This window comes from Muntiacus reevesi, chromosome 9 (assembly GCF_963930625.1).
Source record: "Muntiacus reevesi chromosome 9, mMunRee1.1, whole genome shotgun sequence".
Classification (NCBI taxonomy): Eukaryota; Metazoa; Chordata; class Mammalia; order Artiodactyla; family Cervidae; genus Muntiacus; species Muntiacus reevesi.
In genome coordinates this window covers 41,296,000-41,354,038 of record NC_089257.1, presented here as the reverse complement: position 1 = coordinate 41,354,038, position 58,039 = coordinate 41,296,000, and the positions used below count along the sequence as shown (strand labels likewise).

The 58,039-nt window shown below is 37.9% G+C and overlaps 3 protein-coding genes across 3 annotated transcripts; all 3 read right to left on the bottom strand.

Annotated features, from left to right (window-relative positions):
* Positions 1-12,391: 12,391 nt before the first annotated feature.
* Positions 12,392-13,339, bottom strand: LOC136175791 (olfactory receptor 51L1-like). Its single transcript, XM_065946009.1, has one exon. It carries the CDS (start codon positions 13,337-13,339, stop codon positions 12,392-12,394), a length of 948 nt encoding a protein of 315 aa, XP_065802081.1.
* A 19,427-nt stretch (positions 13,340-32,766) lies between these two features.
* LOC136175273 (olfactory receptor 51G2-like) lies at positions 32,767-33,708 on the bottom strand. Its single transcript, XM_065945590.1, has one exon. It carries the CDS (start codon positions 33,706-33,708, stop codon positions 32,767-32,769), a length of 942 nt encoding a protein of 313 aa, XP_065801662.1.
* A 7,965-nt stretch (positions 33,709-41,673) lies between these two features.
* LOC136174702 (olfactory receptor 51L1) lies at positions 41,674-42,621 on the bottom strand. Its single transcript, XM_065944884.1, has one exon. The coding sequence runs from the start codon at positions 42,619-42,621 to the stop codon at positions 41,674-41,676; it is 948 nt and encodes a 315-aa protein (XP_065800956.1).
* Positions 42,622-58,039: the final 15,418 nt, after the last annotated feature.

The window sequence follows — 58,039 nt, the reverse complement described above, 5'->3', positions numbered from 1 at the left end:
TACATAGCAAACTGGGCAATTAAAATGCCACTGTCTAGTAGAAAAATGATGGCCATGGCCAAGGCTAAGGCTATAGAGTCCTTCTTGTTTATTTTGAAGCAGTTCTAGGATCCCACACTCAACAGTAGGTGCCATTGTCCAGTAGAAAAATGATGGCCATGGCCATGGCCAAGGCCAAGGCCAAGGCTATAGAGTGCCTGTTGCTTATTTTGTAGCAACTCTAGGAGTCCACCTTCAACAGTGGATGACCACTAGCTTCAATCCTTCCTACTGCCGGAGAAATATATCTTATGTAGTGTGATTGACAAGATGACATTTCATGCCTTGGGTTTTTCTGAGCATTTTAAAGAATAAGTTTATCACCATTTAAAAACATATTATTTTTTCCTACCTAGTGCAGTCTGGCAACATGATCCATTCTCAGCCTGTTCTGCCCGTGTGTCTCTCCATTTACTAGAGAGATCTATTCACCAGAAATCAGCAGCTGATTCACCTTTCTCATGTGTGCAAGGGTCTTATGCACAGCATCAAGCAGCACAATATTTACTCTCATTCTAAACAGGGCATGGAGGTCACATTTATATTAGAGGTTGAGTATTCAAGAGATATTTCTAAGAAAGAACTGCAACTTTGCACAGAGCTCTGGGACTGAGTCCACAGGGACTGCTCACAAACTTCAAGATTCTACTCTAGAGGCCGAAAACTCCAAAGCATATAGAAGCAAACTGAAGTGTATATAAATAAAAGTTAAAAAGTGGAGATAAAACATTTACTTCATCTATACTTGACATATGTGAAAAGATATATATTATTGTACCTTCATGTGAATGTGAATACATGGCCCAATTCTACATGCTACTGACATTCTACACAGAGAATAAACTAGCTAATTTAATTTAAAATGTTTTTAAAATATGAATTTTTTTTTTTTTGCTTTTGCTTTAGATTTTACTCTTTCTCTTCACTGATAGTTTGTTTTTTTCCAACCTCATAACTGAGAGAGTCAATTCCTAGGCAGGTTGATAAGTCTGGGATCCCCAAGGAGGAGATAGAGGTCTGGAGTTCTCAAGAAGGAGAAAAGATAAACTTCTCTTCTTTTCTCTCTCTCTAAGCCCAGAGCTAATGATTATACAACAAAACAACTCATCTTGCTCAAGGATATGTTTTTCGTTTAAACACTACCAATGATTATATACCAGCAATGTATCATGCTTGAGGACATGTTTCTCCTTCTTAAGAACCTTCTGAATAATCCTGTCATCTTAAAGTGTATGTTGTGTGAATGGGTCTGATAAGACCTTTACAATCTTGAGACCTTCTTTTGATTTACTGTAATAACCAACTGAAAAAGTATATAGCTCCCTTGCTAACACTAGCAAGGGAGGCACTCTCTTCTGATGTCTACGTCAGAAGTCTTCTCTGTCCTCTTTTACTTTAATAAAACTTTGCTATTCAAAAGCTCTTGAGTGATCAAGTCTGGTCCCTGGTTCCAAAGCTAAATCTTCTTCAGAGATCACGAATCTGACATCATATGCCATAAGCTATAGTAACTACCTTGAGTTTCCCTGATTAGTCTTAAGGACACAGATTCATCATTAGTTTTTCACACTGCTTTCTGTACACACTTTCCCTACCACTACCCTCACAATTTCGCATGTACAGAATTCTGAAATCCTACTAATTATAAATGCCTAAATTGTAATCCTGGATTTAGAGTGCTATTGTCTAAGTCATGGCCCTGTCACATACTAGCCATGTCACTTTGAGTGACTTACATATTTCTATGCCTCAGTTTCCCTAGTAATAAAAAGGAACTCAAAATACTGCCTTCCTTCTTAAGCAAATTTGGAAATAAATTAAAATTTTCTTGTGCATTCAGAACAGTATCCTGTACATTGTAACTGGTCAGTTAGAGTTCATCTTATTATTATTATCATCATCATCATTATTTTATTTTTAGCAAAAAGTTTGTTTAATTAAAATATAACTTATTTATAATATTAGTTTCTGGTATACAGCATAATGATTCCATATTGCAAAATGGTCACTATGATAAGTCTAATTATCATTTTTCTCCATACAAAGTTATTAAAATAATATTGATTATGTTACCTTTTCAAGTGGTGTAATGGTAAAGAATCTTCCTGCCAATGCAGGAGACACAGGTTTTATCTCTGGATCGGGAAGATACCCTGGAGAAGGAAATGGCAATCCACTCCATTATTCTTGCCTGGAGAATTCCATGGCCAGAGGAATCTGGTGGGCTTTGGTCCATGGGGTCGCAAAGAGTTGGACAAAACTGAGTGACTAACACTTTCACTTTCACCAATGTTGTAAATTATATTTTTGTGACTTATTTATTTTATAACTGGAAGTTTCTGCCTCACCATCTCCCTCATCTATTTTACTCATCCCTTTATGCCACTTCCCTATGGCAACCACTTGTTTTTTCTCTGTATCTATGAATCTGTTTCTGTTTTGTTATGTTTGTCCAATTATTTCATTTTTAAAAAATTCTACACATAAATGAAATCATCTGTTACTTGTCTTTCTGTGCTGACTTGTTCAACTTAGCATGGTACCCTCTAGGTCTATCCCTGTTGTCAAAAATGGCAAGAGTCCAGTCTTTTTTATGACTGAGTAATTTTCCATTATAGGAACCAACAACAAACCAACCTGAGGGAGTGGTGCCGCAGAAGAATAAGGAAAAATAAGGCTCAGAAATAAAGTGGGCATCAGGGGTATTCGCAGGCAAAAACCCAGATCCTAAACCTTGCATGCCTTTTATTGACATCTACTTCCTTGTACATGCTCTAGAAATATCTGTTCTTTACAATCTCAAATCAGGGGTAAAGATATACAATGCAGAGTCCTCAATGTCAAACCTGCAGGCCTTTCATGACTCTGTTTAGCCTTTCCTCAGCAACTCCCTAAAGGCTCTGGTTACAGTCACTAATGGTTTTCCATCAGTCACATCAGTACTTCAGCATCTTGTTTTCAGGATGTTTTTCCATAATGTACTTTTTACTGCTCCCAGCCCTTTGCCTGGGTGTTATGAGAAAATCATTCTTATTTTTCAAAGAAACCCTGTTAATTATAGCACAGGCCTGTGCATAGCTTATTCCCTACAGATCTTTGTCAGCAAACTGCTGTCTCTGCTTTTTAATATGCTGTCTAGGTCGATCATAGCTTTTCTTCCCAGAAACAAGTGTCTTTTAATTTTGTGGCTGCAGTCACAGATAGCTTATTGAGTGATGTCGGATTTGTGATCTCTGAGGATTTAGCTTTGGGACCAGGGACCAGGCTTGATCACTCAAGAGCTTTTGAGTAGCAGAGTCTTATTAGAGTAAAAGAAGAGAAAGAAACCTTCTGATATAGACATCAGAAGGGGGACAGAGAGTGCCCCCCTTGCTAGTCTTAGCAAGGGAGCTATATACTTTTTCAACTGGTTATTACATTAAAGGAAAAGAATATCTCAAGGTTGTAAAGGTCTTACCACACCCACTAACACAATATACATTTTAAGATAATGAGATTAGAATTAACAATAAAAAGATCTTACCAGACCTGCTCCCACAACTTACACTTTAAGATGACAGGATTATTCAGAAGGTTCTTAAAAAGGAGGAACATGTCCTCAAGCAGGATACATTGTTGTTATATAATCATTCAGTTCAGTTCAGGCTCTCAGTCTTGTCCAACTCTTGGCGACCCCATGAACCACAGCATGCCAGGCTTCCCTGTTCCATCACCAACTCTCAGAGCTTGCTCAAACTAATGTCCGTTGAATCTTTAATGCCATTCAACCATCTCATCTTCTGTTATTGCCTTCTCCTGCCTTCAATCTTTCCCAGCATCAGGGTCTTTTCCAGTGAGGCAGTTCTTTGCATCAGGTGGCCAAAGTACTGGAGTTTCAGCTTCAGCATCAGTCCTTCCAATGAACACCCAGGACTGATCTCCTTTAAGATGGACTGGTTGGATCTCCTTGCAGTCCAAGGGACTCTCAAGAGTTTTCTCCAACACCACAGTTCAAAAGCATCATGTAATCACTGGTACAGAGTTTAAGGGAAAAACATATCCTTGAGTAGGATGAGTTGTTTTGTTGTGTAATCATTAGTTCTGGGCTTAGACAAAAAAAAAAAAAAAAAGTTTGCTCTTTTCTCCTCCTTGAAAGCTCCAGACTCCTATCTTCTCCTCAGGGACCCTGGACTTCTTATCAACCTGCCTAGGAATTGACTCTCTCATCACCATCTGAAAATGATCTTGGAGCTCAAGAAAATAAAATCTATCACTATTTCCACCTTTTCCCCATCTATTTGCAATGAAGTGATATGACTAGATGCCATCATCTTAGTTTCTTAAATGTTGTTTTACTTTATATCTTTTCTGGGAGACTACTTTCCCAGTTGCCTTAATTCTGTTGCTACATTCTGAACTGGTTCCTTTTCTTGAGCCTAGCTGGGAATACCCTTTACAGTTCTCTTGTTTTGAATCTATTGTTCCTAATATCTCATATCTTCCCATTTCACAGATGTTGCCCTAGTTTTCCTGGAATACATCTTTAAGTAAATTCTAAAAGTAGGATGAATGAGAGATATAGTTTCAAAATGTTTGCATGACTGAAAATTACCTTCTCTTCAAGTATGATTGATGTTTTGGGCTTTGTATCCCTTCAGGTTACATAAGTTGAAGTCCTAGCCTCAAGCACCTCAGAATGTAAGCTTATTTGGAAATAGGGACATTGAAAATGCAAGTTAAAATTAGGTCATACTGAAGTACAATGGGTCCCTGATTCACCTGACTGGTGTCCTTATTTAAAAAAATGATGTGTGAAGAAATAGGAAGCAACATCACTGACATTTAGATCTCAGACTTTTAGCCTCCTACAACGAAGAGCTGACTCATTTGAAAAGACCCTGATGTTGGGAAAGATTGAAGGCAGGAGGAGAAGGGGACGGCAGAGGATGAGATGGTTAGATGGCATCACCAAGTCAATGGACATGATTTGGGTAAACTCCGGGAGTTGGTGATGGACAGGGAGGCCTGGAGTACTGCGGTTCATGGGGTTGTAAAGAGTCGGACACGACTGAGTGACTAAACTGAACGGAACTGAACTAAGAGACAATGCATTTTTGTTGTTTAAGCCACCCAGTTTATGAAGTTTCATTACACCATCACTAGAAAACTAATATAACTATATTAGTTGAAATGATTTTATAAGAATGACTACATTTATCTTGGTCTACATGGTAGTCAAGGATTCCACTGTGATTCCTATTTCTTATAGTTAAACTATAATGGTTTTCCTATCCTCTTTAAAATATATTAGTATCATCTCTTTATATTTAAATTTCTTAAAATTTATCCTCATCAGTTAAGTGAATAGGCCTTTATAACATTTGGATCTATGACATGACAATTTTGGAAATTATTTTTAGTTTAAAATCTCTCAGTTTTCCTCTTTCTCTGTCCATAACTCCTCCCTTACTTGACATATGGTTTTCTGGGTTGATCTTTTATGTATATTTTTCTTTATTTAATGTTTTTAATCATGGTTTCCTTTTTCCTGATATTCTGAAATATACATGTATATTTCATGAAATATATATGATATTCTGAAATATACATATTTTTTTAATTTATCTGCCTATACTTATATTGACTTATATTGACTTATTTCTTATTTTTTAAGAACTGTTTGGTCATCTGAGAAAGACTTCAGAATTTTGAAAACCTTTTATTTTTTCTCAGTTTGTGAATAGTGACACTTAAAAGATGTCAAACAAATGAAAACAAAAAACTTTAGTATTGATGAGCTGAGTATCTCTTATTATTGAGAATTTTGTTTAGATGTATTCTACAATGAAATTCCTAACACTGATTGACCAAATTTGATAGGCCTACTAACCACATCATAGACTGTGTCATGACAGGCATTGTAAAATGGAGCTCTATTCCTATAAAGCATGGAAAGAAGAATAGTTTATGTTCCTTCTAAGCAGTTGGTTTCTAAGAGGGAAGATACAAAAGAAACTGCATTCAGAAGAATAGACTATTTTATTAGTCTCAAAACCCAGATCAGTAAGTCAGTCTTCATGTGAAAAGAAAAGGGTTCAAGAGTGAAGAACCCAGAAGATTTAGGGGTAAATAAATATATAGCTAATGGGAAAATATATATAGCAATTGCTAAGAAAAGTTCTCTTAAAAATTAACATCATTTTATTTTTTTTTTCATTTATTTTTATTAGTTGGAGGCTAATTACTTTACAGTATTGTAGTGGTTTTTGCCATACATTGACATGAATCAGCCATGGATTTACATGTGTTCCCCATCCCGATCCACCCTCCCACCTCCCTCCCCATCCCATCCCTCTGGCTCCTCCCAGTGCACCAGCCCTGAGCACTTGTCATAAAAATTTTTTTCTACTAATTTATAATTTTCAAATATTTACTTTTCATGCTATCCTGTCCTTGTTTTTGAAAATGATTTCTTAAATCTTTAGCTTTTTTTAAAGTAATATTGAGGTAATTTTTTTTTTCCTAATTTCATTTACTTTGTACTGGGATATAGTTGGTTTATAATATATTATTTCAAGGGTACAACATAGTCAATATTTTTTATAGATTAGACTCCATTTGAAATTATTATTAATATAATATATTGGCTATATTCCCTGTACTATACAATATGGCCATGTAGTTTATCTATTTTATACATTGTAGTTTGTGCCCTTTAGTCTCCTAATAGAGAAATTAAACTGGAGGAGAAATTAAAATGGAGGAAGTCTTGTTCAGGCTTCAGAAGTAGGAGAGCAGGCCTCTGACCTTGCTTCTGACCTGCCTATACACTGCTCAGTTTGTTTGCTTGTAAGCACAGCAAGTCAGGCAAGGGATAATAAAGGGGGTGGGTCTTGGAATTCTTGAGCCCTTGGAGGTCTGGCTAACTGCGCACCCGGGGTTTATCTTATGTTATCTTTCAACATGAGATAAAACAAACACTGTCAAAAGGTTAAAATAAAACCAGGGCATTATTTTTGTGCACAAACTGATGATGATATTAGTTTGTGGCCTGCGATGATAAGTGGGAACCCCTGAAACCAATTTGAAGTCTCATCTGTAGAGTGGATGCCCTGCCTGGGACCTTTTCCCACTTTGGGACTTCAGATTGCTGTTAATGAGGGACTTCTCTGCACTGGTTAACATGGATGTTGGTTGGCTCAATTTGGTGTGTATGTGCTGTTAGTCTTTCCTGTTATTTCTATTTATCTTCTTTTAATGACTGTATATTGAAATTAAGTCAAAGAACCCTCCAAAAAATATTGAAATTGTTTATTGTGTGTAATAAGTGGTTTATTTTGTTAATGATTCCTTTGAACTTGAAACAAAAGGAAAACTTTCAGCAAAAAATTCCCTACTCCTCCTACTTGCCTCCCCCATCTCTCTGCTCTCCCCATTGGTAACCACTAACTTGATCTCTATATCTGTGAATCTGCTTTTGTCTTATTATATTCATGCATTTTTAAAGATAATTTTCTTTTGGCCCTGTATAATTTTCTTGGAGGATGTAACTCAGGGGTAGAGCAGTTTTCCTGACTGCAGTTTTCTTTGCTATCATATTTATGATGATTCTGAATTTACCTTTTATTTAAAGGTAAGCTGGTTGAAAATTTTGTATAGTGTGTGGATCTTTTCATAATTAAGCATGGATGATAATTGATTATGGCCTTTATTATGATTTTCCTTTCCTTTAGCTTACTGTGTGCAGGTCTGTAGTCTGAGTCCATTTTCTTTCTCCAGGTGTAAAAAACATGCCCATTAGATTATGCCAGAGGATAAATATCCAACTACCTTTTGTTTCTTTCTTTTACTTACCTATTTGGTCTCCTCCCCTTTGGAATAAGAGACAGATTAGGTTATGATTGTATGCAGACTTCCAGTGATGTTATTCCTCTGATTTTAGCACCATGTCTCACAATTCAGGTGTTGAGAAGATCCTGGTCTCTATTTGCTAATAGCCAGAGGCTGTTAACAGCCAGAGGCTGTTGTCAGAGGCTACTGATATGATGTATTTGAAAATGCATTCGAGTGTTTCATTTGTATGTGGGATTCATCTAAAAAGGAAAGAGGTGTATATAGTATACAGCTTCTAATATTTGAGCAATTCATGACATAGAGTTAATCACATTACTTTGGGATATGGCAGAAAAGGCCCTTCACATTTTCTAGAAATGCAGATTTGGGGGCTTTACCTAAGGAATTCTATTAGGTACTGAATGAATCTAAAATGTATATTATTTGAGTAAATTTTCCTAAGGATATTCTTTGAGTATGAACAGTCTGGTGATCCTGTATGGTATGTGAGAGCAATTCAAAAGTAAATTATAGTTTCATCAAACTCCTTAAAGAGGACCTGGAAAACAAAAGTGAGAAAAATCCTCTCTGCAGGATTCTGCAGTGTATTGGTCATCTACCTTGTGTGGAAAAAGAAGTGGCTTCACGTTAATTTATAAATAAACACATAAACACATTCAAGTGTATTTTCTGGTTGGTCAATAGCCTTAACAGGGAATGATTAGAAGATCAGTATCAAGAAACATAGGGGTAGAGGCATGAGAAGTAGCACAAAGAGTGAAGGTGTTTGAGTCACATTGTAACATACCAGATAACCCAGTCAAACAGATCTAAATTGACAACAACCAGTGTCTGTCATTACCCATAGAGAACAGTGGTCTTTAAATAGGGTAGCCATGGTAACAGTGATAGAGACCATGCATGGGCCCAGCTTTATGGACTATCATTCATCAAAGTTCATCCCTCTACTCCTGCCAGTGCTGAATACCCAAACCTTAGCAAGAGACCAGTAATAAACCCCAATATGGCACCATCTTCCAAGAAGACCAACCAATTGGTGGCAATTTGGTTACATTAGACATTTATACTCTAAAAAAGGCAGCATTTCATTGGAAATATTTTCTAAGCATGGGTTTGACTTTCCTACCCAGAGTCTCACTCATCATCCGAACGACTATGGAATGCTCAATACATTGATACCCTGGAGAAGCTAGTAGGGGCTTCTTTCATAGCTCACTCGGTAAAGAATCTGCCTGCAATGCAGGAGACCTGCGTTCTATTCCTGGGTGGGGAAAATCCTCTGAAGAGGGAAATGGCAGCCCACTCCAGTATTCTCCCCTGGAGAATCCCATAGAGAGAGAAGCCTGGCCAGCTACAGTCCATGGGATCACAAGAGTCAGACGTGACTTAGCCACTAAACCACCACCACTACCACCCTGGAGAAGGAAACAGCAACCCCCTCCAGTATTCTTGCCTGGAGAATCCCATGGACAGAGGAACCTGGTGGACTTCAATCCATGGGGTTGCACAGAGTCAGACACAACTGAAGCAACTGAGCAGCCGCAATACATTGATATAGAATTTGCATAATATCATATAGAAACAAGGGACCCATTTTACAACAAGAGGTGTTCAGTGAGTTACAGCAGTGGACACATGCCCATGAGATGCCTTGATTATTTCTTATACTATTAAGCTGGCAAACCAATGAAGTGGTAGGTTTACCTATTGTATGTATGTCTTAGTTGTCAGCTTATAAATTGCTATCTACAATGATGCATAAACCATCCAGGATATAGTACACACTCTAAGTTATCAATTATTCTAAAGAAAGAACATATGTGTCTGAAAAACAGAAGTGTAAATGTTTCCATTTACCACCATCTTATTATTTGTTTTATAGGTAATTTGTTCTTTCCCCCTTTTCCCACTTTTCCTATATTTCTAATGAATTGAATAGTATTATGATTTAATATAACCACTTATTTATTTATTACCTATACCTTTTTTAGATGTATATATTAGTAACACCTTCAGAATTTTTAGTATACATCTTTAGCTTATCATTATCTACTTTCCTGTAATGTAGCATTTTGCATATAGAATAAGAATCATACTAACAGTTAAAGAAAATAAGAATCTTATAAGAATATACTAATATTACCCACATCTTGGTCTTTTTGCTATTTTTGTCATGTATTTTATTTCTACCTATGTAACTAATACCACAATGCATTGTTATTATCTTTGCTGTCAGTTATCCTTTAATATTGTATTGCTGCTCTGTTTGAGTTAAATTGTTTCAGCTGCTAAATATATGATATTGTCTTTACTTGGCCCTCATTTCTGAAGAATGTTTTTGCTGAGTATAGCATTTTAGGGTGTTTGGTTGCTATTCCTGCCTTTTCTAGTACTATGAATATATAGCGCCACTGTCTTTTGGGTTGCACGATTTCTGGCAAGAAGGCTGTCTTCATTCTTATCTTTGTCTTTCTGTAAATTTGTTATCATTTTTCTGTAAGCTTTCAGACAGTTCCACTGTTTTTAAGCAAATTGATTAGGATGTGCTTCTCTATGGTTTTATTCATATTCTTTTCCAGATTGTGTTTATTGAACTTCTTGGATTGTGGACTTAGTTTTATTAAACTCAGGAAACAAACTGTTGTTTATACTTTTCTTTTTTGTTCTCTTCTGTTTTTAAATTTCCAGTTATGTGCATATATTAGCATAATCATCTGCAGTATTTCAAAGATGTTTAGTTCATTTTTTAGTCTATTCCCTCTCATTTAAATACATTCAGTATGCTTTTCATCTCTCCCATACTAATTTTCATTCTAGAACTTAAATTTCATCTTTAAAAAGATCATAGCTCTATTTAATATGTTAATGCCTTCCTTTACAGTCATGAATATAGTGATCATATTTATATATTTTTAATGTCCTCGTCTACTTATCCCATCATTAGTCTTATCTAGGCGTATGTTTCTATGGATTGATTCATCAATGTGGATTTTGCTATTACTCATCTTTCCATGTCTTACATTTTTTATTGAATTTTATACATTGTAAATTTTATACTGTTGAGCAAAAGATTTTTTTTATTTCTCTAAATATAAATTTTATCTTTATTTTGTGTGTAATAAAATTACATACAAATGGTTTAATTCTTTCAAGACTTTTCTTTATACAAGGTTAGCAATAACCAAGACAGTTTTTAGTTTAGGGATAATTTGCCTATTGCTAAGGCAATGGTCTTCTAAATATACAAACAGATGTTCTGCATATTACAAAGTTTTTCTACTCTGGCTATGAGAATATAAACTCTTCTCAGTCATATAGAAAGTTTAAAAAATCATTCCATCTATTCCTTCCTGATGGTTTTTTCCCAGTGTCAGTAGTTCCTTCACAAGCATACAATGATCAATACACAACTGAAGACCTCTGAAGAATGTCCTACGGATCACCTATCTGTCTATGTGAAACTTTCTGCTCTCTGTTACTCTGCCTGTTAATTCAGGGAGACCACCAGACTCTGTTAGGGTTCTGCTCACTTCAAGACTCAATAAATTTCCAATAAATAGGCTAGGGCAATCACCAGGCTCACCTCATTTATCCCCTTCTCTTAGAAATCACTCTTTGTTACCTTTTACCCAACTTCTTAGAACTATTCTTTCATACACTTTCCACATTATCTGTTGTTTAAACTGAGTGACTATATCTGATCTTTGTTGCTCCATCACAGCAATGAAGAGAAATTGGATCTTTATTTTGTATATAATTGTTTGCTTCATTGTTTTAATCCCAAATTATAATCTGAATGTGTGGGTGAACACACTCTAAAACCATCAGTGTTCCAGATTTAGTCTCATTCCCTTGATCTCAGAGGAATGAATGCCTGTTTTGATATTTCAACTTATTATATGTCAACCTTGAGTGAGTAATCATGGCCTATATGTTTATCTCAACACTAGAAAGTGAGCATGATTCTAATATCTATACAAGGGAATAGCTGAAGAGGAAACTAAGGTATAAGCAAAGGATAAAGGGAAAAAAGTCAGTTACAGTGATGATATTAGGCAGAGTAAAGATTGGGTTTGGTAAGGTCTTTAAAATTTCAGGCCCAATACATACCAAGCATAGATTATTAAAACAAACAAAAGTTTGCACAAAATTCTGGCACTTGACAAAGGAATAACTAATCACGGACTAACAATGAATGATAACCACATTTGAGTCTTTGGATTAAGAGATTTCAACTGATTTATTATTTTTAAAAACTGTAAAACATGCTTTATATCAGTTTGTTTTGTTATATTGAAATCTTCATAACATATTTGTGAAGTGATCTTCATGTAATGCTGGAATATAATCAGACCAAGGATAAAATCCCAAATTTACCAAGAAAAAAATAAAAACCTGGAAATAGAATAAAAATTAGGGAATTCTCCAAAATCACATATCTAATATGTTGCAGAGTTAAGATTCCAGTGGAGAAAATCTTCCTCCAAATCAGTGTTAACTGATGAAAATCAGATGTTTTCTAAAGCTTCTTTCTTTGCCTAAACATGTGAAAAATTCCTAGACGAATCTGCTTGGTCCTGACACTGTAGATAATGGGGTTAAGTACTGGTGGGAGAAGCAGGTAAATATCCGCCATGAGAATATGAACTGTGGGAGGCAAATGTTTCCCAAAGCGATGGACCATGCATACACCAATTAGAGGGACGAAGAAGATAAGTACCACACATACATGGGATAAACAAGTATTGAGTGCCTTTAGTCGTTCTTCATGAGATGCAATCCCAAGAATAGCATGGAGAATTAGGACATAGGAGAGGAGTATGAGAACTGAGTCTGCGCCCAATGTGATAATGACCACACACAACCCATAGATGTTGTTGACACTGGCATCAGAGCAGGATAATTTAAGAATATCCTGATGCAGGCAAAAAGGGTGGCTGAGGACATTAGCACGGCAGTAATGGTAGCGCCTTAGTAATAGGGGTGTAGGCATCACTACTCCTGCACTTCGTATCAAGCAGCCTAGGCCTATCTTTCCAATGACATCATTGGTGAGGATGCTCGAGTAGTGCAGGGGACGATAGATAGCCACGAAGCGATCAAAAGCTATGGCCAGCAGCACTGAAGACTCCAAGAATGTGAATGTGTGGATGAAGAAGAGCTGAGCAAAGCAAGCCCCTATTTGAATTTCCAGGGCTTCCCACCATAACACAGCTAATATTGTAGGGAGTGTAGACATGGACATGCCCAGGTCAGTTATTGCCAAGAAGGACAACAAATAATACATGGGGTGGTGGAGTGAAGACTCACTCCACACAACAGAGAGGATGGTGATGTTGCCTATAAATGCCACCAGGTATACAAGACAGAATGGAATTGAGAGCCAAGCATGAGCAGATTTTAGTTCATGGAAACCACGTAAGAGGAAGATGGGTTCCATAACATTACTGTTATTCCAGACCACCATGGTGGTCATTCAGAAGCCCTTTAGGTGTAAGAGATGAGAGAGTCAGAGTTGACAAAGTCACAGGCTAGTGCAATTCACATCAATGAGTAAATTCCACCACAGTCATGCAAAATCAATGTTCAGGATGTTCCAAATGGCTTACACAGATATCAATATGAAGAACAGCCTCTGAATCACCTGTGCAGGAAGAGTTTATAGAACATGAAATCTGTTCACAACTGCATACACAGACATGTGATCTCTGCTACTTGTCCTACTGCTTAGTCTATGCACCTCTGTTCATGTATCACAGAAAATCCAAGGTTACCTTGTGTCTACAAAGAAAGAAGAGTTATTTCTACTCAGTATTACAAGCCTCTTTGTGTCTCCAAAATTAATCTTTTATGCTACATTTTGAACTAATACTTCAGTCATTCCCAGAGGAAATGGAGAATAAAAGATGGATGTTAATTCCATTAGTGTCTTCTCATCTCCCATGCTGGATTCTAAGAATACCTATTAGTATCTAGTCTCTAAGGAGATTAGAGGCCAGTCTAGGAAGCATGTCATTTCTTTCTGCTTATTATTGAATGACCCCACCTCAAACGCCATCTTTTCTCACTACTCCCTGGGCATCTTCGATCAATTGCCAACACCTTCTAATTCTCTGCAATGTCTCTCTGACTCCGTTTTTGTGACTTTATTAAATGATTGCCTGAGTCTGTGTCTCTTGATGCCTCCTAGTCTCTGTAAGTAACTTTTAACTGTTTTCTGGTTCCATATCTTTTTGACACTCACTTTCTCAGTCTTAAAGATTCTGTTCAATTGTATATGATCCATGACATGAAACAGAACCTTATAGATGTTTTTTCTTTAGTAAGAACATTAAAGGAATCCCTATAAATACCTCCCTTTATCCTCGCTCTCTGCCTTGGAATTCTCAAAGTATTGGAGGAATATTCATCTTATTTAAGAAATGTTCAAAAAAATTTGCTAAAGGCAAAGGAGAAAAGGAAAGATATACTCATTTGAATGCAGAGTTCCAAAGAAAAGCAAGCAAAGATAAGAAAGCCTTCCTTGGTGATCAGTGGAAAGATACAGAGGAAAACAGTAGAATGGGAAAGACTAGAGATCTCTTCAAGAAAACTAGACATACCAAGGAAACATTTCATGCAAAGATGGGCTCAATAAAGGACAGAAATGGTAGGGACCTAACAGAAGCAAAAGATTTTAAGAGGAGGTGGCAAGGAGAAGGCAGAAGAGGTGGCAGAAGAACTGTATAAAAAAGATCTTTACAACCCAGATAATCACAATGGTGTGATCACTCACCCAGAGCCAGACATCCTGGAATGCGAAGCCAAGTGGGCCTTAGGAATCATCACTACGAGCAAAGCTAGTGGAGGTGACAGAATTCCAGTTGAGCTATTTCAAATCCTAAAAGATTATGCTGTGAAAATGTTGCACTCAATATGCCAGCAAATTTGGAAAACTCAGCAGTGGCCACAGAACTGGAAAAGGTCAGTTTTCATTCCAATCCCAAAGAAAGGCAATCCCAAAGAATGTTCGGACTTCCACAGAATTGCACTCATCTCACACGCTAGTAAAGTAATGCTCAAAATTCTCCAAGCCAGGCTTCAGCAGAATGTGAACCATGAACTTCCACATGGTCAAGCTGGATCTAGAAAAGGCAGAGGAACCAGAGATAAAATTGCCAACATCCGTTGGATCATTGAAAAAGCAATAAAAACACATTCCAGAAAAAAAATCTACTTCTGCTTTATTGACTACACCAAAGCCTTTACTGTGTGGATCACAAAAATCTGTGGAAAATTCTCCAAGAGATGGGAATACGAGACCACCTGACCTGCCTCCTGAGAAATCTGTATGCAGGTCAAGAAGCAACAGTTAGAACTGGACATGGAACAACAGATTGGTTCCAAATTGGGAAAGGAGTACATCAAGGCTGTATATTTTCACCCTGCTTATTTAGCTTATATGCAGAGTACATCCTGTGAAATTCTGGGCTGGATGAAACACATGCTGGAATCAAGGTTGCAGAGAGAAATATCAGTAACCTCAGACTTCCAGATGACAGCACCCTTTTGGCAGAAAGTGAAGAAGAACTGAAGAGGCTCTTGATGAAAATGAAAAAGGAGTGAAAAACTTGGCTTAAAACTCAGTATTGAATAAATTAAGATCATAGCATCTGGTCCCATCACTTCATGGCAAATAGATGGGGAAACAATGACAAAGTTTATTTTTTTGGGGTGGGGGCTCCAGAATCACTGCAGATGGAGACTGCAGCCTTGAAATTAAAAGACACTTGCTCCTTGGAAGAAAAGTTATGACCAACCTAGACAGCATATTAAAAAGCAGAGACATTACTTTGCCAACAATGGCCCATCTAGTCAAAGCTATGGTTTTTCCAGTAGTCATGTATGGATGTGAGAGTTGGACTATAAAGAAGGCTGAATGCTGAAGAATTGATGCTTTTGAGCTATTGTGTTGGAGAAGACTCTTGAGAGTCCCTTGAACTGCAAGGAGATCTAACCAGTCAATCCTATAGAAAATCAGTCCTGAATATTCATTGGAAGGGCTGATGTTGAAGCTGAAACCCCTATACTTTAGCCACCTAATGTGAAGAACTGCCCCCTGGAAAAGGCCTGGATGCTGGGAAAGATTGAAGGCAGGAGGAGAAGGGAACAACAGAGGATGAGATGTTTGGATGGCATCACCGACTTGATGGACATGAGTTTGAGCAAGCTCCTGGTGTTGTTGATATACAGGGAAGCCTGGGGTGCTACAGTCCATGGGGTCACAAAGAGTTAGACACGACTGAGTGACTGAACTAAACTGAAACATACACCCAATGGACTTTCATGCATAAGAGATAGGGAGATAGGAAACAAAAGTATATATATTTATATTTACAAAGAGAGAAAAATAGGAGACAGTGGCTTTTAAACCCTGGAAGAGCAAATGCTATTATAAAACCTGATACCTAGCACTAACACTGACCTTTATTCTTCCTTTACTCTTGACCGTTGAAAAGGTACATCTGATCATTCTTGTCTTTCTATTTTGGAGAGATAACATATCATAGTGGCTAAAAGCATAGAGATAGGAGTCCTATTATGAGGTCTTAAAATTCTTCTTCACCACATCCTACTTCAATAACTTTGGGCAAAATGCTTGATTGTTCTATGCCTCAGTTTTCTTATATGTTAATAAGGATAGTAATAGTACTCCCTTTAAGGACTGACAAATAAAGATTTTCAAAATGATGACATTTACTACTTTGATTCTGTGACTCGCATTTCACATTGCAACTGATACTGCCATTGTCCTTTTCTCTCCTGTTTGTCTTTTACTATGTTTTCACTTCCTTTTTCTTTATTGCTGTCTGCTTCTGTCTCTTAATAGTCCTTGCCCCTTTCCCCTCAGTCACACTGTCTTTCACAAGTCTACTGTTTTTTTCTATGAGTTTCTCTCTTTGCTTTGTCCAGTAAGAATATTATTTCTTTCTTTCTTCTGTATTTCTATCACTGTCTCTTGTTCTGCTTTTGTATATATCTCTACCTTCTTAGATGGAGAACTTAATATTCTACTCACAGTAAATCCTTCCACTGAGTATTCTTCTGGAATCCTGGCTTGTCAGAAACACTGGTTTGTCCAGAGTGTTTTGACTGTAGCTCACTTTCTATTTAAGCTTCCTGATTCACTGTTTCTCTATAAAACATCCAGTTACCCCATGAGGAAAGGCATGAGGTAAAGTTTTAGTGTCTCAAGAGGCCCCAAGATACAAGCAAGGTGGAAACAACTCCAAATTACCATTGTGCAGGGCTCCAACTTCACTTTTTGATGCTTTTCAGCTCTGAGTCTCCTGAAAAGAGACTGGAGTTCCCCAGATGACTCAGTGGTAAAGAATCCACCTGCCAAACAGGAGACACAGGATACACAGGTTTGATCCCTGCATCAGGAAGGTCCCCTGGAGAAGAAAATGGCAACCTACTCCAGTATTCTTGCCTGGGAGATCCCATGGATGGAGAAGCCTGGTGGGCTACAGTCCACGGGGTCACAAACAGTTGGACACAACTTAGCAACCAAACAAATAGCAGCTCGTGAAACAGGGTATTTGATTATAATCCAAGATACAATACATATTAGTTCCAATGTCATTTAAATCTTCCAGTTATTTTTTTTAATGTAAATTGCATGATGATCTTTTCCTGATTGGGACTATAAAGAATAATTATGACTATTCTATTACACAGAGAAATTAAGTTTCACCATTATCTTTAAAATTATGAAATGTTGTACCTGAGCTATAGTTTTAAAAAATTGTTTCTGTACTGCTAGAAACTGAATAAATGTATTCTATATTTAAGATATTTAAAGCTTTTTCAGCTTTCTCGGGTATGTATTTATTCATATATTTATGTACACTATAATATCTTATGGCATTATTCAGATAAGTCAGATATTGCCCTTGTCCACAGTCTGATTGAGAAATTTGCATGGTACCAAAATTTTGTATGATACAAGCTGCAAGATGAGGACTTTGTGAAAAAGTGAAGTGGCACAAATTATACTCAGGAGAAAGCAATATCAAGGAAAGCTTCACTGAGGATGGGCACAAGCAGAGAAGAGAAAGAAAATTTCAGAAAATGCAAATGCCTGATGCAAAGATACCAATAAATGAGAAACTGTGGTATCTTCTAGGAAATGCAAATAACATTAGTGATTGGACAATAGGACTATTGGTTCAATCAGAGTGCTCATCATGAATAGAAACAATTTCCAATTATAACATATGAACTTTATTGAGTAGAAAGCAAAAAAAAAAAAGCATACATGCATTTTAAGTAGAATAAAAAAATTTTAATTTTTGATGATCATGCTGACAGCCATGATAAAACCTTATTTAAATGTGGAAAACTTTAGGAAGGAAGATTGATCAGAAGGTCATTGCAAAGGGCCAAACAGAAGATAATGTGTACTTCATTCTCCCCATAAATCACACTCTTTGTCCTTCTTTGTTCTGCTACCACTGATTAAAAATGACTCATAGTATGTCATATCGGGACCAATAAGTATTGCATTTTTCCTTCTTATTCCCTTGTTTATTTTATTTTTTTTTACCTTTCATTTATTTTTATTAGTTGAAGGCTAATTACTCTACAATACTGTAGTGGGTTTTGGCATACATTGACATGAATCAGCCATGGATGTACATGTATTCCCCATCCCAATCCCCCCTCCCACCTCCCTCTCTACCCAATCCCTCTGGGTCTTCCCAGTGCACCAGGCCCGAGCACTTGTCTCATGCATCCAACCTGGGCTGGTGATCTGTTTCACTATAGATAATATACATGTTTTGATACTGTTCTTTCGAAACATCCCACCCTCGTCTTCTCCCACAGAGTCCAAAAGTCTGTTCTGTACATCTGTGTCTCTTTTTCTGTTTTACAAATAGGGTTATCATTACCATCTTTCTAAATTCCATATATATGTGTTAGTATGCTTTAATGGTCTTTATCTTTCTGGCTTACTTCACTCTGTATAATGGGCTCCAGTTTCATCCATCTTATTAGAACTGATTCAAATGAATTTTTTTTAATGGCTGAGTAATATTCCATGGTGTATATGTACCACAGCTTCCTTATCCATTCGTCTGCTGATGGGCATCTAGGTTGCTTCGATGTCCTGGCTATTATAAACAGTGCTGCGATGAACATTGGGGTGCACGTGTCTCTTTCAGTTCTGGTTTCCTTGGTGTGTATGCCCAGAAGTGGTATTGCTGGGTCATATGGAAGTTCTATTTCCAGTTTTTTAAGAAATCTCCACACTGTTCTCCATAGCGGCTGTACTAGTAGTAAGTGATTGTTGTATTTAAAACAATAAGTGTGTTGCTACAATAATATTACATTGTTGAGAGTCTGGATTTTGTTGTCTTCCTTTTGATGTTACACGTTTTTTTGGCATTTAGTTATTTATGAATCAACTCTATCCCTTCAAGGGCTTCCCTGCTAGCTCAGTTGGTAAAGCATCCTCCTGCAATGCAGAAGACCCTGATTGATTCCTGGGTTGGGAAGATGTGCTGGAGAAGGGATAGGCTATCTACTCCAGTATTCTTGGGCTTCCCTTGTGACTCAGCTGGTAAAGAATCTGCCAGCAATGCGGGGGACCTGGGTTTGATCCCTGGGTTGGGAAGATTCTCTGGAGAAGGGAAGGGCTACCCATTCAAGTATTCTGGCCTAGAGACGTCCTTCCACTGTATAGTTCATAGTGTTGCAAAGAGTTGGACACGACTGAGCGACTTTCACTTTCTATCCCTTCAAGTCTTGTTAATTAGAGTAGGCATAGCATTGACCAAACTCCAAGGGTAAAGAAGTTGGTTTTTCTGAGGTGTCAGATAAAATCTCTACATGCTCAACTCAACAGATTCTCTCTGCTCTGACTCCTCTGTATTGCAGTATCATGTAATCTCCAAAATCTGTTCACTTCAGAACTACTTGCATAGGTACTCTGCCAGCTTTTGCTAAGAATTTTCCCATACATGTATAATTTTTAATTTAGTGAAAATCTAAGAAGACTCCTTGCACAAATTTATGGATGTTTTTCTCTACAGAATTTCCTTCTCTCAAGTATGTCATATTTTAAATCCAGAGCCTAAACTTTAAGCTCTCTCCTTCCACTTCAGTTATTCTCTCTAATCTGCTAAAGAAAAAAAGGTACAGAAACTTAGGGAGATCATATGTCTCATATTGTGTATTTGTCTTAATCTTATAACTGTCTTAAGATTCTCTTAAGACAGTTGCCTCATATATGTTAATTCAGTTGCTTAGATATTTACTGCAAATGGCTTCTGTTTGTCACTCCGTTGTGTCCGACTCTTTTCCACCCCATGAACTGTAGCCCATGAGGCTCTTCTGTCCATGGAATTCTCCAGACAAGGATACAGGAGTGGATTACCATTCCCTACTCCAGGGTCAGTTACACGATAATTGCTAGAAAAAGACTGAAGCAGCTTTAATAAATGAAAGCTTACAAAATATATACTTGCTATGACCTGTCTTAGGAAGCCACTAGAGGCTATAATCCATTAAATGAGAAGATAAGACAAAATAGGGGAAATCAGAGAATCTTTGGATCAAGGGAAATGAGTAAGAGAGGCAATGTAAACTAACTCCTAAAAGAGATTTGATTAGTGAATCAGGTCTCTTTGGAAAGGATGATTGCTGTCACAGAGAAAAACATGAACTTTTAAAATTTATCTCAGTGAATAACAGTATTTGGAGATGATTTTATTTAGCAAAAATATGTGATGTTTATTAGGTTTCATTAGGTCCCATTTGTTTAGTTTTGCTTTTATTTCCAATATTCTGGGAGGTGGGTCATACCTAATGAAACTTAAAATCTTCTGCACTACAAAGGAAACTGTAAGTAAGGTGAAAAGACAGCCCTCAGATTGGGAGAAAATAATAGCAAATGAAGAAACAGACAAAGGATTAATCTCAAAAATATACAAGCAAGTCCTGAAGCTCAATTCCAGAAAAATAAATGACCCAATCAAAAAATGGGCCAAAGAACTAAACAGACATTTCTCCAAAGAAGACATACAGATGGCTAACAAACACATGAAAAGATGCTCAACATCACTCATTATTAGAGAAATGCAAATCAAAACCACAATGAGGTACCATTACATGCCAGTCAGGATGGCTGCTATCCAAAAGTCTACAAGCAATAAATGCTGGAGAGGGTGTGGAGAAAAGGGAACCCTCTTACACTGTTGGTGGGAATGCAAACTAGTACAGCCACTATGGAAAACAGTGTGGAGATTTCTTAAAAAACTGGAAATAGAACTGCCATATGACTCAGCAATCCCACTTCTGGGCATACACACCGAGGAAACCAGATCTGAAAGAGACACGTGAACCCCAATGTTCATCGCAGCACTGTTTATAATAGCCAGGACATGGAAGCAGCCTAGATGCCCATCAGCAGATGAATGGATAAAGAAGCTGTGGTACATATACACCATGGAATATTACTCAGCCGTTAAAAAGAATTCATTTGAATCAGTTCTAATGAGATGGACGAAACTGGAGCCCATTATACAGAGTGAAGTAAGTCAGAAAGATAAAGAATATTACAGCATACTAACACATATATATGGAATTTAGAAAGATGGTAATGATAACCCTATATGTGAAACAGAAAAAGAGACACAGAAGTAGAGAACAGACTTTTGAACTCTGTGGGAGAAGGTGAGGGTGGGATGTTTCAAAAGAACAGCATGTATATTATCTATGGTGAAACAAATCACTAGCCCAGGTGAGATGCATGAGACGAGTGCTCGGGCCTGGTGCACTGGGAGGACCCAGAGGAGTCGGTGGAGAGGGAAGTGGGAGGGGGGATCGGAATGGGGAATACGTGTAACTTTATGGCTGATTCGTGTCAATGTATGACAAAACCCACTGAAATGTTGTGAAGTAATTGGTCTCCAACTAATAAAATAAAATTAAAAAAAAAAATATGTGATGTTTAGTTATATATTTATTAAAACAAAGAATGTTGAAAATAATATGAGAATTTTTATTTTAAAGTAAAGTAATGCTTACGATTACATAAGTATTCTTAAGTATTACTTTATTTATGAATCTGCATAATACTATGACTATACAGTGGAATCATAATACTTATAATTATACAGTGGAAGTGAGAAATAGATTTAAAGGACTAGATCTGATAGACAGAGTGCCTGATGAGCTATGGAAGGAGGTTCATGACATTGTATAGGAGACAATGGTCAAGACCATCCCCAAGAAAAAGAAATGCAAAAAAGCAAAATGGCTGTCTGAGGAGGCCTTACAAATAGCTGTGAAAATAAGAGAAGTGAAAAGAAAAGGAGAAAAGGAAAGATATACCCATTTGAATGCAAAATTCCAAAGAATAACAAGGAGAGATAAGAAAGCTTTCCTCAGCGATCAGTGCAAAGAAATAGAGGAAAACAATAGAATGGGAAAGACTAGGGATCTCTTCAAAAAGATTAGAGATACCAAGGGAACATTTCATGCAAAGATGGGCTCAGTAAAATACAGAAATGGTATGGACCTAACAGAAAAAAATATATTAAGAAGAGGTGGCAAGAATACACAGAAGAACTGTACAAAAAAGATCTTCATGGCTCAGATAATCACGATGGTGTGATCACTCAGCTAGAGCCAGACATCCTGGAATGTGAGTCAAGTGGGCCTTAGGAAGCATCACTATGAACAAAGCTAGAGGAGGTGATGGAATTCCAGTTGAGCTATTTCAAATCCTGAAAGATGATGCTGTGAAAGTGCTGCACTCAATATGTCAGCAAATTTGGAAAACTCAGCAGTGGCCATGGGTCTGGGAAAGGTCAGTTTTCATTCCAATTCCAAAGAAATGAAATGCCATAGAATGTTCAAACTACCACAAATTGCACTCATCTCACACACCAGCAAAGTAATGCTCCTCCAAGCCAGGCTTCAGCAATACGTGAACCGTGAACTCCCAGATGTTCAAGCTGGTTTTCGAAAAGGCAGAGGAACCAGAGATCAAATTGCCAACATCCATTAGTTCAGTTTAGTTCAGTCACTCAGTTGTGTCCAACTCTTTGCGACCCCATGGAATGCAGCACACCAGTTGTCCCTATCCATCACCAACTCCCGGAGTTTACTCAGACTCATGCCCAATGAGTCAGTGACGTTATCGAACCATCTCATTCTCTGTCATCCCCTTCCCCTGTTGCCTTCCACTTTCCCAGCATCTGGGTCTTTTCAAATGACACGGCACTTCGCATCAGGTGACCAAAGTATTGGAGTTTCAGCTTCAACATCAGCTCTTCCAATGAACATTCAGGGCTGATTTCCTTTAGGATGGACAGGTTGGATCTCCTTGCAGTCCAAGGGACTCTCAAGAGTCTTCTCCAACACCACAGTTCAAAAGCATCAATTCTTCAGCGCTCAGTTCTCTTTATAGTCCGACTCTCACATCCATACATGACTACTGGAAAAACCATAGCCTTGACTAGACGGATACTTGTTGGCAAAGTAATGTCTCTGCTTTTTAATATGCTGTCTAGGTTGATCATAACTTTCCTTCCAAGGAGTAAGCGTCATTTAATTTCATGGCTGCAGTCACCACCTGCGGTGATTTTGGAGCGCCCCCCCCCCCCGAAATAAAGTCTGCCACTGTTTCCACTGTTTATCCATCTGCTTGCCATGAAGTGATGGGACCAGATGCCATGATCTTTATTTTTTGAATGTTGAGGTTTAAGCCAACTTTTTCACTCTCCTCTTTCACTTTCATCAAGAGGCTTTTTAGTTCTTCCTCACTTTCTGCCATAAGGGTGGTGTCAGCTGCATATCTGAGGTTAATAATATTTCTTCCCACAACCTTGATTCCAGCTTGTGCTTCACCCAACCCAGAGTTTCTCATGATGTACACTGCATATAAGTTAAATAAGCAGGGTGACACTATATAGCCTTGACATACTCCTTTTCCTATTTGGAACCAGTCTGTTGTTCCATGTCCAGTTCTAACTGTTGCTTCCTGACTTGCATACAGATTTCTCAGGAGGCATTTCAGGTGGTCTGGTATTCCCATCTCCTGGAGAATTTCCCACAGATTTTTGTGATCCACACAGTCAAAGGCTTTGGCATACTCAATAAAGCAGAAACAGATGTATTTCTGGAACTCTCTTGCTTTTTCAATGATCCAGCGGATGTTGGCAATTTGACCTCTGGTTTCTTTGCCTTTCCTAAAACCAGCTTGAACATCTGCAAGTTCATGTTTCACGTATTGTTGAAGCCTGGCTTGGAGAATTTTGAGAATTACTTTACTAGTGTCTGAGATGAGTGTCATAGTGTGGTAGATGAGCATTCGTTGGCATTGCCTTTCTTTGGGATTGGAATGAAAACTGACCTTTTCCAGTTCTGTGGCCACTGCTGAGTTTTCCAAATTTGCTGACATATTGAGTGCAGCACTTTCACAGCATCATATTTTAGGATTTGAAATAGCTCAACTGGAATTCCATCACCTCCACTAGCTTTCTTCGTAGTGATGCTTCCTAAGTTCCAATTGACTTCATGTTCCAGGATGTCTGGCTCTAGATGAGTGATCACACCATCATGATTATCTGGGTCATGAAGATCTTTTTGTACAGTTCTTCTGTGTATTCTTACCACTTCTTCTTCTTTTATTTTTTAATTTTTTTTTAAATTTTATTTTATTAGTTGGAGGCCAATTACTTCACAACATTTCAGTGGGTCTTGTCATACATTGACACCAATCAGCCATAGAGTTACACGTACTCCCCATCCCGATCCCCCCTCCCACCTCCCTCTCCACCAGACTCCTCTGGGTCCTCCCAGTGCACCAGGCCCGAGCACTCGTCTCATGCATCTCACCTGGGCTAGTGATCTGTTTCACCATAGATAATATACATGTTGTTCTTTTGAAACATCCCACCCTCACCTTCTCCCACAGAGTTCAAAAGTCTGTTCTGTACTTCTGTGTCTCTTTTTCTGTTTCGCATATAGGGTTATCATTACCATCTTTCTAAATTCCATATATATGTGTTAGTATGCTGTAATATTCTTTATCTTTCTGACTTACTTCACTCTGTATAATGGGCTCCAGTTTCGTCCATCTCATTAGAACTGATTCAAATGAATTCTTTTTAACGGCTGAGTAATATTCCATGGTGTATATGTACCACAGCTTCTTTATCCATTCATCTGCTGATGGGCATCTAGGCTGCTTCCATGTCCTGGCTATTATAAACAGTGCTGCGATGAACATTGGGGTCCACGTGTCTCTTTCAGATCTGGTTTCCTCGGTGTGTATGCCCAGAAGTGGGATTGCTGAGTCATATGGCAGTTCTATTTCCAGTTTTTTAAGAAATCTCCACACTGTTTTCCATAGTGGCTGTACTAGTTTGCATTCCCACCAACAGTGTAAGAGGGTTCCCTTTTCTCCACACCCTCTCCAGCATTTATTGCTTGTAGACTTTTGGATAGCAGCCATCCTGACTGGCGTGTAATGGTACCTCATTGTGGTTTTGATTTGCATTTCTCTAATAATGAGAGATGTTGAGCATCTTTTCATGTGTTTGTTAGCCATCTGTATGTCTTCTTTGGAGAAATGTCTGTTTAGTTCTTTGGCCCATTTTTTGATTGGGTCATTTATTTTTCTGGAATTGAGCTTCAGGACTTGCTTGTATATTTTTGAGATTAATCCTTTGTCTGTTTCTTCATTTGCTATTATTTTCTCCCAATCTGAGGGCTATCTTTTCACCTTACTTATAGTTTCCTTTGTAGTGCAGAAGCTTTTAAGTTTCATTAGGTCCCATTTGTTTAGTTTTGCTTTTATTTCCAATATTCTGGGAGGTGGGTCATAGAGGACCCTGCTGAGATTTATGTCGGAGAGTGTTTTGCCTATGTTCTCCTCTAGGAGTTTTATAGTTTCTGGTCTTACATTTAGATCTTTAATCCATTTTGAGTTTATTTTTGTGTATGGTGTTAGAAACTGTTCTAGTTTCATTCTTTTACAAGTGGTTGACCAGTTTTCCCAGCACCACTTGTTAAAGAGGTTGTCTTTTTTCCATTGTATATCCTTGCCTCCTTTGTCAAAGATGAGGTGTCCATAGGTTCTTGGATTTATCTCTGGGCTTTCTATTCTGTTCCATTGATCTATATTTCTGTCTTTGTGCCAGTACCATACTGTCTTGATGACTGTGGCTTTGTAGTAGAGTCTGAAGTCAGGCAGGTTGATTCCTCCAGTTCCATTCTTCTTTCTCAAGATTACTTTGCCTATTCGAGGTTTTTTGTGTTTCCATACAAATTGTGAAATTATTTGTTCTAGTTCTGTGAAAAATACCGTTGGTAGCTTGATAGGGATTGCATTGAATCTATAGATTGCTTTGGGTAGAATAGCCATTTTGACAATATTGATTCTTCCAATCCATGAACACGGTATGTTTCTCCATCTGTTTGTGTCCTCTTTGATTTCTTTCATCAGTGTTTTATAGTTTTCTATGTATAGGTCTTTTGTTTCTTTAGGTAGATATACTCCTAAGTATTTTATTCTTTTTGTTGCAATGGTGAATGGTATTGTTTCCTTAATTTCTCTTTATGTTTTTTCATTGTTAGTATATAGGAATGCAAGGGATTTCTGTGTGTTAATTTTATATCCTGCAACTTTACTATATTCATTGATTAGCTCTAGTAATTTTCTGGAAGAGTCTTTAGGGTTTTCTATGTAGAGGATCATGTCATCTGCAAACAGCGAGAGTTTCATTTCTTCTTTTCCTATCTGGATTCCTTTTGCTTTTTTTTCTGCTCTGATTGCTGTTGCCACTTCTTCTTAATGTCTTCTGCTTCTATTAGGTCCCTACAATTTCTGTCCTTTATTGAGCCCATCTTTGCATGAAATATTCCCTTGGTATCTCTAATTTTTTGAAGCGATCTCTGGTCTTTCCCATTCTATTGTTTTCCTCTATTTCTTTGCATTGATCACTGAAGAAGGTTTTCTTATCTCTCCTTGCTATTCTTTGGAACACTGCATTCAAATGGGTATATCTTTCCTTTTTTCCTTTGCTTTTTGCATCTCCTCTTTTCTCATGTATTTGTAAGGCCTCCTCACACAGCCATTTTGCTTTTTTGCATTTTTTTTTTCTTGGTGTTGATCTTGCTCCCTGTCTCCTGTACAATGTCATGAACCTCCTTCCATAGTTCATCAGGCACTCTGTATATCTGATCTAGTCTCTTAAATCTGTTTCTCACTTCCACTGTACAATCATAAGGGATTTGATCGAGGTCATACCTGAATGGTCTAGTGGTTTTCCCTACTTTCTTCAGTTTGAGTCTGAATTTGGCAATAAGGATTTCATGATCTGAGCCTTAGTCAGCTCCTGGTCTCCCATCATCAAGTCGGTGATGCCATCTAAGCATCTCATCCTCTGACCTTCCTTGCTCCTCTTGTCTTCAATCTTTCCCAGCATCAGGGTTATTTCCAATGAGTCAGTTCTTCGCATCGGGTGTCTAAAGTCTTGGAGCTTCAGCTTCAGCGTCAGTCCTTCCAATGAATATTCAGGACTGATTTACTTTAGGTTATATGAGCTTTAGAATATGCTTGTCATTTTGCACAAAGACGTCAACTACGATTTTGATACAGTTTTAATAAATCTGTAGATAAATTTAAGACATATTGCCACCTGAACATAGTCTTATTAAAAAAATAAAATAAAAATCTTAGTTCACAATACATAAAAATTAACTTATAAGTGAGTCAAATGTATTAATGAAAGAGATAAAGCTGTAAAATTCTTAGAGTAAAATGTATAGTAAAATTTTAATGATCTCAAATTTGTCAGAGGATTATTAGGACACCAGAAGCATGAGCTACAAAAGCAAAAAAAAAAAAAAAATAGACGTCATCAAAATTAACTAACTTTATGCTTCAAAGGATATCACCAAGAAAATGAAATCATTGCCCAAAATTGGGAGGAAATATCTATAATCGTGTATATGATAAGAGCCTTATGTCTAAAATATATAAAATAATAGAAAGGCAAAAAAAAAAAAAAAAAAAAAACCCAGTTAAAAATAACCAAGGGATATGAATAGACATTTCTTTAGGAGAATATACAAATAGCCAATATGAATATGAAAAAATGCTTGTCATTAGTGAAATGATAGTCAGAGCCACAATTAAATACCATTTCATACTCACTAAAACAGTTAGAATTTTAAAATGAAACAAGTGTTGTTGAGAAGGTGGAGAAACTAGAATCCTCATACACTACTGTGAGAATGGAAAATTTGAAGTTACTTTGGAAAAGTCTGGCAAAATTCTTTAAGCAGTTAAGCTTAGAGTTCCTGTATAATCCAAGAATTCCACTCTAACATAAATATCTAAAAGAAATGAAAATGTGTCCACACAAAAATATATACAAGAATAAACATATCAGCATTATAATCAGTTCAGTTCAGTCGCTCAGTCGTGTCTGACTCCCTGTGACCCAATGGACAGCAGCATGCCAGGCCTCCCTGTTTATCACCAATCCCCAGAGACAATTCATACTCTTGTCCATCGAGTCATTGATGCCATCCAACAAACCTACCCTCTGTCATCCCCTTCTCCTTCTGCCCTCAATCCTTCCCAGTATCAGGGTCCTTTCCAATGACCCTTTCAGTTCTTCGCATTATAATAAAATGTGGAATTAAATCAAATGGTTATCACCCATCTGAATGATAAACAAAATGTATGATATACATTGTACTGAGTTTGAAGATTTGGGGATCAGGAAAAGGCTTAACTGTAAAATGGCAGAAACACAACTTTAGATTTCTCAGGCAGCACTGGGACAGCTTGTACAGTAAGGGAAATCCCAAGCAGCGGGACGTCCCAGGGGCAGTGGTCAGTGCCACCACTCCAAGGGGAAAAGAACAAGGAAACTCCTGAGACAAAGGGGTAATTAGGCAGGGACGTATGTTTCTTAGGACTTACCTGGTGGGTCAGATGGTAAAGAATCTGCCTGCCAATACAGGAGACTTGGATTTGATCCCTGGATCAGGAAGATGCCCTGGAGAAGTGAATGGCAACCCACTCCAGTATTCCTGCCTGGAGAACTCCATCAACAGAGGAGCCTAGAGGGCTACAGTCCATGGGATCACAAAGAGTCAGACACAACTGAGCGACTTAGCTCCACTACTATGTTTCTTGATAATATCTCTCACTCTCATTGAAGGTAGTCACTGGGTCAGAGAGCCCTCAAGGGCAACAGTGATTTGGAATTTTTTAAAGCTTCTGGATTTGTTTATCTATAGCTAATACAAGTTGGGTCAGCTTTGTGAGTATACCATTCAGGCAGTCTCTGTGTGGTTATAGTTATGCTTATGTGGGATATATTGAAAGGGAGTGCATGTGAAGAATTTCAATTTGGTGCTGGTGAGCTTGAGATTAAAGTCCTACTTGCTATAAAGAAGTAAACAATATACAGGTCAATAAACAGGTTCTATCTTTAATCCATTTACATAATACCATAAAATGAAAAATCATTCAGCAATAAAAAGGACTGAAGTACTGAAGCATGATATATCAGTATGCTAAATAAAATAAACATTATGTATTATTACATTCATGTTGCTGAGTTGTATCCGACTCTTTGCGACCCCATGGACCTCAGCATGATAGGCATCCCTGTCCATTACCAACTCCCGGAGTTTACTCAAACTCATATCCATCGAGTCGGTGATGCCATCCAACCATCTCATTCTCTGTCATCCCCTTCTCCTCCTGCCTTCAATCTTTCCCAGCATCTGGGTCTTTTCAAATGAGCCGGCTCTTTGCATTAGGTGACCAAAGTATTGGAATTTCAGCTTCAACATCAGTCCTTCCAATGAACATTCAGGACTGATTTCCTTTAGGATGGACTGGTTGGATCTCCTTGCAGTCCAAGGGACTCTCAAGAGTCTTCTCCAACACCACAGTTCAAAAGTATCAACTCTTCAGCACTCAGCTTTCTTTATAGTCCAGCTCTCACATCCATACATGACTACTGGAAAAACCATAGCCTTCACTAGATGAACTTTTGTTGGAAAATTACATTCATAGGGAAGTCCAAAATAGGGACATCTGTTAGACCAGACGTTAGATTAGTGGTTCCTTGGGACATATTATTTTTCAGATTAATTTTCATTGTAGGTTATTTTAAGATATTAAAAATAGTTCCTGTGCTATACAGTGGGGCTTCCCAGGTACCACTAGTTGTAAAGACCCTGCCTGCCAATGCAGAAGATATAAGAGATATGCGTTTGATCCCTGAATTGGAAAGATCCCCTGGAGGAGGGCACAGCAATCCACTCCAGTATTCTTGCCTGGAGAATCCTGTGGATAAAGGAGCCTGGCAGGTTACAGTCCATTGAGTTGCCTAGAGTTGAACATGACTGAAGCAACTGGTCCTTATTTGTTATCTGTTTTATATATAATAGCATTTATCTGTTAATTCCAGATTCCTAATTTATCCCTTTACCTTGCTTTCCCCTTTGGTAACCCTGTTTGCTTTCTATATCTATGAGTCTATTTCTGTTTTGTAAATAAGTTCCTTTGTATCATTTTTTTCTAGATCCCATATACAAGTGGTATCATATGATGCTTGTCTCTTTCTGTCTGATTTACTTCACTTAGTATGATAATCACAACTGCAGGTCCATCCATGCTGCTACACATGGAATTATTTCTTTTTTTTTTTTTTTTTTTATGGCTTAGTATATATTCCATTGTGTGTGTGTATGAGTGTATATATATATCACATCTTCTTTATCCATTCTTCTGTCTATAGACATTTAAGTTGCTTCCATGTCACAGCTACTGTAAAGAGTGCTGCTATGAACATTGAGATGCATGGATCTTCTTGAATTAGAGTTTTCATCTTTCCCAGATATATGCCCAGGATTGAGATTGCTGGATGATCTGGTAACTCTATTTTTAGTTTTTTAAAGGACCTCCATACTAAAGACATACATTTTTTAAAGTAAAGAAGTGCAGAAAGATATGCAATGCTATCGCTAATCTGAAGAAAATGAGATAAGCTATATTAATTTCAGAAAATGGGAACAAGTATCGGGGTAAATATAAGGGATATTACATTTTGATAAAATAATTTCAAAGATAATAAATCTTAATATCTATGCACCGGCAGCAAAGTACTAAATTCTGAGGTAAAACTGATAGAATGACAAGGAGAAATAGAGAAATCCATTATGATATTTGGAGACTTTAACATATTTCTTTCAATAAGTCAAAAACAAGCAAAAAATGGGTGAAAATCTGGGTCTCAGAAGTATCTATACAACTCCGAGAAGAAAGGCCTTCCTGGTTCCTACACACAGAACCTATGGTTTCTGGATTATTTGAGAGCTAACCAAATCAGTTCAATTATTTTGGCCCATGTTTTCTTTCTTTTATGTTTTTGAAAGTGTGTTGATATTCATTCAGTTATAGTTTTCTTTTAATAGAAGTCTTTCATGATGGAAATGTTTTTTTCTCTCTTGAACAAAGACTTTTAAAATACTTTAAAATATTTTTATATTAAGGTCAATTTTGTGGGCAATATTGTTGATGTAGACTATAGAGTCTATATTATACTTGAAGTGAAAGTCGCTCAGTTGTGTCCGATTCTTTGCGACCCCATGGACTTAGTCCATGGAATTCTCCAGGCCAGAGTACTGGAGTGGGTAGCCTTTCCCTTCTCTAGAGGATCTTCCCAACCCAGAGATTGAACCCAGGTCTCCCACATTGCAGGCAGATTCTTTACAGCTGAGCCACAAGGGAAGCCCAAGAATACTGGAGTGGGTAGCCTATCCCTTCTCCAGTGGATCTTCCCGACCCAGGAATCGAACTGGGGTCTCCTGCATCACAGGCGGATTCTTTCCCAACTGAGCTAGGAGGGAAACCCCTATATTATACTTGAAGTCATCTTGAAATCCATATCTTTTTCATAAATTAAGGACTTTACAAGTTATAGCTAATAACTTCACTAGAATGTTGACCTGATGGCCCTTTTAGTCTCATAAACATTTACTGCTAATTATTAAAATCATAGTTCTGTTAAGAATAGTCTAACCTGGACTTAGCATATTCTCTAGTATGTCAATATGAATATAAATCAAAATCATGCTTTTATTCTCTATAGTGAAAAAATAAGGTTACTATTATTGTATTATCATACTTCTATAATACTATTGTACTTCCCAGGTTATGCAGTGGTAAAAAATCCACCTGGCAATGAAAGAGGTGCAGAAGATGTGGATTTGATCCCTGGGTCAAGGAAATACCCTTGAGTAGGAAATGGCAAGTGAAAGTGAAGTTGAAAGTTGCTCAGTTGTGTCTGACTCTTTGCAGCCCTGTGGACTATACAGTTCATGGAATTCTCCAGGCCAGAATACTGGAGTGGGTAGCTTTTCCCTTCTCCAGGGGATCTTCCCAACCCAAGGATCAAACCCAAGTCTCCCGCATTGCAGGCACATTCTTTACCAGTTGAGCCACAAGGGAATCCCAAGAATACTGGAGTGGGTAGCCTATCCTTTCTCCAGCAGATCTTCATGACCCAGGAATTGAACTGAGATCTGCATTGCAGGCTGATTCTTTACCCACTGAGCTATCAGGGAAACCTAGTAAATCGCAATCCACTCTGGTATTCTTGCCAATAATATCATTGACATAGGAGCCTGGAGGGCTACAGTCCATGGGATGGCAGAGTCAGACACATTTGAACATACACTCACATAATACTACTATTATCTTAAAAACAAAATATCAATTTTAATATTTAAAATCAAATATCTACGTTAATATGAAATCATTAACATAAAGAGGGGGAAGAAAAAAAATGTGTTTTAGAGTTTCTTTCAGACTTTATGTTGGTTGAATTTCTTGAGGATTCTGTCACGAATCTGCTTGGTCTTGACACTATAGACAATGGGGTTCATGAGGGGTGGCACCAGCAAATAGACATTGGCCATGAGCACATGGACAATTGGGGAAGCATTCTTCCCATAGCGACGGATCATAGATAGTCCAATCATTGGTGTATAGAAAGTGAGTACAGCACAGATATGAGAGATGCAGGTATTAAGAGCTTTCACCCTCTCTGTCCTGGAGGCTATACTCAAAACTGTGCCAAGGATGAGGATATAGGAAAGGAGGAGGAGAACTGAATCAAGTCCCATGGAGCAGACGACCACCATGAGGCCATAGATGCTGCTGACCCGACGGCTGGATACAGTTGTCTTGATGAGGTCTTGGTGCAGGCAGAAGGGGTAGGAGAGAATATTGACAGGACGATATTGAAGCCTTTTTAAGAGGAAGGAAGCTGGAAAGACCAGAGCCAAGGCTCTTCCGGTGATTGCCAAAGCAATCCCAATGATTACATCATTGGTTAAAATGGCTGCATAACGCAGGGGTGCTCGGATTGCTACCAAACGGTCAAAGGCCATAGCCAAAAGCACAGCTGACTCAATAATTGAGAAAACATGAATGAAGTACATCTGGACCAGACAACCATTGAAAGAAATCTCCCGGGTATGGAACCAGAAAACGCTGAACATGGTAGGCAAGGTTGTAGTGGATAGGCCCAGATCAGTAAACGCCAGCATTGATAGAAAGTAATACATTGGTTGGTGGAGGGAAGGCTCAGTTCTGATGATAAATAGAATGGTAATGTTCCCTGCAACTGAGGTGGCATAAACCAAGAATATAGGGAGGGAAATTAAGCCATATCTGCTTTCAAGGCCTGAGAAGCCTGTCAGGAGGAAGCAGGGGTATAGGACAGAGTCATTGAAGACAGACATGGTGCTGATGGAGGCACCTTCAGTCTAGGTGGGGAGACAAAAACACAGAACAATTAGGGTGAAATGCACAAAAAAACAACGCTCTGGTGTATTTTGCTCTGTTTACTATTTTCAATCACTCCTATGCTCAATATGTATAATTACCACCTGTATTTATTAATTTGCAACTTATTTAATTTTCTTCATTGTGCATTTATTGAGAACATATTTTATTAAAGGAAATCTGGGTAAGCTAAAATATAGAGAAATATATTGGTTTGGCGAAATTGTTCATTCAGATTTTTCCCTAACATCTTGCAGAATAACCCAAGTGAACCTTTTGGTGAACCTAATATGAGAAATGCCTTCAGATACTTACAATCTCTATCCACTATAGAGACAGCTAAAATTAAAATAAAGTGTTAATTTAATGCAAGGTCCTTTAAAATATAGAAAGAGGAAACTAACGATGCAGAACGGTCAGAGAAAATTTGCTAAAAATAATTCTTGAATTAGGTCTCAAATGACAAACACGAGTTAAATGGAAACAAAGGACTGTGTTGGGTGGTCTCTGGTGATCGACACACATGTAAATACAGAGAGGTATTAGTGTAAGTGAATATAATTGAATAAAGCTATAGGTTAGGGACAGAAGTCCCCTGTAGCTCAGCAGGAAAGAATCTTCCTGCAATGCAGGAGCCTCAGGACATGCAGATTCAATCCCTGGTCTGGGAAGATCCCCTGGAGGAGGGCATGCAAACCCACTCCAGCATTCTTACCTGTAGAATCCATGGATAGAGGAGTCTGGCAGACTACAGTTCATAGCGTCACAAAGAGTTGGACAGGACTGAAGTGACTTAGCACACATGGATAAGGTAGGTAGGCTTTTCAAATGGTTATTGGAATTAAGACTGCATATATGGACCAAAACTTCTGAAGGAATTTATGCATAAATATAAAGATCTTGGACATAATCTTAGAAGATGTAAGAAACACATTTTAATAAAAATTGAAAAATCCGACCATATTTGTACTATATTGCTGTCATATGGTCCCCAATCCACCCTGTTGCACTAATTCAATTACAATTTATAGTTTCCTCTGACACACGTTAAAAAAAAAAAAAGTAATTTCTTATATCTCTATTGGGATCAAAGGAAATTTTCTCTCTGATACTATTTTCCTTCCTTTGTAGGAAGAGTTTCAGTTAGAATAATTGCTTTATATAGTCTTTTCCTGTGGTTTATTTACTATACTAATCATAGCATATTAGGGAATACTGGTCTTTTACATCTCCTTTTATTTCCTAGCTTTTTATATCACAAATTTCTCCTGATCTCTTTTATCATCACTGAATGATAACTGTCATCCCTTTGAGTCTTACACACAATTATTTTCTTTGTCCTTGATACTCTTCCTCAAATCTTTGAATACGTTCAGAAATTCCATCCTGCCCACATATTCCAGGTCTTCCCTCTAAGATCACTTTCTCCTACTTTGTAGAAAAGTCTCTCACTTAGGATATTCCTAATCCACTTTCCATAGAGGAGTCCATCTGATACAGACATAGGCAGTCAGCTCCCAGTGGCCGTTCCTTCAGGGTCACAGAAAGTCTGAAGATAATTGTCATTCACTGGCTCTGTCACTTTGGAAGATTAAGAAAAATTTTGAGCATAAAATTGGGAACTGTATAACTTTATATAATATTCAAGAGATCTAAGGAAATATATCTGAAATTTTGGCACAGTTTCCAAGACCTAGGAGACACTTGGGGCTTAAGTGAAGCGAAATGGTAATGGAAATGCTGAAGTAGCCATAATCTTAAGCATATCAGCCCTGTGCACCAGTAACCAAAATCAGGTGTAACCTGGAGTGCCCAAGTTATCACTTATAAAGATGTTACTCCTCAGGGCTTTTCTTCAGAATCATTTTGCTTAATTCTCTTTTTGGCTTGTATGTTAATAGCTTATGGAAAAACCTAAATGATCTTTTTGGCCAACCCAATAATATTGCGAAGTGTACATGATTTACTTGAGAGTGAGATAGAGAGGATACTCAAATCATCGTTGTTGTCATTTTTAACATTATAGTTTTTAGTTAATATCAGATAGCAGTGTTTTCAGAGACCAGAGATTTTAGTACATGGATCCCCATTATATGTTCTATCTATGCCTGGACATGAATTAATAATACCATCCCAGAGCTCTTCTGAGAAGCCTCTGAGGACGATTACTTGGCCCTTTCAGGGACATGGCAATGTGTACCTCTGACCTATCCCAAAACAGTGATTTCACACAAGCTATGGTCACCCTATCTCTTGCCTTCTCTTTCTACTTCCTGAATTCTTCAAATATATTTGGTATTAATTTGTTACCCATTTTTTCACCTTTGAAGACTTCTTTCAGGTGTAGACAGGTTGGCTGGATCTCTAGTCTGCCAAGCACGGAATGTCTTGCAGGCAGAGAAAGCCACTGAATCCAGGCATAAGAGAATAATAAACACACAGTGGATTTTGATGCAGATAGTCCTTTAGGGAAGCATAGGTGTCCTGAGCAGGGCATTTGCAACTCCAGAGCCAAGATAGCATATTTTTGTGTTCAAGATTCTTGGCTCTTCCCAGCTAGGTGCTTGATCAGCACTGCACTTTGGTGCTTTAAATACTCTAAACGGCATGTCCCCTTTGACTAATCCATTCCCTCAGGGCTAATTTTTTTTTTCTCTTAATGTGAACTCCAGGGAAGGTAAATGATGTCACTGCCATTGGAAGACTGTCTTCTGTTCTGGAAAAGGAGATGATCATGCCAAATTTCCAATATGGGAGTCCAGGCTCAGCAGCAACTGAAAACAGCTGGTGGGGTAGGAAAGCTGAGCTGTTACTGATGGAGTGCTAGGGGCTCAGAGTAAACAAGTCTGAGTGTTAAAAATCCCAAGAGAACCCTGTGATAGGGGTTCCTAAAATATTGTGATATTGACCTTCAAGAGTTTTTCAAAGTTTCCATAGTAAATGGGAGAAAAATCCCCTTGTGCTCCCTGTAGGGAGAGGGGGAAAGGGACCACTTTGAAATATGCCAGAGCACTTGTTCTTTTCAAGGCCAGTCATAGGGAGAAACTAGTTAATCACAGTCTAAACTGCTAGGGCTTATCAGCTCCTAACTGTTGTGGGGGAAGGAATACCCCACTCCAGCCCACACTAGCCTTCCTATTCTATATAATGGAGAAAATTAAAAAAAAAAGGGGGGGGGGGAGAAGCACTTCTGGAGTTCTCAGTCCAGGGGCTCTATGAACTCTTTAGACTCACTAAAAGACTGGGAAAACTGGTCAACCACTTGTAAAAGAATGAAACTAGAACACTTTCTAACACCATACACAAAAATAAACTCAAAATGGATTACAGATCTAAATGTAAGACCAGAAACTATAAAACTCCTAGAGGAGAACATAGGCAAAACACTCTCTGACATAAATCACAGCAAGATCTTCTATGACCCACCTCCCAGAATATTGGAAATAAAAGCAAAACTAAACAAATGGGACCTAATGAAACTTAAAAGCTTCTGCACTACAAAGGAAACTATAAGCAAGGTGAAAAGACAGCCCTCAGATTGGGAGAAAATAATAGCAAATGAAGCAACAGACAAAGGATTAATCTCAAAAATATACAAGCAACTCCTACAGCTCAATTCCAGAAAAATAAATGACCCAATCAAAAAATGGGCCAAAGAACTAAACAGAGATTTCTCCAAAGAAGACATACAGATGGCTAACAAACACGTGAAAAGATGCTCAACATCACTCATTATTAGAGAAATGCAAATCAAAACCACAATGAGGTACCATTACACGCCAGTCAGGATGGCTGCTATCCAAAAGTCTACAAGCAATAAATGCTGGAGAGGGTGTGGAGAAAAGGGAACCCTCTTACACTGTTGGTGGGAATGCAAACTAGTACAGCCACATGGAAAACAGTGTGGAGATTTCTTAAAAAACTGGAAATAGAACTGCCATACGACCCAGCAATACCACTCTGGGCATACACACCGAGGAAACCAGATCTGAAAGAGACACGTGGACCCCAATGTTCATTGCAGCACTGTTTATAATAGCCAGGAAATGGAAGCAACCTAGATGTCCATCAGCAGATGAATGGATAAGGAAGCTGTGGTACATATACACCATGGAATATTACTCAGCCGTTAAAAAGAATTCATTTGATCAGTTCTAATGAGATGGATGAAACTGGAGCCCATTATACAGAGTGAAGTAAGCCAGAAAGATAAAGAACATTACAACATACTAACACATATATATGGAATTTAGAAAGATGGTAATGATAACCCTATATGCAAAACAGAAAAAGAGACACAGAAGTAGAGAACAGACTTTTGAACTCTGTGGGAGAAGGTGAGGGTGGGATGTTTCAAAAGAACAGCATGTATATTATCTATGGTGAAACAGATCACTAGCCCGGGTGAGATGCATGAGTCGAGTGCTTGGGCCTGGTGCACTGGGAGGACCCAGAGGAGTCGGGTGGAGGGGGAGGTGGGAGCGGGGATCGGGATGGGGAATGCATGTAACTCTATGGCTGATTCGTGTTAATGTATGACAAAACCCACTGAAATGTTTTGAAGTAATTGGCCTCCAACTAATAAAATAAAATTAAAAAAAAAAAAAAAAAAAGACTGAGACCTGATCACAGGACTAGAGGATGCTTTCTCTCCCCCATGCCTTACCACACGTTAACACAGGCCTATTTAAGGCCATACCTTTTACCTGGTACATAATGTCCAGCTATCAAGAAAAAAATAGAGTCCTTTCTCTTCTGGAGAAAGGTATGTGAGAGAGGTTTTCTTTTTTCTTTTTTTTTTTAGCTTTTTATTTTGCACTGGAGTATAGCCAATTACCAGTGCTGTAGTAGTTTCAGGTGGGCAGGCAAGGGACTCAATCAAACATATACATGTATCCATTCTCCCCAAAACTTCCCTCCCATCCAGACCACCACATAATATTGAGCAGAGCTCCATGTGTTATATAATAGGTTCTTAATGATTATCCATTTTATTTATAGCAGTGTGTACATGTCCATCCCAAACTCTCTTGTAACTTTCCCCCATCATTCCCCCCATCCTCCTCCTGCCTTGGCGACCATAAGTTTGTTTTCTAAATCTGAGTTTGTTTCTGTTTCAGTTTAATGAACTTCTAATAAGCATATTAAGTTCATTTGTATCATGTATTTTTAGATTACCCATATAAGGAATTTCCTTCTCTGTCTGACTTACTTCACTCAGTATGACACTCTCTAGGTCTATCCTGCATTGCAGGCGGTCTCCCGCATTGCAAGTGGTTTCTTTACCAGCTGAGCCGCCAGGAAAGCCCAAGAATGCTGAAGTGGGTAGTCTATCCCTTCTCCAGTGAATCTTCCTGACCCAGGAATTGAACCGGCGTCTGCTGCATTATTGGCAGATTCTTTACCAGCTGAGCTACCAGGGAGGCTAAGCTCCATCCATGTTGCTGCAGATGGCATTATTTCATTTATTTCAGTGGCTGAGTAATATATTCCATTGTATATATGTATATATACCACATCTTCTGGGCTTCCCTCATGGCTCAGATGGTAAAGAACCACCTGCAATGCAGGAAATCTGGGTTCAGTACCTGGGTTGGAAACATCCCCTGGAGGAGGGCATGGCAACCCACTCCAGTATTCTTGCCTGAAGAATCCCCATGGACAGAGAAGCCTGATGGGCTACAATCTATGGGGTCGCAAAGAGTCGGACATGACTGAGTGACTAAGCACATACATACCACATCTTCTTAATCCATTCCTCTGTTGATGGACATTTTGGTTGTTTCTATGTCTTAGACACTGTAAGCAGTGCTTCAGTGAATACTGCGGTGCGTGTATCCTTTTGGATCATGTTTTTCTCTGGATATATGCGCAGGAGTGGGATTGCAGGGTCAAATGGTAGTTCTATTGTTAGTTTTTCAAGGAACCTCCATACTGTTCTCCGTAGTGGCAGCACCAAGTTTTAAACTTCTCCTGGAAGTTGGAGAATGTTACTAACACATACTCTTTTTTTTCCTCATGCTGCCTCTTCTTCTTGAAATACCTTATCCAGTGGTGTGCTGGTAAACACTTAATGACTTACGCAGTCATTAAGAATAAAATACAAAGTCTTTTTTCTTCTGGAGTAATGTATGTGAGATAGGTTTTTTTTTTTTTTTTCCTTCTTTAATTAGCTTTTTATTTTGCATTGGAGTATAACCAATCAACAGTGCTGTAATAGTTTCAGGCGAACAGCAAAGGGACTGTCATTCTCTAGGAAAGCTTTGAAAAGCCCTGGTGTGTAGTGTCTGTCAATTTCTGTTGTAGAAATACTCCCATCATGACCAACTTCAAACTACCAGTGTGAACATGGAGTTGAAATAAGATATGCACAGTTAGCTTTCATAAGCCAAAACAAGCCAGCTTAAGCATACTGATTTCTTTCGCACTTTGCTCAGGAGGTAGGACTGCATTTGACCCATGAGGCACTGCTGAGTGTCAACTACAATACCTGATTCCTTAATCCTCAAGTAAAACTGGCCACTCTTTAATAACAATATTTCAATGACTTCCATTAATTTTTCTAAGCTTTCTACATGTACACTTCTATTAAACATTAAGTTCTTAATATTTAGATCATCCACTCCACTTTTTATATATCCACAGTATTGAAAGCAGTAATTGCTATGACAGGCATTTCATGTTTCTCAGTATATATTTATTGGGAGCATGAAAAGACAGTAGTGTTTATACTAACAAATATTTTATGAACATTCATGCTGATTGGGGAATACCATGTGCATAGTGACATGTCATTATAGTAGTAATGACCCCATGATAAAGAAAATTGCAATACAGCTAAAAAGAAACTGAATATATATGAATAATAAAATATCACTGATGAAACCATATGTATGTTAATAAAAAAAAGTAGCGAATTATCACCAATAAGGGAACTGAGAATGACACTGATATTAACAATCCACACAGAGATGAAGAAGAGGAAAGAATACTATTTAAAAAATGAGAGTGATTATCATACACAAACCCCAATCCACTCACAGATTTAGACATGGAATTCTGAGCTATAGTACTGAGCAGGAAGCCTACACATTTGCCCAGGTATTTAGACATGTGCTATCAGGATTTCTTGGGCAACTTCATGTGTCTGCCCCAGCATTTGATGGCAAGTTGAAGGAGCAGATACAGCTCCAGTGGGGTTGGAAGAAAGAACCCATCTTTCTCCCAGTGTCAGCAACACTGAGGTCCCCAGGAATGTGAATGTATGGATGAAGAAGAACTGGACATAGCAAGTACTTGCCTGGATCTCCCAAACGTTTTCTCCAAACATAACACAGCAAGCGTAATGGGAAGTGTGGATAGGAACATACTTAGGTCAGTTAGTGCCAACCAATGATGAGGTGGGGACTTATTTCATAGCCAACAGTGACTGTAGCAATTCAAAGTCCTCCCAGGAAGACAAGTTCCAAACTTACCCTCAAAAGTCAGAAATAGTTCTGTTACAATATTGTGACATTTTGGCATGAGAAACAAAATAAAATGGAGAAAGAGAGACTGATTTCTGAATTTTAGGTCATAAACATGAGAAACTTATAAATTTAGTTATATTACATAATGAAAGTTATTATGACCATTAATAGAAATTTAATAATATTAGCAAATGCTACACTTTTTCAAAATAATCTCTTTTATATACTCTATCATATATCTCATAATTATCTTGGGGATAGAAAAGGTCATACTTACAATTTTGCTATGAAAAACATGGATTTCTTAAGGGTTAGTGATTATCTGAGATCATTTATATAGGAAAGGAAAGAATTAGGAATTTAACCAGATGACCAGGCTTCAATAATGTACTTTGCATCTACTTAAAAAGCTGCCTTGTGATTTTTAGTGGGAAAACCAAAGGTTAGAGGTATTTAAAACCTCCTCCTTAGCCCAAACTTCCAGAGAATTCCTAGACGGATCTGCTTTGTCCTGACACTGTAGACAAGAGGGTTAAGCAGTGGGGGAAGAAGCAGGTATATGTCAGCCATAAGGATGTGGACTATGGGAGACAAATGCTTCCCAAAGCGATGGACCATTGATATCCCAATAACTGGCACAAAGAAGGTGAGCACCACACAGATATGAGACACACATGTGTTGAGTGCCTTTAGCTGCTCCTCATGAGAGGCAATGGCCAGCACAGCCTTCAGAATCAGGACATAAGAAAGAAGTATAAAGACAGAATCCACACCCAGTGTGGCAATAACCACACACAGTCCATAAACACTGTTGATCCTGGCATCTGAACAGGATAACTTCAGAACATCCTGGTGCAAACAGAAGGCATGGGAGAGGGCATTGACATGGCAGTAGTGATGGTGTCTCAGCAGTAAAGGTGTGGGTAGTACAACCCCCATGCTTCTTAGCAAGCAGGCCAAACCAATCTTGCCTATTACACTGTTGGTGAGGATGGTGGTGTAGTGCAGTGGATGGCAAATAGCAACAAAGCGGTCAAAGGCCATGGCCAGCAGCACTGAGGACTCCAGGAACGTGAATGTGTGGATGAAGAAGAGCTGGGCGTAGCAAGCACTTGCCTGGATCTCCCGAACATCCGAACATAATACAGCAAGCATGGTGGGCAGTGTGGACAAGGACATACCTAGGTCAGTTAGTGCCAACATAGAAAGAAAGTAATATATGGGCTGGTGGAGTGAGGACTCTGTCCAAATAACAGTGAGGATGGTAACATTACCAATAAATGCTGACAAATATGCAAGACAGAATGGGATGGAGAGATGTGAATGAGCATACTCCAGTCCAGGAAAACCCCTCAGAATAAATATAGGTTCCATAGTATCACTGTTATTCCAGACCACCATGGTGACTCTTGACAAACAGGAATATCTTCTGTTATCCTGCTTTATTACTCAAAGTTATCCCTGATGAACATAAGCAGAACAAGCAGTATATGATACACCTTTCCTCTAATCTCATAGAGGAAGGAAGGAGTTACCTCTTACAGTTCTTACGTAAGAAACATTTCCCAGTAGTCAAAAGCATCAAATTCTAGAACAGTGTGCACCCCACAAGTCTGGTCATTTCTGACAAGAGCTTTGATGGATTTTCATTGAAGACACTAAAAAATTAAACAGCAGAAGAGTAGAGAAAGAAATATTTACTATATATTATAAAATAAAAATAGAGAAAATTCAGAGTAAATATCTATGGATTTTGATAAGCTTCCTGTCAGTGATGTTCTTGAATTAATCACTTATTGTTTCTAGGCTATCTTTTAATTCCTGACAGCTGATTTGGCCCTAAAGGCTCACCATTAATTTAACTTCATATTTATTTAATAATGTTAATACTTTAAATTGAAAATATATAATATTTTAATAGTAAAATAGGCATGCATTGTATGGAAAGAGGGAATGGAAAGGGATACATATGTATATGCATTCCCCCTTTTACCCCCTCTTTTCATATATATTTATATATATATATATATATATATATATATATATATATGTAAGAGGGAATATATATGTATATATACATAGAATAAGGTCACAGTGTAATTTTTGAAGCTCTTCTTATATGCCTTCCCACAAGATAATATTAAAATATATTTTCTTCAGACATCTAGTACATGTCATGTGTCTTTAATTAGTATTAGTAATAATTTTCAATATATCGTCTTCATTTCTATGTATCATTTCTTTCTTGGTTTTTTTCTCTAAATGAGGTTTATACATAATCACATTTTACAAAATATTCTATCAAGTATTACTGGATAATGAAGATGTAGTACATATGTACAATGGCATATCACTCAGAAATTTAAAAAAAACAAAATAATGCAGCATGGATGGACCTAGAGACTATCATACTTGGTGAAGTATATTAGACACAAAGACAAATATAATATCGTACCTCTTATATGTAGAATCTGAGGGGGGAAAAGGTACAAATGAACTTATTATAAAACAGAAGTAGAGGCACGGATATAGAAAACAAACATGGTTACCACGGGATAAGTAAGGGGAAGGGATATATTTATTGGGAGATTGGAACGGACATATACACAATATTATATATAAAATAGAGAAGGACATGGCACCCCACTCCAGTACTCTTGCCTGGAAAATCCAATGGACAGAGGAGCCTGGTGGGCTGCAGTGCATGGGGTCGCTGAGTGGACATGACTGAGCGACTTCACTTTCACTTTTCACTTTCATGCATTGGAGAAGGAAATGGCAACCCACTCCGGTGTTCTTGCCTGGAGAATCCCAGGGATGGGGGAGCCTGGTGGGCTGCCATCTATGGGGTGGCACAGAGTCTGACACAACTGAAGTGGCTTAGCAGCAGCAGCAGCAGTGTCTGACAGCTTAAAAACTGAAAGTTCTCAGGCTCAACAGTCTGTAATTCCAAAGAGAACTTTGGCCTGGCATCTATAATGAGGAACAGAAGGAAATACCAAGCAAACTTTCTCTTCGTGGAATAAGAAAGATGAGTCACTTTCTCCCTTTTCTGCCAATGCAGTCATCTCTGTCCTCTTAGGGTTGGACCTCTCTCTGCTACTGCTTTCCTGCCACAAGCAGTTTACACTGAACCTTCGCTAGCTCTCTTGTCTCAGATGAAGCAGTCAGCCACTCACCATGTTCTGCATTTACTAGGCAGAATAATTGTCCAACACATTTATTTTTGTTTACCTTCAAGCAACACTTTTTGCTTAATCTGCAAAATCTACTAAAATCTCTTATTGAATTTCTTTATTCTTCTTCCTTATTCAGAAATCTTGCTTTAATTTCTATTTAAATCTCAACTTATCAAAAGGCTCTAGATATTAACATTGAAGTAAAAATATAGAGCACACACATACGAAGATTATATTGTGGTCATTTTAGAAGGTGGTTTATTTTTCCCCATGCCAAAAATTATTTTATGCATTCTCCTTTTATTCTTCTAACCTTGCTAAAAATCATGTTTTCTTTAATTCTCAGAGAAGTTACAAAAAGTAAGGTGAATCATTGTTCTTTTAAAATGTTTTTCTCCATGCTCTAGATCCTCTCAGTGCAAACTGCAGCTTTAGAAAACTTCAGTGGTTGGCCCGTCCATAGATTTAATTTTGGGACAGGCAGGAATATCCCTATTTACACTCTATTTTTCTTACCCTTTTCTCTTACTGACTCACCTACGATGTGTTTCACTTTTTCTCAGTCCCTTCATTATTGCCTTTTTTTCTGTACATTTTCTTCTGACATTCAAAACATCTCATTAAACATAATTCTTTGGGGGCATTTGTGAAAAATAAATAGTAGGAAGAGACTGGACCAATGACAAGATTGTTTCAAAGGGCAGAAAAGACTCATGGAATACAGTTACCTATTCCAAACAGATAAGGGAGAACCATGGAAGATAAGAAAATCATTTTATTATAGCCTCTCTAGCATCTTACCTATAGTCTTCAATTACTCGTTCACTGACCAACCTATCTTAAAATTGTTGATAAATATTGAAGTAGGATATTAAGGTATGTCATATACTTCAAAATTGTTTACCTCTAAACACATTGACACTCCTGTTTTCATTCTTCATAAATTACATGTTGTTCTTTTAATGATTTTTGCTCTCTTTAATCTTTCTTTCTTAAACTGTGCCAAAATCTACCCACTATTTATTTGTAATTAAAAAATTTGAAATTTACAAATAAGCCAATTATATCAATATGAATCCCTAAAGGTAAAACCAGTAACTCATTTCCCAGTGTTTCAGTTCCATACTGATTTTCTCTGCCTAAACTTTCCTCCACTGCAGGTAAAGTCACATTCTATTTTGGTTGCTTTCTCTATTTTTTTTCAGACTTGCTATTATCTTTATATTTCTTCTCATTTCTCTTTGTATTTCTGTGCTTTTATTTTTTGCTCTCTTTGCTTTATTTCTCACCTAAGAAGACTTTTCATCTCTGTCTGAAGATCAAACTTGAATGGATTCCAGAGGCTATAATTTTGATTCTCCACATACCTGAGGTCTTGAAAACCTTTGATTCTATGAATAGTGAGGCTTAAATGTTTATTCCATCTCTCTACATATATTCCTGGTTTCACCTGAGATGGAAGTTTAGGGATTAGTTTAAGAGCCTACTGGATCCCTAGAGATGAAATTAATATGAACAACCCTTAATCACAGCTGTATCAAAAGCATGTAATCCTGAAATTTGTAAAAATGTGCCACTACATTTATCCACATACCTCTCCCTGTCCTTTCAAATCTAGTAGTTTTCACTTTTCTAAAGAGCATATGAGAATAAATTCATGATAATATTCTAACCCCCTTCTGTTATAAGGTATTTCCTGCTTCTCACTGAACAGAGTTTTTCATTAGCTATGTGATTTATAATCATACATTAAACCCTAAGAGGATACTAAGCTCTGTTAAGGCAAATTTCATTCTCTGGTTTATTGCAATTTCCATAGTGTTTAGCATGAAGCAGTTTTGCAATCCATTCTTTTCTTAGCTTATATCTTGGTTATCTACCTCTTTGAATTTATTTATAGATTTTAGAAACAGGATCAATTTACTCAAGATATATATGGAGAGTTTTATTGAAATGTATTAAATCTATAAACCAAAATTGGAAGAATTGAAATTTGAAGCCAAGAATATAGACCTCAATTAATTAAAGTTTTGTTTTTTCTCAGTGCTGTTTTATAGTTTTCTGCTATGTAAAAGATTTACTACAGAAAACTCAATTAAATAGAGTTGGGAGACCAGAGTGGGGAGCTCTCCTGCCTTGAGATGATAGGCGAGCCCAAGAGGAAGAAGAAAAACTACTCTTCTTTCCTGACAAGGACTGAGGTAATGAAAAGTCATGGACTCTTTGTTTCCAATAGCTTTCCCATTTTCCTTTTTCTCTCTTATAAAAGCATTTTTTCTTCCCTTGCCATATGGAAACTTGCACATGGCTCACCATGGTTGAAGACCCTAAATCACAATTTTCTGCTGATCCTGAACAAACTCATTTTGGCTGGAAAAATACTTGTCAGATCATTTATTTCAGGTCAACATTAAAAAGATAATATATATCTTATATTGTGCATGTGTGTGTGCCCAGTCACTTCAGTCATGTCCTTCTCTTTGCGATCTTATGGACTGTAACCCACGAGGCTCCTCTGTCCATGGGATTCTCCAGGCAAAAATATTGAAGTGGGTTGCATTTCCTCCTTCAGGGGATCTTCCTGACCAAGGGATTGAACTCCTTCAGGGGATCTTCCTGACCAAGGGATTGAACTTGTGTCTCTTATGTCTCCTGCATTGGTAGGCAGGGTTCTTTACCGTTAGCATCACCTCTTATATTAGATTTATTATTAAGTGTTTGTACTAATTTATCCTTATGTGAAGAGCATTTAAAATGACCTTTTTCTAAATCTTTGGTTCAGTTCAGTTCAGTCACTCCGTCGAGTCCGACTCTTTGCGACCTCATGAATCGCAGCACACCAGGCCTCCCTGTCCATCACCAACTCATGGAGTTTACTCAAACTCATGTCCTTCGAGTCGGTGATGTCATCCAGCCATCTCATCTTCTGTGGTCCCCTTCTCCTCCTGCCCCTAATTCCTCCCAGCATCAGGGTCTTTTCCAATGAGTCAACTCTTCCCATGAGGTGGTCAAAGTATTGGAGTTTCAGCTTCAGCATGAGTCCTTCCAATGAACACTCAGGACTGATCTCCTTTAGGATGGACTGGTTGGCTCTCCTTGCAGTCCAAGGGACTTTCAGGAGTTTTCTCCAACACCACAGTTCAGAAGCATCAGTTCTTCGGTGCTCAGCTTTCTTCACAGTCCAACTCTCACATCCATACATGACCACCCTTATATCTTGTTTAACTGGGCTTTCCTGATATCTCAGCTGGTTAAGAATCTGCCTGCAATGCAAGAGACCAGGGTTCAATCCCTGGGTTGGCAAGATCCCCTGGAGAAGGGAAAGGCTACTCACTCTAGTATTCTTGGGCTTCCCTTGTGGCTCAGCTGGTAAAGAATCCGCCAGCAATGTGGGAGACCAGGGTTTGATCCCTGGGTTGGGAAGATCCCCTGGAGAAGGAAAGGCTACCCACTCCAGTATTCTGGCCTGGAGAATTCCATGGACTATATAGTCCATGGGGTCGCAAATAGTCAGATGAGACAGTGACTCTCACTTCACTTAATGCAGAGGAAAGAGAACTTTCACTATCATCTCTACTTAGAGAGCCAGGGAAAATATTGAATGTAGCTTTATTAATATCCTGAAGCATAACTGATCACTACATATATATATATATATATATATATATCCCATATAGTGGACATAATTTAATGTGATTTGGAAAATTTGCCATGTACAAATCCCTACCCACTATTTCAATCATTATGATTTAGCATATAAAGTAAGTTTATATATAAGTAATATATAAAATAAGGAAATTCAATTTCCAGAAAGGTTGGTGAAATGTTGGATAGAAATAAACCAGAAAAAATAAATAAAATAGACCAAGGAGACCCAAAAATTGTCTACTAAAACTGCCAAATATGGCAGACTGACACCAGTGAGAAATAATGTCAAGAGCGTCACTTAAAGAAAATGATTATTAAAAGACACATAAGAAATTAACTCATGCAGTAGCCTGTAGGGATTTTATTTTAGATCTTAGAAAATACACCCATCATTAGACCACTGATTACAAACCAATGTATTAGTAATAATTTTCATTATGGGAAAATAAAGTCATTTTCAGAAGGCTATGCTTAAGTATAGAGACAGGCACTCAGGTATATGTCATCTCAACTCATGGCACATATACAGGAGCTACAGAAAGCCCTTTTCTCAATCTTGGCAAAGCATAAGAATCACATGGGAAGCTTTTAAAAGCCTGGATCATAGGATGACATCACAGGCCAATTAAAGCAGAATGCAAAATTGTTTTTAAGCAGTTCTCCTGTTGATGAATATTAAAGTTATATCCAAATTGTGGCTATAAGGTTTTAATAAGGATCCTTAGAGATATGTGTACTTGAATGAACTAATTGCTTTAGAAATGGTGTTTTTACACCACTGAGTTGGGTATTTATTTAACTACAGTAGATAATGCCAAACTCTTTGTCATCAATTAATTTGTATTAAGTTACACTGTCATCAGTAAAGTATTAGAGTGTCAGTTGTTTCATATTTTTACCAAAATTTGTGATTCTTAATACTTTTAATGTTAGTTACTCTAGTATGTATATTATAGTATCTCATTTAATATTAATTCAAATTTTTCTAAATGCAAATTGGAAATGCCAGTTCAAGTACACTGCCTATTTTTAATGCTCTTTTACTTATTCATCTCTAGGAATTCTTTATATATTCTTGTCAGATATATGTAATGAGAGTATTTATCCCAGTGGATGGTTTGCCTTTTCAGTCTCATAAAAATGTCTTTCAGTGAATAGTTCTTTCTTTTAATTAAATGCAAAAGATCAATTATTTTTGCTTCAGGACTAATCTTTCTGTGTGTTTCATTTTCTCAGGGTCATGAAAATATTATAATTTTTCTTCTAAGATCATTTTATTTTTGTATTTAATACTTAGGTCTACTATCTAACTTAAATTAATTTTTGATAAAGCTCAAGACTTTTTCTCACTATTTGTCTATACATTATTCCATTTCTTGAAATGGACCTTCCATTCCCTTTTGAATTATGTCGCTGTCATAAATCACATGATATTAAATATATGTGTCAGCATCTGAACTATTTTATTCCATTACTTTGTCTAATTCTCATATTAATATCACACTGCTTAATAAATGCAGCTTAAGAGGGAGGAGCCAAGATGGCGGAGGAGTAGGACGGAGAAACCACTTTCTCTCCTAGAAATTCATCAAAAGAATAACTGAACGCAGAGCAAACTTCACAAAACAACTTCTGATCGCTAGCTGAGGTCATCAGGCGCCCAGAAAAGCAGCCCATTGTCTTCAAAAGGAGGTAGGACAAAATATAAAAGATAAAAAGTGAGTCAAAAGAGCTAAGGACGGAGATCCCTCCGGGAAGGGTCTTAATAGAGGACGTTTCCAGACACCGGGAAACCCTCGCACTGGCAGGCCTGGGGGAAGTGTTTGAATCTCAGAGTTTGAATCTGACTGGGAGGGATACAATAAATAAAACCCACAGCCTAAAAGCAACTCCTAGAAGAAAAGTACCACAGACGCCGCATCTGCCACCAGCAAGTGGGGGCAGAATGGAGAGGAGCGGGCGGCATTGCTTGGGGCAGGGTCCGGGTCTGAGTGCCCTGAGGACAATCGGAGGGAGCTTTTGTGAGTTCCCAGCTTGAACTGTGGGAGAGCAAGAGAGAGAGAAAATTAACCGGCCCAACACACTGCCCGCCGTTCGCAGAACAAAGGGACCGAGAAAGTCCTGAGAAGAGCTCGCAGGCTGCGGAACGGCCCAGCCCCGCCAGAGGCAGGGGGGAGGGGAAGGGGGTAGGCTCTGCCCCAAGGATCGCATCCCCTGCCACACTGCAAACAGGCCTCCACCTTCTAATCAAAGACCTCCCGAGATTCTGGATGGTCGACATCCGCCGGGAGGGTCACAGCTAGACACAGGGCACAAGCACCCGACCGGCGCGGGCGGGTACTGGGGCTGGGGACGCGGAGGGCAGAAGGCGCACGCACCTGACTGGCGCGGGCGGAAACTGAGGCTGGGATCGCGCAGGGCAAAAGACGCGCCACACCCGGGGAGAGAGCGCCCGTCAAGCGCCTGGCTGCCTGAGCCACTCGGGCGACGTAGGGACAAAACGCAGGCGCAGCTTTGTGTACCGCGCTTTTGTGACTCACCGGAGGGCTGGAACCGCGCACAGCGTGGGGCGCGCTCCAGGCAGAGCGGCCGGGAACCTGAGCAGCCCAGACAGAGAAAATAGCGCCAGCCCCTCCCCGGAGCGCCGAGCCCTCCCCGCAACGCGACGGAACTAGCTACCTGAATAAGAATCCACCTCCGCCCGCCTGTGTCAGGGCGGAAATTAGGCGCGGAAGAAACCGGCAACAGAAGCCAAATAAACAAAGGGAACCGCTTCAGAAGGGACCGGTGCAACAGATCAAAATCCCTGAAGGAAACACTGACTTCACCGGAAGGGCCTGTAGATATCGAGAAGTGTAAGCTGGAACGAGGAGATATCTGCACTGACCGCAACAGCTCCAGAGAAATTCCTAGATATATTTTTTCTTTTTCTTTTTTTTTTTTTTTAAGTAAGAAAAAAAATTTTTTTTTTCTTTTTTCTTTTTTCTCTTTTATTTTCCTTTATAATTCCCTATTACTCCCCCATTACTCCTTAACTTTCATTTTCATAGATTTTTACGATTTTTTTTAATTAGGTAAAACAATTTTCTTCTTTTTTCTTTTTTTTTCTCTTTTTCTTCTTTTTTTTTCTTTTTTCTTCTTCTCTTCTATTTTCTATTTTTCTTTTTCTCTTATTTCTTTTAAAGTCCTCTAGTAATCCTCTTACTACTCCTTAATTTTCATTTTCAATACACTATAACCTTACAGGAAAAGAAAAAAAAAAAAGAAGAGAAGCCCTATTTTTAAACCAAACTTTATATATATTTCTAAAAAATTTTTTTGTATGTTTTGGTTTTTGTTTTTAATATAGTATTTTTAAGAGTCTAACCTCTACTCTAGATTTTTAATTTTTGTTTTTCAGTATATGACATAAATTGTGAACATTTAAGAATCCAATATTCAGCTCCCATTTTTATTCAGGAGTGCGTTGATTATTCTCTCCCAATCTTGACTCTCTGTTTTCTACCTCAGAACACCTCTATTTCCTCCTTTCCCCTTCTCTTCCCAATCCAATTCTGTGAATCTTTGTGGGTGTCTGGGCTACGGAGAACACTCTGGGATCAGACAACTTTGTAGATCTGTCTCTCTCCTCTTGAGTCCCCCCTTTTCTCCTCCTGCTCATCTCTATCTCCCTCCTCCCTCTCCTCTTCTTCATGTAACTCTGTGAACCTCTCTGGGTGTCCCTAACAGGGGAGAAACTTTTCACCATTAACCTAGAAGCTTTATTATCAGTGCTGTATGGTTGGAGAAGTCCTGAGACTACAGGAAGAATAAAACTGAAATCCAGAGGAAGGAGACTTAAGCCCAAAACCTGAGAACACCAGAAAACTCCTGACTACATGGATCTTTAAGTAATAAGTGACCGTCCAAAAGCCTCCATACCTACACTGAAACCAACCACCACCCAAGAGCCAGTAAGTTTTAGAGCAAGACATACCACACAAATTATCCAGCAATGCAGGAACATAGCCCTGAACGTCAACATACAGACTGCCCAAGGTCACACCTAACACATAGACCATCTCAAAACTCATTACTGGGCACTCCATTGCTCTCCAAAGAGAAGAAATCAAGATTCACACACTGACACTGACACAAGCTTTGCTAATCAGGAAACCTTGATAAGCCAATCGTCTAACCCCACCCACTGGGTAAAACCTCCACAATAAAAAGGAACCACAGACCTCCAGAATACAGAAAGCCCACTCCAGACACAGCAATCTAAGCAAGATGAAAAGGCAAAGAAATACCCAACAGGTAAAGGAACATGAAAAAAGCCCACCAAGTCAAACAAAAGAGGAGGAGATAGGGAATCTACCTGAAAAAGAATTTAGAATAATGATAATAAAAATGATCCAAAATCTTGAAAGCAAAATGAAGTTACAGATAAATAGCCTGGAGACAAAGATTGAAAAGATGCAAGAAATGTTTAATAAAGACCTAGAAGAAATAAAAAAGAGTCAATTAAAAATGAATAATGCAATGAATGAGATCAAAAACACTCTGGAGGGAACCAAGATTAGAATAACGGAGACAGAAAATAGGATAAGTGAGGTAGAAGATAGAATGATGGAAATAAATGAAGCAGAGAGGAAAAAAGAAAAAAGGATCAAAAGAAATGAGGACAACCTCAGGGACCTCTGGGATAATGTGAAACGCCCCAATATTCGAATCATAGGAGTCCCAGAAGAAGAAGACAAAAAGAAAGGCCATGAGAAAATACTCGAGGAGATAATAGCTGAAAACTTCCCTAAAATGGGGAAGGAAATAGCCACCCAAGTCCAAGAAACCCAGAGAGTCCCAAACAGGATAATCCCAAGGTGAAACACACCAAGACACATATTAATCAAATTAACAAAGATCAAACACAAAGAACAAATACTAAAAGCAGCAAGGGAGAAACAACAAATAACACACAAAGGGATTCCCATAAGGATAACAGCTGATCTATCAATAGAAACCCTCCAGGCCAGAAGGGAATGGCAGGACATACTGAAAGTAATGAAAGAGAATAACCTACAACCTAGATTACTGTACCCAGCAAGGATCTCATTCAGATATGAAGGAGAATTCAAAAGCTTTACAAACAAGCAAAAGCTGAGAGAATTCAGCACCACCAAACCAGCCGTTCAACAAATGCTAAAGGATCTTCTCTAGACAGGAAATGCAGAAAGGTTGTATAAACGTGAACCCAAAACAACAAAGTAAATGGCAACGGGTCCACATCTATCAATAATTACCTTAAAAGTAAATGGGTTGAATGCCCCAACCAAAAGGCAAAAATTGGCTGAATGAATACAAAAACAAGACCCCTATATATGCTGTCTACAAGAGACCCACCTCAAAACCAGAGACACATACAGACTAAAAGTGAAGGGCTGGAAAAAAATATTTCACGCAGAGACCAAAAGAAAGCAGGAGTCGCAATACTCATATCAGATAAAATAGACTTTCAAATAAAGGATGTGAAAAGAGACAAAGAAGGACACTACATAATGATCAAAGGATCAATCCAAGAAGAAGATATAACAATTATAAATATATATGCACCCAACATAGGAGCACCACAATATGTACGGCAAATGCTAACGAGTATGAAAGAGGAAATTAATAGTAACACAATAATAGTGGGAGACTTTAATACCCCACTCACAACTATGGATAGATCAACTAAACAGAAAATCAATAAGGAAACACAAACTTTAAATGATACAATGGACCAGCTAGACCTACTTGATATCTATAGGATATTTCACCCCAAAACAATCAACTTCACCTTTTTCTCAAGTGCACACGGAACCTTCTCCAGAATAGATCACATCCTGGGCCATAAATCTGGTCTTGGAAAATTCAAAAAAATTGAAATCATTCCAGTCATCTTTTCTGACCACAGTGCAGTAAGATTAGATCTCAATTACAGGAAAAAAAAATTGTTAAAAATTCAAACATATGGAGGCTAAATAACACGCTTCTGAATAACCAACAAATTATAGAAGAAATCAAAAAAGGAATCAAAATATGTATAGAAACGAATGAAAATGAAAACACAACAACCCAAAACCTATGGGATACTGTAAAAGCAGTGCTAAGGGGAAGGTTCATAGCATTACAGGCTTACATCAAGAAACAAGAAAAAAGCCAAATAAATAACCTAACTCTACACCTAAAGCAATTAGAGAAGGAAGAAATGAAGAACCCCAGGGTTAGCAGAAGGAAAGTAATCTTAAAAATTAGGGCAGAAATAAATGCAAAAGAAACTAAAGAGACCATAGCAAAAATCAACAAAGCTAAAAGCTGGTTTTTTGAAAAAATAAACAAAATTGACAAACCATTAGCAAGACGCATTAAGAAACAAAGGGAGAAGAACCAAATTAACAAAATAAGAAATGAAAAGGGTGAGATCACAACAGACAACACTGAAATACAAAGGATCATAAGAGACTACTACCAGCAGCTCTATGCCAATAAAATGGACAACATGGATGAAATGGACAAATTCTTAGAAAAGTATAACTTTCCAAAACTGAACCAGGAAGAAATAGAAGATCTTAACAGAACCATCACAAGCAAGGAAATCGAAACTATAATAAAAAATCTTCCAGCAAACAAAAGCCCAGGACCAGATGGCTTCACAGCTGAATTCTACCAAAAATTTAGAGAAGAGCTAACACCTATCTTACTCAAACTCTTCCAGAAAATTGCAGATGAAGGTAAACTTCCAAACTCATTCTATGAGGCCACCATCACCCTAATTCCAAAACCAGACAAAGATGCCACAAAAAAAGAAAACTACAGGCCAATATCACTGATGAACATAGATGCAAAAATCCTTAACAAAATTCTAGCAAACAGAATCCAACAACATATTAAAAAAATCATACACCATGACCAAGTGGGCTTTATCCCAGGAATGCAAGGATTCTTTAATATCCGCAAATCAATCAACGTAATACACCACCTTAACAAATTGAAAGATAAAAACCATATGATTATCTCAATAGATGCAGAGAAAGCCTTTGACAAAATTCAACACTCATTTATGATTAAAACTCTCCAGAAAGCAGGAATAGAAGGAACATACCTCAACATAACAAGAGCTATATATGACAAACCCACAGCAAGCATCACCCTCAATGGTGAAAAAATGAAAGCATTTCCTCTGAAATCAGGAGCAAGACAAGGATGCCCACTCTCACCACTACTATTCAACATAGTGTTGGAAGTTTTGGCCACAGCAATCAGAGCAGAGAAAGACAAAAGGAATCCAGATAGGAAAAGAAGAAGTGAAACTCTCGCTGTTTGCAGATGACATGATCCTCTACATAGAAAACCCTAAAGACTCTTCCAGAAAATTACTAGAGCTAATCAATGAATATAGTAAAGTTGCAAGATATACAACACACAGAAATCCCTTGCATTCCTATATACTAACAATGAAAAAACAGAAAGAGAAATTAAGGAAACAATACCATTCACCATTGCAACAAAAAGAATAAAATATTTAGGAGTATATCTACCTAAAGAAACAAAAGACCTATACACAGAAAACTATAAAACATTGATGAAAGAAATCAAAGAGGACACAAACAGATGGAGACACATACCGTGTTCATGGATTGGAAGAATCAATATTGTCAAAATGGCTATTCTACCCAAAGCAATCTATAGATTCAATGCAATCCCTATCAAGCTACCAACGGTATTTTTCACAGAACTAGAACAAATAATTTCACAATTTGTATGGAAACACAAAAAACCTCGAATAGCCAAAGTAATCTTGAGAACGAAGAATGGAACTGGAGGAATCAACCTGCCTGACTTCAGATTCTACTACAAAGCCACAGTCATCAAGACAGTATGGTACTGGCACAAAAACAGAAATATAGATCAATGGAATAGAATAGAAAGCCCAGAGATAAATCCAAGAACCTATGGACACCTTATCTTTGACAAAGGAGGCAAGGATATACAATGGAAAAAAGACAACCTCTTTAACATGTGGTGCTGGGAAAACTGGTCAACCACTTGTAAAAGAATGAAACTAGAACACTTTCTAACACCATACACAAAAATAAACTCAAAATGGGTTAAAGATCTAAATGTAAGACCAGAAACTATAAAACTCCTAGAGGAGAACATAGGCAAAACACTCTCCGACATAAATCACAGCAAGATCTTCTATGACCCACCTCCCAGAATATTGGAAATAAAAGCAAAACTAAACAAATGGGACCTAGTGAAAATTAAAAGCTTTTGCACAACAAAGGAAACTATAAGCAAGGTGAAAAGACAGCCCTCAGATTGGGAGAAAATAATAGCAAATGAAGCAACAGACAAAGGATTAATCTCAAAAATATACAAGCAACTCCTACAGCTCAATTCCAGAAAAATAAATGACCCAATCAAAAAATGGGCCAAAGAACTAAACAGACATTTCTCCAAAGAAGACATACAGATGGCTAACAAACACATGAAAAGATGCTCAACATCACTCATTATCAGAGAAATGCAAATCAAAACCACAATGAGGTGCCATTACACACCAGTCAGGATGGTTGCTATCCAAAAGTCTACAAGCAATAAATGCTGGAGAGGGTGTGGAGAAAAGGGAACCCTCTTACACTGTTGGTGGGAATGCAAACTAGTACAGCCACTATGGAAAACAGTGTGGAGATTTCTTAAAAAACTGGAAATAGAACTACCATATGACCCAGCAATACCACTTCTGGGCGTACACACTGAGGAATCCAGATCTGAAAGAGACACGTGCACCCCAATATTCATCGCAGCACTGTTTATAATAGCCAGGACATGGAAGCAACCTAGATGTCCATCAGCAGACGAATGTATAAGGAAGCTGTGGTACATATACACCATGGAATAATACTCAGCCGTTAAAAAGAATTCATTTGAATCAGTTCTAATGAGATGGATGAAACTGGAGCCCATTATACAGAGTGAAGTATGCCAGAAACATAAAGAACATTACAGTATACTAACACATATATACGGAATTTAGAAAGATGGTAACGATGGCCCTATATGCAGGGCAGAAGAGACGCAGAAGTACAGAACAGACTTTTGAACTCTGTGGGAGAAGGTGAGGGTGGGATGTTTCGAAAGAACAGCATGTATATTATCTGTGGTGAAACAGACCACCAGCCCAGGTGGGATGCATGAGTCAAGTGCTCGGGCCTGGTGGGTTGGGAAGATCCAGAGGAATCGGGTGGAGAGGGAGGTGGGATGGGGGACCGGGATGGGGAATATGTGTAACTCTATGGCTGATTCGTGTTAATGTATGACAAAACCCACTGAAAAATAAAAAAGAAAAAAAAAGAAAAAAAAGTAAATAAAAGATAAAGTCTAGAAAAAATAAAATAAAATAAAATAAAATAAATGCAGCTTAAGAGTTAGTCATGAAATGTGGTGCTTAATTCATCCAACTGTTTTTTTTTTTTTTTTTTTTTTACATATCCTGGCTCTTTGTGATTTTATATAAAATTTACAATCAACTTGTCAGTTTTCCAAATAAAATCTACTAGAATTAGATTAGAATTTTACTAAATCAGCCTGTCATTTTGAGAAGAATTGTCATCTTAACATCATAGAGTTTTCCAAAAACTAAGTTAAATCTATTATTTAGATCTGGAAACTGTTTGCATTATTGTGGCTTTCAGTTTAAAATCTTGGAAGTATTTTGTTACATTTATTTGTATATATTTGATGTTTTGAAGTCTATTGTATATGAATTTTTTAAAATTTTAATGTCAGATTTTTTCAGTTATCAGAATTTCAGTTTTGTATGTGGTTATTATATCAGGAGAGATTTTCTAATTTCACTTATGCTTAATGTTTATATATTTTATGTTTACCATTTAATCATTTGTAAACACAAGTATTTTGTTTTATCCTTTAAAACTGTTATGCTTTCATTTTGTTCTTGAACATTTCAT

Coding starts and splice junctions, on each gene's coding strand:
- LOC136175791 (XM_065946009.1), bottom strand. CDS start 13,339: ATGGTGGTCTGGAATAACAGTAATGTTATGGAACCCATCTTCCTCTTA.
- LOC136175273 (XM_065945590.1), bottom strand. CDS start 33,708: ATGTCTGTCTTCAATGACTCTGTCCTATACCCCTGCTTCCTCCTGACA.
- LOC136174702 (XM_065944884.1), bottom strand. CDS start 42,621: ATGGTGGTCTGGAATAACAGTGATACTATGGAACCTATATTTATTCTG.